This window comes from Chrysemys picta, chromosome 2 (assembly GCF_011386835.1).
Source record: "Chrysemys picta bellii isolate R12L10 chromosome 2, ASM1138683v2, whole genome shotgun sequence".
Classification (NCBI taxonomy): domain Eukaryota; kingdom Metazoa; phylum Chordata; order Testudines; family Emydidae; genus Chrysemys; species Chrysemys picta.
The window spans coordinates 118,898,326-118,959,273 of NC_088792.1; the positions used below are offsets into that span (position 1 = coordinate 118,898,326).

Sequence of the window (60,948 nt, forward strand, 5' to 3'; positions counted from 1 at the left end):
ACATTTCTCCTCCTGCCACCCACAGGGTCCTTTGCTGGACTAGTGTTGTCAAAGTCCCCTAAAGCAGTTGGTGTTGGCATTAACACCCCACTGAAATGCATGGGGTAATTCACCTCTCTCAGAGGTGCAGTTCCAGGCTGTCTGCAGACTCAGGCACATGTCACTGTCTTAATTAGAATCATATCCTGTATTCACACCTTTCTTCATCACTACCAGGGCTATGCATTTACTTTTTTCTTAGTCAAATGATTCCAGGAGCTTGGGGCCTAGGAATGGACCTAGAGAGTCTATACTTTAATCGGCGCTTGGAGCAATCAACTGCCACTTCAAATAAGAAGTTAATACACAACAGTTAAAGTTATTACAGCCAAGTTATTTGTACAATACATGAGTGGAAAAACTGAAAATGAATCCCTCCACTTGCTCCCCATCCTAGTCTATTGCATCAGATTGAATTTTCTCCTTATCACCCTCAGCTCTACAGAACTCCACCCTTCCTACCTACCCTCCCTGATCAAGCTTTGTGCTGCCTCCCGCCTCCTTCAGTGTCCCAATACTTCCAGCCTTGTCTACCCATTCACCAGTCTCTCCCCCCCCAATTTTTTCCCCACACATTCCCCATATGCATAGAAAGACATCCCTGAGCTCATTCACAAAGCCCCTACATTTAAGTCCCTCTTACAGACCCACTTCCTATGCTGCTTACAATGAATTAAGTTGACTTGTATATAAATATTATATAACTGGTCTGTTGTTGTTCCCTTTCCCCTAACTTTTGTTCACTTGTGTCCTCAAATACTAAGGGCTGTCTGGAACAGGGCCCCTCCTCCTCAAGAGTTTCTAAAGCACATGGTGGGCACTAGCATAAATTTGTACAAAATTAACTAAAGTCTGCCTGGGTATAACTACATTGACTGCAGGGTAGCAGAGATTAATTCCAAATAGCAGGTTACAACTCACTTATCCAAGGAGGAACTTGGCCTCAAGTGTTTCAAGGGACACTGTCAACTTGACTTTTTGACACACATACCCCAAATCCAGTCTATGGTAGCATATCCTTCAAACAGGATGTCCTTAATTATTTTAAAATCCTCTACACATTACTAAGGCTTCTTCTGCCCCTGCTTTGTATAACGATCTTTTCAACAAGGAAGGCTGCTGTCAGACTTGACAAGTAAGCAAACTGAACACATGCAGATTTCTTCCCCCGCCGACCTCTTTCAGTGATTGTTATTTTAGGAGCTATTTGTGAATACAGGAGGTACAGAAACCGGCTTTCCCAGTTGATGATGTCTCTCTAAATTGGGGGGGGCGGCGGCGTTGTAATCAAAGGGAGGAATTACGAGAATAAAAAGGGAATCGGGGTCACTGGGCTAACTCAGGAACTGGGTTGAGGAAAATATCAGGCAGCGCCGCAGCCCTTCCGTCGGGCAGGCCACGCAGCGGGCGTTGCGCACTCTCTCCAGTTCCCTTTACAGCCAGGCACACCGGGACGAGTAGGCAGATGACAACATGGAAAGCGAATTATTTTTATCGCGGCTGTGCAGGGGGGAACGACGGGCGGAAAGTGCCACCAGTTCCCTCTGCCCCAGGCCGCCCACACAGGGAGCGCATCAAAGGGAATCTCCCCTGGTCTGCGGCTTGTCAGCCCCGGGGATGAGCGCACCGGCCCGTCATGGCATTTTCACTTCTCAAAGCGCTTACTCAACAGGCGGGCGGGGGCTCCCAACAAGCCGTCGCTTCTGCCGTGAGGTCACCGCTCCGCTATGCGAGCCCGCCGCCGCCCCCTGCTCCGCTCCATTACATCAGACAGGGGTATCCCCACAGCGCCCGGCCGGGGCAGCCCTTGGCACGGAGTCCGCGCCCTGCCCGCAGGCCAGGGCAGGTGGGGTCCCGGCTCCCGCTGCCCGCCCGCGCCCTGAGCCGGGAGCGCCAGGCAGCCAGCGCGGGGCGTTTGGCCGGCGATCGGGACGGGCAAGTGACCGCAGGCTCTGCGCATTCCCGAGCGGGGAATCACCGGCCGCCCCCGCGCCGGGGCACCGCGTCAGGCAGCCCGACACGGGGCTGGGCGCTCGGTGGGAAACTGTGCAGCGCGCCAGGCGGGCCGGGCTGCGGGGCTGTCACAGCCCCCGGCGCCTCTTGTCGGGAAGTTTCTCCGGCTTCCCCTTCGGCGGCACCCAGCTGCCCACAGGCAAGCCCGGCTCTCTGCCTGCTGCTACTGCTGCCCCGGCGGCGGCACTACCCTGTGCACGGGGCCCGGCGCCCCGACCCACCGCGGGGGGCAGCCCGGGGGCAGTAAGGGCGCTGCAGCTCCGTCCCTGAGGCCCTCCGCCCCGAGGAAGCCAGCCGGGGGCGCGGCCCTCACGACAATGGGACTCGCCAGGGCTATAAATACCCGGCTGCAGCTATATTTGGTTTGGCCGGATCAAAGCAAAGACCCAAAATAGCCCCAGCCCCGCGCGCGCGCGCGCCCGCCCCGCCGCCGCCGCTCAATGGGCTCCGCCCCCTCCCCCGCGCGATCGCAATCGGCTTGTACAGGCCAGAGGCTAAATTTAGCAACACAGCCTGCGTCAATCACGCGCCTCTTGTGCGTCAGCCCCCCGGGTCCCGCCCCTTGGAATAGAGCCCGGCGCATCGTGCGCGGGGATTGGGCGCGCCGGCAAGAGGACGGCGTTCCATGGTGACGTGTCCCCTCTGATTGGCTCCGAAAGGGGCTCGCTGTATAAGAAAGTAGAAAAAAATATCTAGTGTTAGGTACCCGCCTGCGGCCGGATTGCTCGCTTGGAGCCAAAGTGCTCCCTCTGTGAGATGGATTGGGAAGGGATGTGACACTGACACAGGAGATCGAGAACGCTGGGCAGTGCCCCGGTGGGCTTCTGGTCCCGGACTCACTGCAAGTTACTTATTAAAAGCTCCGCTTGTTTCAGTGAGACTCTTACCCGCATGCACACACGGATTCACAAAGACACCCCTCCAAAAAAACCCTCTAAATAGCAAGCCAACCCATGTCTCCTTCTTCAAATCACAACTGCACCCCTCCGTCCGGAGAGGAAAAGCAAGAAAACCAGCTCCACAGGACTGAGTGCAGAAACCCATTTAGTTCCCAGGAACTGTGTAATGTAGACACCAGAAAAGGAGGATCGTGAATCCAGCCTAAACAAAGTGAAAGTGCAATCGGCGTTTCTTCTTTCACTCCTTCCTCGTCCCTGTATGTGTGTGTGAGCAGCAGCCGCAGCTGTTTCATTCAAATTTGTATTTTCTATGCAGTTTGCAATGTCCAGCTCTTATTTGTTTGAACGGTGCAAATTAATCCACTATATGAACAATTATTATGAGAAGAAAGTAAAGCCTCCTCCTGAGGATACCCTCATTCACATTGCGAAGACACGCGAGCAAACATAGAATCAGACAGAGCAACAATCATTTGTTACAATGGATAACTGAGAGCTCAGAGCCCAGCTAGAGCGAAAGCAAATTGAGTTACAGCTGCATGTATGATGGTGAAATTTCCCGAAGTGACTGGTGACCGACATATGTGACCCGAGCAGAGAGACCCGGCCGGGTATAATGAGAGCTTTCAGAACCTGCGCCTTGTTCCTACACATTAAAAAGTTTCCTTTTATTTTCTTCTCTTAAACAATTTTAAACATCCTCGTCCTCATCATTAATAAGCGCGGTTTACATGTCCAAAGTGCTGGCTAAACTTTACCTTATTAAATACTCTTTTATTTTGTCTTGAAATATAGACGATTAAGCAATGCTACTGTGTCCAGTAACAGCATAAGGCATTGCTCTAATTATTAACCCTCGCCATAGATATTATTGATACATATCTACACTGCCACTAACATTCCCGCGCCTCCTATACTCAGACCCAGCCTGTCAGCCATATCCTCCCTCTCCCCTCCTAGTAACGCCTCGCAGGTTGACAGCACTCTGAAAATTTAAGCAGAGCGTCGCAGCCAGATGCCGGCAGTGTAGGTGCGGGGCCGGGGCTTTCTCACACACGCTGTACTGTACCGAAGGAGAGACTCATAGACTCTGGGGCGGAGGGGGGGGGGGGCAGTAGCGTCAGGCTCCCATGGCGTCACTATTGACGTCTCGCATTCCAGTCGCTCTATGGAGAGGCCGCTAGGGCTCCTCTCACATAAATGACGTTCAGAGAGAGGGAGAGGGAGAGAGCAGCAGCAGAGGAGTCTCCTTCCTCTCTCCTCACACACACAGAGAAAGAGAGAGAGACCCAGAGAGAGACAGAGGCAGATCTCTATCACTGAGCCAGCGCATATAAACAAAGGCACATTGCTGCAGCTGGCTGATCATCACTCACTCTCTCTCACACACGCTCCACTCCGGAGCACCACCAGCAGCAGCAGGCTGCTCTCAGCTCCTGGTCTCTCAAGCTTCTGTAATCCTTTCCCATGACTCGGGATAACGCAGCCTCCAGAGATACAGCCTCCAAGAACCTCTTGGGTTTGCCTTTTATAATTTTGCCACTGGACGGAGCCTACATGCACATTTAAGGAAATAGGCATTTACAAACTAGATGTAAAGACGGAACCGCCACAGCAATCAAGTATGTATATATGAATGGGAGAGAGAGAATGTGGATGGACTTGGTAAAAGTTGTGCTGCCGGTTATATTGCTCTTGAAATGACAACTGTTTGTGATGAACATCAGTGTTACTAATCTAATATGCTGGGGGCTGTAACCTGAAACTTTTACTCCTTTCTGTCCTGGGTGGATATATATTTGTTGCTGTTCTGTTAGTCCGTACTTGAGACTTTTCCTCTCCTAAACAGGAGAGCTGGGTCTGTGGAACAGAAGCCTCAGCCGATACTAAGGTATTTCTGCTAGTTGTTGTCATGGAAATGATGCTGCCGCCGGCGGTGGGGAGTTTGCAGCTCGGGTGAAGACTGGCAGTAATTTGTCTCTTCCTTTAATTGTGCTTGGGAAATAAGTGGTTTTGTTTGTGCGAGTTAGGACTGTTTAATAGGGACGGCAGGGCAGGTTGATCTGATCTCGCTTTAGGAGAGAACAAACCAGAGGCTGCTGGAAGAGTTCGCCGAAGAGGTAATTGTTGGAATGTGGCATATTGTAATGAAATGAGGTGGGATCTTTGCTAGGCACGTCTGCCTGGCAGATGCTCCTAAGAAATTTGCACTTTTCCCTTTGGAGGTCATAAATTGTAATTACATACTATACTGACCCAGCACGTGTGTTACAGTACAGAGGAGCTGCATTTCACTCGCTGCCTTACTCGCTGTATAAATGTCTCTCTTAATAACTGCGAAGCAGCTCCTGTCTTTAAAAGAATCAATAACATATTGTATAATGGGCATTCAAGTTTGGTATTTTGTGGACAGCTATTGGTCTGCAGTATCGCGATACTGCGCTGTCACGGTGGCGGTATGGATCGTCTAAACTTTAATACTTAACTAACATTGTTGAGAAGTGTTGTTTGGTTTTCAAACTATTTTGAGCTAAAGGATTTAACTCCCAAAGTTTTCCCAAATGAAGGATGGAAAATGCTATTTTCGCGGGGGGCGGGGGGGAGGGCGAGACGGGACCCTGCGAGAGTCACTTTCAAATAAATTTCGGGAATTAATCACTGGGATTCTCTCCAGCCTGCTTCACCTTATTAGCTTCTTCAATTCATTTTCTTTTTTCTCCGTGGGGACTGTTGTATGTAAAATTCTTCTTGTCCCAATGCTAACACAGTGAAAGCGAGAGGCTGAGACACAGAGAACGGCCGGGGCCGCTCAGAGATGAAATTGACTGAAGTTGCGCGCTATTTGCTGGAGTTCCGTGGGTTGGTGTTATAGTTACGTAGCGATTAAATGACAAAGTAGCCGCTGCTCCACATGCAGCTGAAACTTTAATTCAGTGACACATCCCCTTCGCGGTCCCTCCCGGGGTAAAGGAAGGTTTCGAAACTCAGCTGAAGAACCACAATCACAATGGAGCATTTCACGGTTTCCTCCTCAGATTACCGGAGAGGGTGAGGGGGTGTCACTGGGGGCTGAATGTAAAGTGTAAGGAGGAAGAAAGGCGCTTTGACAAGGGTAGTTATTCCTTCCTAATTTACAGCTCCTGGCTCAGCGGCTGCAGTCCGGAGGAGTGCTGCATGTTTGAAGGCGCAAAGAGTGTCTCTAGGTAACCGGCGGCTTTGGGGGAGGAGAGGAGCCCTGGGGCGCTCAGTGCAGTGGGAGAAGCGGCCTTGCAAGTGCAGGGAGGGATGAAAAGCCCCGGGAGAAGAGGAGATGAGCAGATGAGCGTTTGACACCCCGGGCGCTTCGCAGGGAATAATGGCAAAAGTAGGCGAAAGTTCCTGGCCCAGGACTCGCGCTAATACATACAAGGGCTGTGGGGGAGGGGGCCTCTCCTGACACGGGCGGCGATGTTAGTGTATCCCCGCCGAAATGCAAAGCCTCCCCTCTGATACGCAGATGTTGACTTCAAGAATAAGCGTGAAAAAGCCAAACCAGGTAAGAGATGAGCCATCGCAAAGCACCAGGGGGAGAGGAGAGAGGGCAGAAGAGAGGATGCAAAGGCGGCGGGGCCTTCGGGGGACAGGAGAAAGGCAGTTGGTTTTAGGGCTGCAGTCGCTGAATGAGAGGGGGGTTGTCAGTAAGGTACGAGGACAGCAAACGTGGTGGATCCCTTCAGGTACTGAATATGATCGGAAGAGGGAAAGGAACTTCTTTAAAATGGTGTCGTTATTGGATGCCCGCCCCGTTGGGGGGGTCTCTTACCACAGACTAGATTAAAGCATCGCTTTTATATAGTATGCGAGGGGCTCTGCAAGCCCGAGGCAGAGCTCTGTGGCAGGTCGAGAACAGAAGCTGGCATTGGTGATCTAGGTTTGGGGGCTGATCCCCGGGATTCCTCCACCCCCTTGGGGAGAGAGCGAGCGCCAACCCTTCGGGGACTGCACAGAGAAGGCAAGCTTGGGGTGTAAGAAATCCTTTCAGTTCACAGCAAGAGTCTGTCTACCTTGGACATAACTGTCCTCTGGCTTGGATCCACCCGGATTTAAACTTCCTGCTGGCCCCCGAAAATGCCCGCACACGTGGGACAAAAGGGCCAAGCAATTTAGAGGGAAAGTTGCTAAACATTTTCCACAGCGCCCTTCTCTGTGCGTTTTCGCTGGGCGAAAGGAGCCTGCTTTCTTGGCTTTACTCCCAATCCGATCCCGATATTGCCATAACATTGCTATTGAAAAAAAGTGTGTAAACTTCCTTTCCATGGCATCTCCCGACTCTTCCCCGGGTGTCCTGAGCGAGAGAGAAGGGGGGGTGGCAGTTTTAGGGCTGGAGTTTTTCTAACCTCTAGGGGAAAGGCTGCGACCTGCTTTCTGAGGAACACGAGAAGCCCCTCGCCAGTTTGGGGGGAGCTGGGGTTGGGCATTTGTCTCTCCCTTCCCAGTTCCCACGTTAACGCGTTGTTACCCCAGGCTGCAGGTGGCCGAGGTGTGGCTTTCCCTTCAGAACCTGCCTCCCATCCCCGGCTCTGCGGTTTGTTTTCAGTCCCACGGCGTCATTTCAGCCCGGGTCTCCGAGTCCCTGACAGTCGCCGTGCCTGGCTGCTGGTCTCAGCCGCGATCGGGTGCAGACCACGTTGTGACTCCCGACCTCTCTCTTTCCCTGCTGTGTGACAGAGCCCGGTTCGGAAGAGCGCCCCACGCTGAGTCCCGGCTCCAAACCCGGCCCCGCAGACCGGTCCCAGCCAGCCCGCATTCCGCCTCCTCCTGCAGCCTCCGCTGTCCAGACAACCAGCCCCACCATTCAGCGAGCAAGATACCCTCCAGGTAACAGACGCTTCCCGGGCGAGCGAGCACACAGGGGCTGGGGGCCCACTGCCCGCTCAGATTCCTAATACTGCGCATTCAGCCCCTAAGTCCACGGTGTAAATGCAGAGTCGCTCCTTTGAAGTCAGTGGAGTTATTCTGGGTTTACACTGGGGGAACAGAGCAGAATTCAGACAATTGGCTTCTCCCAGCAACCTGGAATTAGTGGAATCGGTGTGAGAATAAAGTCTCCTGCCAATACGCCGAGCTTCTTTTGCAAATGCTATCAATAGTTTTAATATTTTCAAACTTGTAAGGCCAAATTTCGCTCTTGCAAATGCCATTTCGCTTTGAACAGGGCGCAAGGAGTTTACCTTCGAGCAAAATTTGGTCCCCGATTTAATTTCATAGTCATTCAGAGACTGTATTTAATAAAACTTTTACTGTTATGACTGAATCCATAGGAATTAAAAGTCCCTAACCAACAATGTGTAAAAATTGAAAGAGAAAATTGCAAGCAAGTGGGTGGGATGTTGCTGTGAACATTATTAACTCCTATTCTCATGTAACAGTCTCACAAAGATTTCAGAAAGGTTAGTGCCTCTGAAATGTTCCTAACCAGATTTTGTATTTATTTATCTTGGTCTTGGTAATACATCGTTTTAAAATGTGGCTCGTGATTATTTTAAGCACCTTTTGTTAAGAAATAATCATTATTAAATTATCACGTTATTATTTATTTTTGAGGAAAACTAATCCCAGTGCTTAAAGTAGAAAGAAAAAACAGAGTTCTAACAGGAGTTAGAACTAGTCAGTAGATCACACTGGGAATCAGTATAGTAAGAGGAGTTCTGCAGATCTGAATAGATCCTTACCTTAATTCTTTCCTCCTCCTTTTCTTCAAATAGGGTTTGATGCAGATTTCTATTCCCTTATAGCAAATTTAGCATAATAGTTTCTTAAAGTGAAATAGCCATGTTATATTCAGTAGTGTAGGTATTCTTGCTGAAGAGAAGAGGAACAGCAGGTCATCTCTTATCAGCTCCTGCTCCTATTCAGCACAGACAGAAAATCCTTCTCCCTCACAAGATTCTGTGTCAACATGTCAATTTGTGACATTATTTATCTGCTTGTTAAACTGCATTTCTCAATGAATTTTCATTGGAGGTGTATGGAAGGAGTTTCATTTCCTTTTACTCTATTAACATATAATCAACATATTTAGGAAAACCAGTTGTTTAACTTCCCTTGTTTGATAATATCACAAGTTGACACTGAGTTTTCTTTCTTAATTTGTGTTAGTTCAATTTAGTATATGCCTCCAGAGACTGGCAGGCACATTTTAGAAATAAAAATAAATAAGATTTTTGAGGTAAGATTTATGAAGATTTTGTCCTATTTTTAAATATGTATATATATAATATTTGGATATATAAATAAAAGTAGTCTTCAAAGACTCATGTTAGGAAACAAAAGCAGTAATTTTCTCCCACATTTTTACAAAGGTCCTTGAAAACTTGAAATTGCTGGTCTTTCTTCTGACATGAAAATACAATAATTAAAATCTGTTCTTAATTTAAATGTGTTTCTCTACAAATTAGGAATTCAAAGTTTATTTAATAGAAATTAATTTGATTATTGTGTGAGAGTTTCTTGTAAACGTTTTAAGAAACCAAAGTAAAGGGTCTTCTTAAAATATCCAGGAAGAACAGCTATCTTTAAACTTTAGAAATGTTTGTATGTATCATTTATCCAATGCCTCTGGAATATGAATTATACTGGTTATAAAAAGATAAACTAGGCCTAATTTTGAAATATATTTCCTCCAAGGGTAATAATACTTCTTTACTTTCTCAGGTTTTTCATGTGAAAGCATTTCCACTAACTAATAATAAGATGTATATTTTGTTAAAGTGAAACTCAATGACTGTCTTTAGCTTTGATTGCAAATACTGAAACCTGTAGTGCTTAAGCAGGCAAACCTCATAAAGATTGTTGTATTGGGTCTGTAATGTCCTATGAGCAATAAAGCGAAGAATGAAGAAGTGGAAAATAAAGAAAGAAATCAACTCTTTGTGTTACTAGAGTCATCATTTTAGCTATGAGTGAACTGGATTTACTTTCATGATGCGATGAAAAAAAAATACAGGATTAGTATCAACCTCAGCCTAGATCTCCTATAACAATCAGGACAGAAATACAGTGCACTTTTGCCTTTACATTTTTAAAAATGTTAGGGTCTATTGTGCCATCTTTTTTTAGCAGTCCTCCCTTTAATGGGGAGTTCTTCTTAAAAGCTGATGGCAAGATATCACCCTTAATTATGATCTGATCAGAAATACTGTATGTAGACTCTAGGTCAAGTAAGAAGTATTTATCTTCACAGCTCCTCAGTAACAGATACAGGGATTTCAGTTGTGTTTTTGATGTACACTGTAGACAATGTACATATATATATGTACCTCTCTCTCTCTCTCATATAATAGAATAGACTGTGATAGTGTGGTTTTTTTCGTTATGAAAATTTTATGGCATAATTGCATCTATTCATATACTGTTTTCATGCTTCTTATTTAATTCTCATTGACATCTCTGTCTATTAGGCAGCAGATCTAGGGCAGTTAGGGCCAGCTTCTGCTCTCACTTACACCAGTGTAAATTTGGGTCAACTCCAGTGATTTCAACCAATGTAACTGAGAACAGAATGTTGCCCCATATGCATCTAATATATATTTCTTCTCAAATACTGAGTACTCAGAGGAAATTTATAACTCCCACATTCTGGCAGTGGGTGTCTAATTTTGTTCCGTGAAATGCAGGAAATAACCATAAAAGGCAAAGAGAGTTGTAAGTGATGACCCGAAGCTGCAGCCGCAGCGAGGTGGTTGTTGTTTGTTGTTGTTGCTAATGGCCTCTTTTGCCCTTGCAGATATGCCCTGTGTGCAAGCCCAGTATAGCCCTTCACCTCCTGGTTCGAGTTATGCAGCTCAGACCTACGCATATGGCTCAGAGTACAGCTCGGAGATCATGAATCCTGACTACACCAAACTGACCATGGACCTGAGCAGCACCGAGATCACTGCCACCGCCACCACCTCCCTGCCCAGCTTCAGCACCTTCATGGAGGGTTACTCTGGCAGCTATGAGCTCAAGCCCTCCTGCCTGTACCAAATGCAATCTGCTTCCTCCAGCCAGAGGCCCCTCATAAAAATGGAAGACAGCCGGCTACATAGTTACCACTCCTCACTGCCCCCCTCCACAGATGAAGGGATACCCAGCACCTCCATGTACTTCAAGCAGTCCCCGCCTTCCACGCCCACCACTCCTGGATTCCCTTCTCACCAGGCCTCCATGTGGGACGAACCCCCACATCCGCTGCAGCCTGCACAGACCTGCATGGCCCCCAGCCACTTGATGGACTCTGCCCCTATGAAGACTGTGCCCACCCGCTTCCCTCTCTTCCACTTCAAGCACTCGCCACCCCACACGCCTGCAGCTGGTGCCCACATGTGCTATGACCCTGCTGCCCTAAGCCTGCCTCTGGGATCTGACAGACCCACTGCCGGTCAAGCCACTATGGAGAACCATCCTTATGGGCTTCCCCTGGCCAAAAGAGCAGCCGCCTTAGCCTTCTCGCCACTGGGCCTCAATGCAGCCACTTCCAGCCTGTTGGGCGAGAGCAGTGGCAGCAGCAGTGGCCTGCCTTCCCCGCCCAGCAGGAGCTCCTCATCTGGAGAAGGCACTTGCGCTGTGTGCGGGGACAATGCTGCCTGCCAACACTATGGGGTACGGACATGCGAGGGGTGCAAGGGCTTCTTTAAGGTGAGAACCACATATACTTACATACACATGCCAATCCCCATCCCAAGTCATCCCCACACCATTCACGCTAACCATTGACTGCTTCAGGTGTTGTTATGTTGATCAGTTCACCCAGCAAAGTTAGGATGATTCTGTGAGCAAAGTGTATATTAGAGTAAAAACACACCATCTAGGTAGTCTAGTGAGGGAAGGTAGACACCAGCTGACTATTCATACAAAGCCAAATCATATCCTCCAGAGGATGTAGTGTAGGGATTGGGCTAGTTCTCAGACAGAATCTCAGGGCATGGCTACACGGTGTGTTAGTCTGCACCAAAGGAGTGTAAATTCTAGTGCACAATAGTGTGTCATGCACTAACTGGCCTGTGGGACCTTGCTGCCATGCACTAAAAGTTCCCTAGTGTGCATTAATGTAATCCCAGCCATTTCAAAAAGTACTAAGAATGCATGCTATGGGACAGTTAGTGGGCACCAGCAGAGTCCGCATGTGCCAGTCAATGTGCAGCATGTTAGGGTGCACTAGAATTTACACTGCTCTGGTGTGGACTAACACACTGTGTAGACAAGGCCTCAGTCAGCTGAATCAATGGAGCTAACCTGATGTACACCAGCCTAGTGTCTGGCCCATAATGTCTTTCCGTAGAGTGCAGGGCAACTGTTTCAGGAGCTTCTCTTGAAATAAATCTAGCTGCATTTATTTTGCTGTCAACAAACTGGACTTTACTGAGTCATTCAGACTAATTAAATATTTTTAAAACAAGGCATAAAATACAGACATCCTGATAGTCACCCGATAATTCAGCTAGCAGTAACAGTGAAAAGTGTAATCTCTCTCCATAGGGCAATACAAAGAAATGTAGATTTAAGGACATGCCAAGGAGGCAATTGAGTCAATGTATGTTATACAACAGAACATTTGTCATGCTAGGAAGTTGCTGCTTGACTACAACTATTTAGTTTAGAAACCAGTGCATTCTGATCTGTGAAAGGTATTAAGTAGTGCAATGACTAAGCACTATATAGTGCCTCAATATTAGCTATGAGACTAACTGAGAAGGTTCTGGGGACAGGTAATACATAATGCATTTACTACGAAGAAACTTTCTGCTTATTCTTTCTGGGTTTATGTATTTTTGTTTGTTTGTTTTTTAATGCTAGGTTTTAGTATTTGTTTTTGTTTTTTACAGATCGTATGTAAGGTTTCAGTTTACTCTTACAAATGGCATGTTTAAATTTAGAGCTTGGGGTAGATTTTAGGGTTTGATTTATTAGTGTCATGGTTGAAGATTTGATTTAGTCAATTTCTTTTTGTAAAGATCAGAGACCTGCGCCTGTTGAAGTTAATGGGAGTTTTTGCATTGGCTTTGATAGGAGCCAATGTTTAAAGCATTTTTTTTATTGCACTTACTACTAGTAACATTACTCAATGATAATACTTTTATAATATGGTAAAAATACACATATCTATTAAAACTCTTAGTTGTTTAAACATAATTAGAATAGGTACCAAAAATCATATGGGAAAAGTAGCTATTAAGTTCCTGCTCCTGTGGAAGTCAGTAGCAAAACTGTTGTGAATTTATATGGGAGCAGGATTGGGCCCTAAATTTACAAAATGATTTTCCAGTTCTAAGATGCAATCTGTAGTTTAAGTGGTGAATGATTTCATGTGTTTCTTATTTTTATTACTTTTAATCTTGTTTTTTAAGGAACACAAATGTGAAAGAAATAAACATTTTTCTACATAATTTCATATTGAGGAAAGATTCAGTTTATAATCTCACAGTAATTATGAGTTTTATTGTTGTTGCTTTTAAGACTTTGCTATTAAATGCTCATCTGTGGTGAAATTGAATTATTTATTGAAATAGCATCGATTTTAAATATTAAAACACATTACACTGTTTGTACCAATATCTGCTTTATTCTTTTTCTAGTCTTAACTTATTTTTATCAAATCTGAATTATTTGATAGTTTTCAAAATTATTTGTTAGAATATAAGTAGGATTTTAAAAATAAATTGGCCAGCATCCTCGCCAAACATTTGTTTTATAGCTAAGCAAGTGTCACTACAATATAGCTCCATTCATTTTCTCCAAAATAAGTTATTTGTCCATGAGAGTTAGCTAAATTGTGAAAGGTTTGGGGTTTTTTTGGTTTGGTTTGGTTTTTGTAGTTTTGATTTCATCTGTACTGATTTTAATGGCAAGCAAAACCAGTTATTGTGATATTTGACTAACAACAGCGATAGCAAGAGAAGTACATACCAGATCATTTTGATTCTATTTTAATAAGGTCAGTAATAATCAGGGGAATGAACCAAGTAGAAAATTGTTCCCAAAGGGATATTAAAAGCGGAGATAATCTAATCCCCAAAGGTAGATGCGATGACCTGGTAATTTCAGATATGATTTTATCATTCAAAGTTGGCTGTCTCCTGAGACTTGCTTCAGAACAATCCTAGACAATTTTCATTGTCAGCAGCTAACACCAATAAAACTGTTTTTCCTGCAGGCTAGTGTGTTAGGAAATTAATTTTATCTAATTATACAAATTGCACTGTCGCTTTTCACATTGTAATTAAAATACATCTTGTCAGGTCCTAGCTCATTCAAGAAACTATGAGTTGACTATTTCTGTGTTGCATTTTCTCAGAGAACAGTTCAGAAAAATGCAAAATATGTTTGTTTGGCAAATAAAAACTGTCCAGTGGATAAGAGACGTCGTAACAGATGCCAGTACTGCCGCTTTCAGAAGTGTCTCAGTGTCGGCATGGTTAAAGAAGGTAAGGAACATGAGCTATCATAAATACAAATATCTGAATATTAAATTTACTTATGTTAAAATATATAGATTTAATTTTTATGAGAAATTTTATAATGTTAGGCTTTCTAGTTTACTTACCCCCAAAGTGTGGGTATATGCAATATATGTAAGTTTTTTTTGTTTGTTTTTTTCTTCAGGCATTAGGTTTATAATATCTAGATTCTTTGGAACCACAGGTTCAAGAACAGCAAGGTCATCAGAGAAAGATTTTTTCCCAGTGACCCTGGCCAAAGTTTCTCCTCCCTTTCCTGCTGTACAGTGTGCTGTACTGCAATTGGCTGCCACCTCATAGAGGGGCTGCATTACTTTGTGTCCTGTGTACCTTTACATAGGGTGCTGGTCTGTTCCCAGGGAATTAAATATAAGGTTTGCCATTGATTGTAATGGAGCCAGGATTGAATCCATAGGCCCCAATCCTGCAAATGCTTAAGTATGTGAGTAGTCCCACTGATGGGAGTACTCACATGAGTAAGCATTTTCAGGATTAGGCCCATAGCATGTGAAGTGTTTTAAGGAAGCTAAGAATTCTTCAGTAAGAAGGCTTAAATGTACATTATTAGTATTATTATTAGAGTTTGTATTTGTGTATGTGTGTGTGTTTGCGTGTAAAAAAAATACAGGGATAGAATTGGGGTTACATAAAAAGGGTGCTGTTCAAATGTAACATTGCTGGCTACAAGTCTGAGCTTCACACTGTTTTATAATATTCACTTATATCTCTGCAATTAAGGATGACAGTTATCTATCTATCTATCTATCTATCTATCTATCTAAATGGAAAAATATTATGGTTTTTGCTGGACTAATCATAATTAAGAACTAACCTGGTGCTCATTTGTGGTTGTAGTTTTTTGATGATGTCTTTGTGGACTGATTTTTGTTCTTCTTAATCAGTTGTCCGTACTGATAGCCTGAAAGGGAGAAGAGGTCGGCTGCCTTCCAAACCAAAGAGCCCTTTACAACAGGAACCTTCCCAGCCCTCCCCACCTTCTCCTCCAATCAGTATGATGAATGCCCTGGTCCGCGCTTTAACTGACTCCACACCCCGAGAGCCTGATTATTCCAGAGTATGTTTTATGATTTTTTGCATAGAAATAATTACTAAATTGTATTTTTTAAAATTTAACAATCAGTACATTGAAATGAAAGAAAACTGTACAATTTAGATAAAGTAATAACTGACCCAGTGTCCTATCCCTGGTGTGTCGACAGTGACTTAAATGGAGTTACACTGGAAATTAATTTTAGCCTCTATCGGTTGTGATACAGAGTTTAAGACACAAGACTATCTGCAGTACTCCCCACAGGTGTGCTAAAGCAAGTATGCATAGGTAAATAGGGCACTGATCCCGCAACAGACTGTGCGCAGAGCCCTATTGACTTCAACAGGACTCAGGGCAGGCTCCGGGATGTGCTCCTGTTCAGTCAGTTGTGGGATTGGGGTCTTAATTTCCAGTTTGGAAAACCTAACTGCTTTTTTCATATTCAGATAGATGGGTTATGAGAAGTTATACCTGGTTGTTGAAACAAATAGGCATCCAGTTCTGCTCCAGTTAAAATCAATGGGAGTTTCGCAATTGTTTTCAGTGGGAGCAGGATTGGACCATTGCATAATGCAGCATGAATCTTAGGTTTAAGGAATAAATTATAATGATACTGATCTTTGTAATGTGCTTTGAGACCTACTGATGAAAAGCACTGTATAAGAGCTAGGTGATATTATTATTATTTTATTTATTATTTATTAATCCAAGTTTGTCGAATAGTTCTTTAAATCAAACTGAAAAAAATAATTGAACAAGCAAAGAATTCTCATATATTGTAGTTTTTTTGTAACCTTATTTTTAAATATTTATTTTATTTAAATATTGATGAGATATTTTGTTATCTATTGCAGAAAATAGGCTATAGCACACCTGCAATTATTAAAATATAGTATTGAAATTCCAAAACAAGGAAAGAAAAAAATACATATGTGGAAAATCATGAACAAATCCCTTTATCTTTATTAAATTTTACTAAATATGAGACTGGTTTGACTTTATGTATATTTATATATATATATTGATAACCTTTCTATTTATTTGTAATTATATTGACATGCTTTAATAATTATAGGCACATTATAGATGCTTTTCTACAGGCTAATCTATAGTTACCTATAGATTTTTTTTTTTTGCTATGTTTATTAAGCACCCAGTTTATATTTTTGTCTGATGATTTTTAATGGGAGAATGCATTAGGTATATTTTCATTTATTTTAACTTTCCCAAAATACATTAGGGCCTGAATCTACAAACATTTATGCATGTGAGTAATGTTACTGATCTACATAGCCCTACTGAATTAAATGGAATTACTTATGTGAGTAAAGTTACCCAGATGTCTATATGCAGGATTGAGCCCCTGGATGTATACTGATAGATGTATAGCTTTTTGACATTGACAAAAATCCAATGAAAATTGTGTATTTTTATGTGATTTTTTTTTTTTTTTAGCCTACTGTGACTATTTCACTTCATACAAAAATAGTGCATAGATCTAAGTGGTTAATATTTTTTATGATTGTGTACAGTTTCATTGGAAGCCTAAGGAAAACTGCATTGTTGATGTTGAATTAGTTTATGCTTCATAACCAAAAGATTCTATTGTGTCTGATTGGTTGTTGGTAGGATTTGGCACCCTAATTTTACTTTAGAGTAAAATATAATAGTTGGTAGTGCTTAGTAGTGAAAACCTCTTTTTAAGCCTTCTAACATAAATTAATGAATCATATCTTTGTAAATTTTCTGCATATTTTAAGGGATTAAAGTGAACAAAATGAAAACTGTACATCAACTGATATTAGTGGGATGGTATATGTAGTAAAAACATGTACTTACAAAACCACTTTCATGAATTCTGTTGCTGAGCAGAGTAATTATAGGTGTGTTCAGTAAGATACTGATTCTGCAATGCATTGCATGCGGGTGGACCCTATGCCTGGATGGAGGGGAACCCACACACAATACATTGCAGGAATGGGGCCTTAATTTTTCAGATTTCTAGCATACTGTAATCTAATAATATTGTCTTGCCTGCCATAAGAAAATAGTAATATAAACCTCAATACAGGATTTGGTAAAAAAAAAAAAAAAAAAAAAAAGAATCAGTACATTGAACAAAGAAAATCCAAATAATCATATAACCCTGGAATATCAAAACGAATCTTATTTCTATTCAGAACATTGCTACTCTTCATTTCAGAGTTGGTTTTAATTTATCAATCCACAGTAACAGAATATTTAGATATTTGGTTTCAGAAACAATTACTATGAAGATTGTTTTATAACTTATTAAAGGCCAAGGGCCATATTCTGTCTCACACCTGTTTCACTGTTGTAATTCCATGAAGTTCAGACTTGTACTGTGTAAGTGAGAAGAGAATCAAGCCCCAAATCTAGCACTCCTTATTCAGGCAGCATTCCCATCAACTTCAGTAAGAATTCTGGCTGATTAAGGGTAGAGTAGGGCAGTAATCTGTATTTATAATAAAACTTGCTGTATTTATAGAGGCCAGAAATTAAGCAAATGCCAGGGTCACAATGCAAAAACAGGAGCTGCACTAAGAGTATCATTGCTCCTCCCCTTGAAATCTAAAGAAGCCTCCTCCATGTTTTTGTAAGTATGCAAGCTCCAGGAGGTCTGACATAAGCAGGAAGGGGTGGAACAGGGGTGTATGACCACTTTGCACAGCATCAGACTTTCATATCCTACATAAAATAATGCTGCTGTACACAGGAGCTCTTCTTGGGGAAAATCTTCGCAGCAACCATAGGTAGGGTTCCCTGGATAGCTCCGTTCATAAAGGAGCCATGTCCTGGGGGCCAGGGGAAGGTCTCCTCTTCTGTCTTTCTCCCAAAGTGCCTCCAGTTTTGTGGTGCTGTCTCATGTAGTGCAGGGTGTTCCCCCTTCTCTCTAATGGCCTGTTGACTAAGGCCAGGCCTGCTAGTTGTTTTGTGCAGGAGTGAGGTAAACACCAGCCCCTTCCCATGGGGTGATCGTTGGGTTTTCCCAGTGCAGGGAATGATTTGTGCGTAATCCAGGACTGTAGAATTTGGCCTCAGTTGGTTTTCTCATCTATTTTTGGTAAAATGTGAGCCTTTCTAGCAATGAATGACATACTCTAGCAGTGACTAACAGTTCAAAGGCAGGAAATACAATTTCTGTCATTCTGCTTATCATGCTCCTATGTGCTGGATCGAGCTACTAGAATTAGCAAAACAAATCTAAGAAATATGTAGAGTTATTAAACATACATTCAATTGAATAAACCTGCTTCTATAATGTAACAGAAATGTTCACGTTAGAGTTAGAAAATAGTAACATTCTGTGTTGTTGCTGCCATTATAGGTCAATTTAATGTGTTCAAGGAGTGCTTAAAAATACTGGGCCAGATTTATCCCTATTGACTTCAGATGAGCTACACATGGGATGACTTCAGAGCATTATATTTTTTTTCTTTTTGCTGATTTCTGTGGCTCAGAGCATGTCCTGCCTCAGAAATACCTGTGGAAGGGGGAGGAAATTTCCTCAAATCATTCTGTTTGCTCTTCATGGAATGAATGTGCCATAGTTCAACCCCTGCACAACCAAGCGGGTCTCCCTAGGGCCAAGCAGATCCTGGGGTTCTGCATCTCCTCCACATTGGCTCTGGGGTTCCCTGGCCGTGGCTGTCTACAGAGCCCCATTAAATGGGGGCTCCCCAATATGGAGCGCTGCAGAAAAGTTAATACAGCCTGGAGGTATATTACCTCTTCCAAACAATTTGTGTGGGGCTGGTGGGTGCTTGCCCTCTCCCAAATCAGGTCCACCTGTTCCCTGCCCCACACCCATCCCCTCACATTGTGTGGATATAGGGGGTACCACAAAAGTTGCTACCCTCCAAAATTTCTGCATGGGATGGGAGGATCCACACACAGAGGGTCCCCTGCGTGCAAAGGCCTTGGAGTCAGGATCTGACCTTGGGGGAGGAGAGATGTTTTACTTACCCAATAACCAAGACAAAGAACATCCAAAAATGCATGCTGTCATGCAGCACTTTGGAGGGACTTGGCTGCCAGCGTATTTGAGTGCAGCCAGATTTCTCAGGAGTCTTGAGTAACTGCCCAGGTCAATCCCCCCCGCCCCCATTTTGCCTTTGGGAATTTGTGGAGGTTGTTCAGTTGCACTGGAACCTTCTTATTTTCTAATCACTTGTGGCCTCACCATGTAACCTACTAAACAGGTATCCTGCTATATGGCCAAAATTATAGGTAGATGTACATTGTTGTTTATGTTGGACAGATGAGTTTTGTAATAACTAGCAAACAGGCTGACAGCACGCAGGAGTTAGATGGCATGCCCAGAGGTGGTATGCCCCCATGGCACCAGATAGCCACCACCCCGCCTCTGCACAGTCTGAGTAGCATGTAAAACAGGAGTCTGGGAACTGACGGTCTGTGCAGCACATGCTCCTTGAATTCCAGTGTCACATACGAGCAAGATTAATTTGGCCTGCTAACCTTGGGGCAAATCCAAATCCCAGCACCCAGTCTGAGTATCTAGGCCAAGTACTGGGCAGATGCACAGAGGAGCAGTGGTGGTGGTGGTGAAATCCTCCTCCTAGCCCTCTCCAGGCCATGGAGAAGCTCCATAGCCACTCCACAAAGGTTATTGCTTCCAATGGCTTGAATAGCCGCTTGTGCACCCCCGCCCCTCTTCATGGGAGGAGGACCAAGGACTTGTGTAACAATGCAATGTGCATGTGCTGCATAGCCCCCGTCCTCTCCCCAGCCCTGCATCTTCCTGTTTGGAGTGGAACTGCACTGGTTCAGTGTCATGTGACCCCCCATAGCTGCAGGGGCAGGATTTTTCCCCATATAAACTTCATCAGAGGGATCACATGTGCTTTTATCACTGGGGGAGGCAATGGGAGCAGAGGATAAGAAATGGTCCTGCAGCTAATGCAGGGTTGAGCAGACAGGAATTACTTAGCGCCAGCAGAGATACCTCAGATGTCGCCAGAGTTATGTAGGGTTTCCAGTGTCACTTCTTGTGTATCTCCCACCTATCCATGATTCTGAGACCATTCATCCTACTCATTCTACACCAGCAGTGAGCCTGCTTCCCTTAGGGGAGTATGTAGTGGACAAGAGCTACCCACTCCAGGGTTCCTCTTTGCACCTTCCACCCTCTCTCCTCCACAGAGGAAGAGCTTGGGGATTCAGTAACAACCTCAATCAGATCTGCTGGGGCGGTGAGGTGGCAGTAGTAGGGGCTCCAAAGTCCCCAGAAACATTTCTGTTGTCACTGAGGGAGGCTGGGGGTCTTTCCCCTCCCACCTTATCCCCCCTTGATCATGTTATCAGCGGACTCTTCAGGTCAATGGGCTCTGTCTCTAGCTGCCAGTTGAGAGTGCTCTTTGAAGAGCAGCTCTCCGTCAACTGTGGAGATCTTTTGGTGGGGTGCCCAGGGAGATACTGTTTGCACTAAATCCCTCCCAGAAATTACTCCGAAGGGCCTAGTGGAGAGAAAGTTGTTACAGCCATGGAGTAAATTCCAAGTCCATTTCTCCCCACTCAGGAAACCAGCAGCACTTCTCAGACACAGAAATAGGCTGGGCCACACCACTCTGGCTGTGCTCTGTCACGGAGAGAGTAGGGCCAGGCTTAGACCCTGGGCATAAGATTTGAATTCAGAAGTGACAGGGATCCAGTAGCGAGGAAGTCGGAAGTGATAGCGGGTAAGGAGCTGCAGTCTGTTGGCAGTTCATGGGGAAGTTAAGGAAGCTGGGACTGTTGGAAGGATTGGTCGTGTCAACAAGATGATACATTCTTTACCTAAACCTAAAAATTGTTCAGTTCAGATGATGAGGTCATTTTGGCCAGTTATTTTACTTTGAACCAATTTTTTATTCAAATGGATTGTTGCTGCGTGTGTCAGATAACAAAAAAGATTTATCCCACATGCCTCTTGCACGGTGAGATAGTGATTTGAGAGGCTCTGGAGGAAATCTGCATTTACAATACATTGAGCCAAATTCATCAATGGGAAATTTAAAAATTGTGATATGTTAAATAGAATGCTTATATCCTTCCAGTTTTAAAAGTTATCCTAGCCACCAGATTTCTGGTTTTGTTGACTAACAGCATATGGATGAAGGCCAATTTTGGTCATTTATAAAATGCCTGATTTCTATAAATTAGGGCTGTTAAGCAATAAAAGAATACCATTTATTTAAATATTTTTGGATATTTTCTACATTTTCAAATATACTGATTTCACTTACAACACAGAATACAAAGTATACAGTGCTCACTTTATATTTATTTTTTATTACAAATATTTGCACTGTAAAAAACAAAATAAATAGTATTTTTCAATTCACCTAATACAAGTACTGCAGTGCAATCTCTTTATCATGAAAGTTGAACTAACAAATGTAGAATTATGTACAAAAACCCCTGCATTCAAAAATAAAACAATGTAAAACTTTAGAGCCTACAAGTCCACTCAGTCCTACTTCTTGTTCAGCCAATCATTATGAGAAACAAGTTTGTTTACATTTACAGGAGATAATGCTGCCCACTTCTTAATTACAATGTCACCTGAAAGTGAGAACAGGTGTTCGCATGGCACTGTTGTAGCTGGCGTCGCAAGATATTTACGTGCCAGATGTGCTAAAGATTCATATGCCTCTTCATGCTTCGGCCATTGTTCCAGAGGACATGCTTCCATGCTGATGACACTCGTTAAAAGAATAATGCATTAATTAAATTTGTGACTGAACTCCTAGGGGGAGAATTGTATGTCCCCTGCTGTTTTACCCGTATTCTGCCTTATATTTCATGTTACAGCAGTCTTGGATGATGACCTAGCACATGTTGTTCATTTTAAGAACACTTTCACTGCAAATTTGTCAAAATGCAAAGAAGATACCAATGTGAGAATCTGAAGTGCCTTCCAAAATCTGAGAGGGACGAGGTGTGGCACATGCTTTCAGAAATCTTAAAAGAGTAAGACTCTGATGCAGAAACTACAGAATCCAAACCACCAAAAAAGAAAATCAGCCTGATGCTGGTGGCGTCTGACTCAGATGATGAAAATGAACGTGTTGATCCGCACAGCTTTGGATCGTTATTGAGCAAAACCCATCATCAGCATGGATGCATGTCCTCTGGAATGGTGGTTGAAACAGGAAGGGACATATGAGTCTTTAGCACATTTGGTGCATAAATATCTTGTGACACCGGCTACAACAGTGCCATGTGACCTCCTGTTCTCACTTTCAGGTGACATTGTAAACAAGAAGTGGGCAGCATTATCTCCTGCAAATGTAAACAAACTTGTTTATCTGAGCAATTGGCTGAACAAGAAGTAGGACTGAGTGGACTTGTAGGCTCTAAAGTTTTACATTGGTTTGTTTTTGAGTGCAGTTATATAACAAAAAAACCTACATTTTTTAACTTGCACTTTCATGATAAAGAGATTGAACTCCGGTACTTGTATGAGGTGAATTGAAAAATACTATTTCTTTTGGTTTTTTACAGGGCAAATATTTGTAAAAAATAATATAAAGCGAGCACTGTACACTTTGTATTCTGTATTGTAATTGAAATTGATATATTTGAAAATGTAGACAAACAGCCAAAATATTTAATACATTTCAATTGGTATGCTATTGCTTAACAGTGCGATTAATCACGATTATTTTTTTATCATGATTAATTTTTTTGAGTTAATTGCGTGAGTTAACTGCGATTAATTGACAGTCCTACTATAAATGCATATAGTTACAGATATTCGAGCTACCTATATTAAAAGTAAAACCCATATGTACAAGAGCTACCTATATTAAAAGTAAAACACACACACACACATACACATACCCTTGCGCGCACAGACACACACACACGTATATAGGTATTACATTCATATTTAACTGCTTATTATCCATTGGATAAAATAACCTACTGTCTTTGCTGTTGAGGGACTCACTGGAAAAACACTGTTGAGCAGACAGCATTGTATGTATTGTGGCATTCTTTAAAAACGCATAATATTACTTTCTGTGGCTTTCATTTTAGTACTGTTCCACTGACCAGGCTGCCGCAGGCACAGATGCAGAACATGTACAACAGTTCTATAATCTTCTGACTGCCTCCATTGACATATCCAGGGGCTGGGCGGAAAAAATTCCAGGATTTACTGATCTCCCAAAGGAAGATCAGACGTTACTCATAGAATCAGCTTTTTTGGAGCTGTTTGTACTAAGACTCTCCATCAGGTAATTACTTGTGATTGAAAATAATCCCATATTAAATTGATGTGAAAAACTGTGAATTTCAACTTTTTTTTTAAAGGATAAGTAGAGCGATAGCTTTACTTTTGTCATTTGTGAAAACAGCCAAAAACAAACAGCAACAAAAGACACAAAATACTGTGTTCAATTTGTGATACAAATGAGGAAAAACAAGAAAATAATGTACAAAAATGGAATAATATTATTCTCACTAACGTGCTTCCATTTATTGGATTTACCAAATTTTCTTTTCTCCTTTTAATCATAATTTGTCCTTATTTACTTTCGAGTGAGGCTGTTTTGTATTTGCCTATATGACCTGTAGAAGAGCATTTGTAATGCAATGGTTTGGGGTTTTTTTACTTTCACACAGATGTCTTGAAATTCTGTTTTGGAAGGGGATAAAGGGGCTTCAAAATCCTGTTCAGATTGTTTTTCTTCCTAATACCAAGTCATTTCACAGAGTGAGGTGCCATTCGTCAGCCTGGCACTAGTTAAGACATTGTACCTAAGATAGTTACAGGAAAATCCCAGGATGGAGTTTTGAGTTATGCCCCTGTTTCCTTAGGGTGAAGATGAACTATGTTTGTTTGTTTGTTTGTTTGTTTGTTTTTTAACAGGGATTCTTTTCCGTGTTTAGTTGTAGTCTGACACATACTGTAGATTTTTCACATAAGAGATTTTCTGCCTTGAGTATTACAGTATGTTCTGTGTGTTTGTGTACATTCGTTTATATATTTTCTATTGTTTTGTCTTCATCAGTTTTTGAAACTTGAGAAATGGAAGGGGGGAAACACTAAGGGTTACAACCTGAAAATAATCTCTGCTTTCTCCAAGTCATATTATTATTGTATTTCAAAGCATACACACTTTGTCTTCCTTAGGTTCAAACATACAGTATTTAATGTAAAATGTCTCTGCTGCTTGTGCCTTTGGCAGGACCAAAAATCTTAACTAATTAGACAGTCTACAGCACATGCTACAGTTAACCTCAGGCTTATAACTCTACAAAGTAAGCAATCATAGAAGCTTGTTTGTTGTAGTTTTGCCCCCCAGGAAGAAGCATATTGTCAAACATGAATGCCCACATATGCCCCGTAATAATATGTGTGAGATCTTAAATGATACACATTTCAGTATTTTGTGTACATCTTTTTGTAAAATTATGTGTGTTTATGATTTTAATTTTTTTTTCAAGATCCGATACTGCTGAAGATAAGTTTGTATTCTGCAATGGACTTGTGCTTCATAGACTTCAGTGCCTTCGTGGATTTGGGGAGTGGCTCGAGTCAATTAAAGACTTTTCATTAAATTTACAGAGCCTTAACCTTGATATCCCAGCCTTAGCATGTTTATCAGCTCTAAGTATGATTACAGGTAAGTGCTCTTTTGGTAACGGCAATCTTCAAATACTAGCACTGTATTGTTAGCATAGATCTGAGTGCTTTCAGTTGATTTTGTTATATTCCAGATAAGGTGAGCTTGATTTTTGAACATTTGTAATGGCGATATTGAAAGTCTGGCTGGCAATAGTGTACACTCATTCACTAGCTCACTCCTGGAAACACCTATTAAAATGGAATCCGAATGACTCCCTCTTTCTCCAGGGTTTTATGTTTTCTTGGAACATTCTCTAAAACGGTGAAATACATCTCAAACCAAATAGCACGGGGGGCGGGGGATGCAATGGGAATTTTTCTGCATACTGTTAGTGAATTATTTGTGTATACATAAGACCATTTCAGCCCCTCTGCCGCATGGGATAAAGGGGATCAAACTAGTACAAATGCCTACCACATCTCTCTTGTAAGCACAGAATGGGGGCATTATAACTTGTAAAGCATAATTTCTCTCTTCCTGAGACAGTAGAAGCCCTTCCATTTAAACGTTGCGGACCTGAGGCTTTGTGATTTGGGGGGCATAGCTGGCTGAAGTGGAGAGAGCTGGGGGCAGATGTCCCTGACAATCTTGTAGAAATACAGCAGGAGTTAGTGTTACTCAGAGTGGCATTCACTTCCGGTCTTTCTGTTTAACCCCTCTCAGAGAGGATGATAATGTACAGATGCAGCTGGGTCTTCAGTGGTGATACAGTGCTTCATTGTACCATGACTCCAAGGTGGAGAGGGGCTGAATCTTTACAAAGATGCCCTGAGATCCACAGAAATGGACATGGATTTCCTCACAGATCTCAGGGCATCTACAAAGTTGTAAGTTCTACTCCCAGTCCCCTGCAAGTGGCATCATTCTTTCACCCTAGATGAGATGATTCTCTGGAGACCTGAGGTGAAATCCTGGCTACATTGAAGTCAAGGGCAAAATTCCCATTGTCTTCAATGGTACCAGGATTTCATCTTCAGAGTTTCTAGGGTACTTTTCCCTCTTGCAGTTGGGGATGATTTAATACATACTGGTTTTAGCTTCAATACTGGTTTCTTATGAAAAGTATTTTCCTATTTTTAAAATCAATTTGTACTAATGTCCCCATGATTAAGAGAGGTACAATAAGTGCCAGATTCTGATCTCATTGACACCATGAGTACATGCAGAATAACTCAGTAGGGTCACTTTGCTTTACACTCATGTAAGAATCAGGCCCAAAATGAGTGAATTGTTACAGCAAAAAGAAAATGTCCTTGACTTTTTTTTCATCCTTTTCTCTAACTATGAGACCTGTTCCTAATTATCTTCCTGGAGATTTCAGGGATTTACTTAAAGGAATAAAACCTCATGCAAACTACTTCTGTGAACATGTGATATGTTCTTCCTCATGTACCCAAACGCTGTTTTAGCATCATGATGCTTGCTCATTCACACCTGTTCAGTTGCCCTGGCATAAACCAGTAAAGATTGTTTATGGCGAGTTGGATGCACATAAAATGTTTAATGAGAATAACTTTCAATTAATACATTCCCATGTTTCTTGCATTTTCTAGTGATAAAAGCTCTTTCGGTATAGAGATATTTGCTGTGTTTAATTAGTCTTCTCAAAACCTCCAGACAAATGAAAGTAATCATTATCTCTAAATATGAAGAAATAACATTTCTCTCCCTACCAATGTTCTGTGTCTGTATTTGTCAAAGATTGATATTCTTTTCCCCTATATTTATAATGGAGCTTGAAATTGATATAATTTTTTGTTTATTCCTTTGACTTATGATGTTGGCACATCTCCATTAATATGTTTTTTAAGGATTTACCATAAAATGATGAGTGGTATAGAAAGCTCTGAGAGAGAGGTGATTGCAGTAGAAGGAACAGCACAAAATACTGTTTGAGCTGCATAAACAGTGTTGTTTATCTTTATTCTTATAATTTCTCAGTGATAGCATAATGGGGAAATGGTTATAATCTGGAGAATGCTCTGGCTGAATACTCCTCGTTGTGGGATTTGTTCATGGAGAATCATTTCCTGGCTTTCCCCTATAGCCTGAGTATGCCACTGCACATACTGGTCTCAGGCAGCACCAACCTCAGAAACAGTCCCTGCACCGTGTATCTAAGTAAACAGAAGGGCTTCTGAGAGTGGTGCTCTGCTTGTTCTGCCTGACCTCAGGAGTGTTCTTCATGAATCAAACAAAGGCCAGTGTTCTCAGGAGAGGGTGGGGGGAAGTAGTATGGTAGTCAGTAGGGTGCTGGGAGCAGGAGAGAGGAAGGGAAGTAGTTAGGGGATGTTTGAGAGAACTAACTCCTCTGTCCTGTGGAGGGACAAGGAAAGAGGATAGTAAAAGCCAGTACTGGGGCTAAAAGAGGTTTTCCTTCTCCCTCTCCATCCCCACTCCCTGTGCTCCCAGTGGTCAAGTCCCTCCCCCAGCCTCAAATCCTATTGAATGCCATTCTCCTTTCTCAGCTGCCCAGCCCAGCCCATCTGGTTTTACTCTTCTGTGCTGCTAAACCCTGCCGTCCCCACAGTAAAATTAACCTGGACCATTTCACTCTCCCAAAGCCAGAAAACTCTCTCACCCCAACTTTCCCCAGAAATATACCAGGAGCAACTTCACACCAGGCTGTCAAATCCTGCAGCTGCTCCCCCTGGCCTCACTGCACTGAAGCAGCATCACACATTCCTGTAGCCCAGCTGAGAGATCATGCATTCAGTGGAACTGAATGAATGGACTGAAGCTGCTCCTCCCAGCCACTGGGGAACGCTCAAGCTCCTGCTCTGCAGGCAGCCTCTCTGCTCCTCCCCTGCTGGATTTGGGGGAGGAGCAGCCAGCAGCATGCATAAAAGGGGAGGGGACCCCAGGGCTGTCCTCAGAAACCTCAACATAGTATTTAGCTACCCTCACCTAGCTTCAGGCTACCTCCCCAGATACCCCCAACAGACAGCCAATACCCAGTTACCCTCCAGACATCCAGCCACCCACCCATCCCAGCACTCCCAGACACCCTACAGTACCTGACCTACCCCAACCACCCTAACACCTTCCAGACATGCATCCATCTACCCAGTATCTCTAGACACTCTCCAGTACCTGTGCGAGCACCCTCAGCCATCCTTCTGCCTATCCCAGCCAACCCACTCTCAGCTGACAACTTTTGTGCGGCTCCATGTCCTACCCCTTCCCCCAGTCTCTCCCTCCCCAATTCTCCTCCCCCTCCCAGTGTGGGTGAAAGCATATTGACAAGATGGAACTTATGGTTATAGGCAAATTATTTACAAATACATAAATTGACTCATTAAATAATTTGTGTAATGTCACACTGGGACTACACACAATTTGAAGGGTGTTGTAAATGTATTGTCAATACTAAATACAGAGATAAATTGAAAGATATGCAGCAGCATGAAATATACAGAAAAAGACTAAAAAGAGAGACGTTTTTAATGAATTAAATAGGCACATTATGTTATTAATGTAAAATGTGTTTTTTTCTGTTTATCTGATGTTCCGAGCCTTGGTGCAGAATATAAGACAGTGTGCTGCAGACTCAATAGGTCCCTTATGACAGGTTATATGGTTATAGTATTAGCCTTCACCCAGATTAGAAGAACTGACATCTGGTTTGATGAAGGTGGGTTGCAAACAGTTAACTCAAAACTTCACAATACCATAGTAGGCCTTTTTTATTTCAGGTGCTCCTCTAGGATCTTCCTCTCTCTGTCTCTGTTCTCCTTTTTACTTCCTTCAGTTAGTTAGGCAGGGCTAGACACATCTTCCTCCAGAGCACGTCAACACTGCTTTGAGCATCAGCCAGAAGAGAGTAATTAGAAAACAGTGCAAGACGTTCTTCCCACATCCCCATGAGAGCAAGAAATGAATTCTATGCTGTTCTGTTTTTTTGGATCACTTACACTAGAGATCTTGAAATGTGGGATCCAAAGGTCTAAAGAACCAGAAGATGCTTAAGTAGAACAGTGCCAACATGGAAAGCACAGAGGCAGTGACGCCCGGAATTTCTTTCAATTTTGGAAGAGGAAGGGCTTGTAAAAAGGGAAGAGGAAATCAGATAATTATACTGAAACTAGGAGAGACCCCAATTTTCAATATAATTGGGTAGGAGGCCCTTTTTGAATCTGGGACATAGACTCCAGGATATTAATACATCTCTGGTGGATAGGAATTTATTAAACGAGACCCAGATTGACTTAAATACAGAGCCTAAAAATCCCTTGTATATTTGCAGGGGGTGGTGTTTTCTAGAGAGGAAGGCCTGCGTCAATGGATCAGTCCAATCCTGCTATACTCCACCACTGTCCAGAGTTAGGGAGGGTAGGCAAGCTAAGCCTGGAACTTTGCTCTGGTCTTTCATTTTCTTCCTGCAGAAGTGTGACCTTCAGCAGGTTTATAGCCAGGAATCACATAGACCTCACCTGGGGTGAAGAAGGGTGTGAAAAACTGTCTGTGTTCAAATTTCTCAGGATTAACTGCTGACTTTGCAGAGGTCTAGATGCCGAGTTTCTGAAAGACTCCTGATGATGAGTCATTTTCTTCAGGTTTATGGAGGGCATCCCTACCATGAGATACCATTTTTGTTGCAAAAGTGGGTGAGAGGCCAACTAACCAGGGAGTGATTCACAAGGCAGAAAAATCCTACTTTTCACCTGCCCTGCACCTGTTTCACTGCTACTGTAAGGAGGTGTGCGTACAATAGTATTTGTGCACCTCCTCCGTTATTTAGTGAAAACCTCTTTTTTGACTAGCTGTCCTTCTCAGGGCAAATCCTGCCCTTGTTATTCACATGTGTACTGCCATTGAAGAGAACAGGCCTAATTGAGATCCAACGGCAACGGTTACAACTCCATTGACTTCAGTGTAGTTGCACCTGCTTACACCAAAGGCCTGCTCCTGCTCCCATTGGAGTCAATGGCAGCATAGTGGGCTCCAGGTCTTAATCTGACCCAATGGGAGGACGTACATGGGTAAAACAAGCAAGATTTGTCTCCTTCTACTTAGAGTCACTTGAATGCTATCAGAAAAGTACTTTCCAGTGACTTCAGAGGTGTGATAAACTAATAGATCAAAGAATACCCTTACTACACACACTGCCTAAATGGAACAGTGACTAATAAACAGCGAAGGTTTATTAAATAGATACCTTCTCAAGAAATTAACTGGAAGCATGCTGCCAAGAATGGGGTGGATGAGCAGATGGGGCAATGCCATTACCAGGGTACAGGCCTCCGCGTGTCTGGCCTTGGCTTCCCATAGACTCACCAGGTTCAGGGATGGCTTTTGGGTGAGTGGGGAGCAAAAAGCTCCCCTCCAGTGGGACAGTGTGAATTGATTTTCATGAAGAATTCCTTGTGGAGATTTTCAAGTGGATAGTTTCATCCCATGGCTTTTTATGTTGAAGAAAATAATCTGGCCCTTTATTTAAATTTATTTACATACAGCTTTTTTAGCAAAGTGATGCTGGCATGTATTTTAAGGCCGAATCTTTTTTTTTTTTTTTTTTTTAAGCGATAAGCATAACAAAGCTCATTGTTTGGATAGAAAATGTCCTTCATACTTGCTCCGTCGTGTCACCTGTAGATTCACCCGTACATATAGGATGAAATCCTGGCTCCATTGAAATCAATGGGAGTTTTGCCCATGGATTTCACCCATATTGAAGTGTAGTAAATCCTACCTGTTGTTCAGAGATTGTTTTGATACTGAGGCACAACAGAGTAAATTAAGGATGGAGTATGCCTTAATTCTGAAATTTCCTTGGTTTTGCTATTTAGGCCAGTAACACTTTTAAGATAACGTTTAGACATTTCATATCACTGCTAATCAACAAGAAACACATTGCTAATGAAACATGTTAAATTGTGTCAAGTATCAGAGGGGTAGCCGTGTTAGTCTGAATCTGTAAAAAGTAACAGAGGGTCCTGTGGCACCTTTAAGACTAACAGAAGTATTGGGAGCATAAGCTTTCGTGGGTAAGAACCTCACAAACTGAGGGTTTGGTCCTAATTTAGATTCAAAGATTTAGAGATTTGGGAAATAAATTGCCTGTGGCCTAGATCTTCAAAGAGATGTTGGGGCCTAAATACCTTTGAGGATCTGGCCCTATGCGCTCAAGTCCAGTAGTTGATTTTCCAAACTCTGCAGCAATGCACAAAGTAATGGGATAGGTTTACAGCATCTCCACTATACTACATAGTTATTTATTTTTAAAGTCAGCCTGTGGATCTGTTTAAGTATATCAGATCTCTGGACCTATAAATATGTCTTCACTAACATTGCTAAAATACAACCTTAATGCAGATTAAAAGGTGGGAGCACTTCAAAGATTTAGAGATTAATTTAATGTTTCTCAGAATTCCCCAGAAGACTTGGGCCAAAAAATTCCCACAGATTTTTCAATTTTTATAAAATATTTAGTCACTGTGTTCTTTAAATGGCAGCATCCCTCTAAGTATTTACTCTCGGTGACCTGTACAGTCAGGCTTACATAATTACGTTATACACAATTTACTGGAAATTTATTAAATGTTCAGTGACTCTTGTGTTTGAATGTAAACAAGTCACTTCAAATATCTAGGTTTTGAAATTCCTTGAAGGTGAAGATGTTTGAGCAGCTGTTACTACCTAGATGAGTATTTTTCATGTCTTGTTACATAGCAAGCCAGATTGATGGCAAACGGTAGAGTATATTAGCTTCGAGCCAAAGGTTTACACATCTGGGCCTGATTCTGATCTCACACCAGTATAACTCAGGAGTTAGCTCCATTGAAGTCAATGGAGTTACACAAGTGTCAAACTGGTAAAAATGAGAGGATAAATTTCTGTCTATTTTTATTGCAGTCACCTCCATTTTAATTAGTTTATCAAAAACATATATCCCGACCAGTCACTACAGCAGGGGTCAGCAACCTTTCGGAAGTGGTGTGCCAAGTCTTCATTTATTCACGCTGATTTAAGGTTTTGCGTGCCAGGAATACATTTTAATGTTTTTAGAAGGTCTCTTTCTATAAGTCTATAATATATAACTAAACTGTGGTTGTATATAAAGTAAATAAGGTTTTTAAAATGTTTAAGAAGCTTCATTTAAAATTAAATTAAAATGCAAAACCCCCTGGACCGGGGCACTCAGGTAGTGTGAGTGCCACTGAAAATTGCGTGCCATAGGTTGCCTACCCCTGCACTACAGAGAGAAATTCAGGAGCACAGTCCCCCACTACACATATATATATACATACGTGCCTGAGAAGAGTGAGGAGCCCAACAGAGCCCCTACACTTTCATTATTCCTAGTTTTGGGGGCAAAGAAGAATGTGCTCCCTGCATTGGTTCCCCTTTTTTGGGAGATATCCAGAAGAAAGTGCCTCCTGCCAGATCCTTCCTTCCCATGAACAATGGAAAAGAGGGGAAGAGAGATTGGGAGAATGGAGCATAATCTTGGCATAAGGATGGGGATGGGAAGGGGGGCTACAGATAATTGGGAGTGCATTGAGCATAAATCTTTCACAACTCCCCACTTCTTCCCCTCCCACCATTCTCCCACCATATTTGCTTGATTGGTTGCAGGCCTAACTATCTACAGTACATTATGTTTGCTAGTTAATTTAATCTGTTTTTTCTTGCACCTCCCTGGCAATTATTATTGTATTTAAAACAAGAAGGATGATAATGTTGCTTGTGAAGCAAATTCTTATGTTTCTGCACATTTGAAATTCAAAGACAAATTAAAATGCAACAGTTATTTGAGATTATTGTTCAGAAACATGTTACATTAATTCATCCAGTAAGTATTGACGGTAAACAATGATGCAAAGCTATCTTTTCATATATGTCTGCTAAGAGACTGTTTTTAATGAATCACAAATATGAAGCTTCCTCCTCAAGCTTGATGAACTGAGGATGTGTAACTTCACTGCAGCATTTTAACAGAACATAAAGGAGGGGAGGAAACACCTTAGCTAAAAGCCATTGCTTTGGTTTTAGGAATTTCAGAAGTTTTTCATGATGGGTAACACAGTAGCTCTTTTACTTTATGCGTTGCTTGCTCAAAGGTGGAAATAGTTGACTTCCAGAGTTCTTTTATCTCAGACTTTTTAGTGATAAATAAAAGCTGTAGATTATCAAAATAAAAAAGAATGGTCGAGGTGCCTTTGGTTTCTTGCAAGAGTGTCTGTAAATTCCTAGTGGAATTCCAGGCCTAGTGCTGATGGAGCTGGCAGTGGATATTGATCTCCACTTGAATTCACTGAATAAATAATGGTTGCCATAGTTATTGAGCATTCACAACTGGTAGGGAGGCAAGGAAATCTCCAAAACACCTCCTGTGATCATTTTGCCATAAAATTGTCCAATTAAATTATGCCTTATATAATTAAAAATGTAGGTTAATATGTAGATAGCTCAGCTTTCTTATATTAATTATAATTTAAATTATAATTGAAAGCCACCATTAAATATTTTGGCTGCTAACAAGAAAGGGCAATTATTACATTTTCTTATTGCATGAAACAAGGTCAGTCAATATGATATGGCATCACCATTCTAATATATTATTATTATTAACAACTTTAAAAGGTATTCATTTTGTCTATTACAGTATTACCTAGTTATAGGTTGATTGCCCAAGAGTAAAGAGCAGGTTTATTCTCATAATGACACTGATTTGGCTGTTTTCTTGCCATCCTTTTGCAGTACGACATGGATTAAAAGAACCAAAGAAAGTGGAAGAGCTATGCAACAAGATCACTAGCAGCTTAAAAGATCACTTAGCTTTCAGCTGCCAAAACAAAGGACAGCCACTTGAGTCTGCAGAGCCTAAAGTACTAGGTGTTCTTGCTGACTTGCGTTCTCTCTGCACACTGGGACTGCAGCGCATCTTTTACCTGAAACTGGAAGATTTGGTGCCACCCCCTTCCATTATTGACAAGTTGTTTCTGGATACCCTACCTTTCTGAGTCTCAAATTACCCTCATGAAAGGCTAATGCCCACCAGAGCAGGCAAATGGATTGTGACTTACTGCTAACATTTCTGCCCTCGCATAACAGAAAAGCAACTCCAGCCCTAAAATGAGGACTTTTCAGACGCTTTTTCCTTGCAAACTAAGGCCTAAAATTTAATGGCTTACTATTTCGGGGTTGTGCTCTTGTTTTTGTTTATTTTTTGTGTGATTAGGGTTTTTTTACAAATTGCTAATAAGGCACTTTTGGACAATGCTATCCCAGCAGTAAAAGGTTAACAAGACTGTTTTAAATCTATTGTGTTTAACACCTCGTCATATATGGGGAATACAAATGTAGAAGCTGTGTTTGAAAACAAGAACAACAAATAGTTGTTTGCCAGGGTAGTATGTGTTTTGTGATGATACCTTTAGCATACTTCCTGTATCAAGGGCACACATATTGGCACAAACTAAACAAAAGTTCACTTTTTTTAACAAAGTACATTCAACTGAATATTTCGTATAAATCAGATATAGCAAAATGACAATGGCTGTTAGCTCCCATGTTCAAGTGCAATTTTTTAAAGTGCTGTCTTACTAAGTCTTGTTTATTAACTAATTTATTTTAATATGAAAATCAAATTGAAGAAATCAAGTGAGAAGATTACATGCACTAACTTACACGACAAAGTTTCCCAAACTTGAATCCATGTAGTGTGACTTACTGACAAATGTATGTGGAAGACACAGGGACAATTTGAATTCAGTTGAGCACTTGTTCCTTAGATAAGGAAGTAAAAGTAAGTAGTGATTGGAACGCACAGGGTCAGCATCAGGGATAGTTAAGTTTTAGATTTAATCTAGTAACAAGTTAGTAAACAGACACAAGACGGTTTTGAAGAACAAGCAAGTCTTGTAAAATAGTATGAATGTAAGAGCTAGGAAGGCTATAGTGGGCTGCGTTTAAACATTCCGTGTTCGTACTCCTTTTTTGTATGTTTATACTGTTGATGCCATATTAATATGAAATAATTTGTTGCATAGTGTCTTTATTTGTATAAACGTTTGTATGCATGGTATATTGTAATGGCTTTGCCTGTATTTATTGCAATGACTGCCAGCTCATGGGAGCCGTGTTACACAAAGTAACTAAATGGGGTGTTCACACTGACTCAGATACACCAGTTAGAGAACTATATATATATGTGTGTGTGTATATATACATATAAATATGTGTGTGTGTATATATACATATATATATACACATATATACATATGTGTGTGTGTGTCTTTTTATTAACCATTTGTATATAAAATATCTGTCACTTCACAAGCAAAGTTATTTTACAGTTTATTTGCAGTGACTTTTAAGGCAGTACTGTTTAGCACTTTGATATTAAAATCTTGCTCATGTTTTGCTAAATTCAAATAATATTTAAATATTTTAGTTCTAAAAAAACATTATATGCACTGTATTAAGTCAAAATTTTGTTGATCATTTTGCTAAGAAATTTTTTTTGAATGTCAACCTGATGTCACTGTATCTTTTGTTAGCTTTAAACATTCTAGCTTTTTGTCTTTTTTTTTAAACTATGCTGTTTATATGGAAATTAAATTATACTATCAAACAGATGCCAAATGAATTGCCTAATTGCTGCAACAGATAACCCAGATATCAAATCATTGTATTGTTTTCAAGTAGTCATCTGGTATTTGATCACTTATTATGTTTGGATGTGCTTTTATGAAAATTATTCTTATATCAAGATTTCTAGTAGTCTCAATAGGAAAACAGACTTCTAATCACTATAGTCAATATTTCCAGTTTACCTGAAGATAATATTTGGAAGCGTTTTACTTTTAGTATTGACTTTTAAGCTTATGTGCAAACATAATAGTATAATTAAATATCAGAGAAGCTAAAATTTCTTGTAGGTTGGTGTCAGATGCCTGATCTGCAAGACAAATCCATTTTGACTGAATTTGAAATTTTGTATATAATTTGTACACAAACGCGCACACACACACACACTAGACATCCAAAAGTGTGTTTACTTCTGTCCCTTTGTGTAAAACAAGATGCCTAAACACCGTTGAGGATCTGGGCCAAGGTCCCTTGAGAAATCATCTTTATTTCAGGACAAATCCTGAAAGCTGCGGAGCATTCTTAGTTCCAAGCTGAGGACTTTCAGCACTTCATGGGACTGGGCCCTCAAAAAGTATTTTCACACGAATCAGCATAGTTTTTCTAGGAACAAGATACGTTTACTAGGAAGCCTGTTTTTGATGGTACCCGGTCCAGAGCCCTATGTTAGACTTCATGTCGCCAATGTGCTTCAGTTTTCCATAGACGTTCTTTATTGTGATACTCTCCAACATCATGTAATCTGTGGAATATCCTTCACATTTATTTAAATTCACAAAATTTATTTGTGCAGTATGATCAGTGACGGATCATGATAGCAAAAGAAAGAATTAAAGAAGATTAGCCTACTACTTTTGTTCGAGCTCTCTCAGTGTGAACATGCCTTTTTGCAGGCTGAATTCAGGAATATATCAGCTGTTAGAGGAGAGTGCCTTGCTTTTATTTCAGACAACAGAGTATTTCAAAAGTTTCTCTGCTCTTCTAACAGCAGTGTGGGTTTTTTGGTTTTTGTTAAGCTGTGGGTTGAAAGAAATGCTCTTGTACATATACAATGTAAATTAAAAACTATTAAATTGAATAACATTTTTTCAGAGGCCCCCGGTGTGTTTAATAAGTATGCTTAATTCTGATGTGAATTTTTTATCATTTGTAAAACATTAAAAATTTGTCTACTTGAGTCTTAAAAGTGGAAGCAAGCTTAAGAACACTGAAAATTTTAATGGCAACACGTTGCATTAAAATATCTTTTAAAAAAACACCTTAAAGCAAAACCTGCAGTGACTAGTCAGTATTGCCAACCCCAAATGTTCAAAAATTGTGTCAGGCTCACCAAAAATCATGAGATTGGCTTTAAAATCATTAGATTATGTAAAAATAATAACTTTCTATTTGCCGTCTGCTTTTTAAGCTGTTAGGATGCACTGGGGTCATATTTTGAAGCTTCCTCCACAGCCACAAGGGCTAGAAAAGAAAAAATAAGTTAAGAACGAAGGCTGAAATCATCACATATCCACTTGTCTCTAGGAGCTGGGACTTTAAGGAAAACAACAATTATCATGAGACTTATGACAAAATCATGAGAGTTGGCATCACTGCAGGCTAGTTACAAAATCTTAGCTAGATACTGAGGGCCAGATTACAGCTGTCTGTGAGAAAGCCCTAAAGGGGAGTTCCTCCCCTCCAATAACTCTCCTTCCCCCTTCTCCTCCCCCCCCAAGCAGCAGTAATTTATCTGCAGGTAATGGAGTGTAGAGGGGCAGGGGTGGGGGGGATGCCTACAGTTCTCAAAGCACCAGAGGGGTGTGTCTGGATAAAAGGAAGGCAGGGTCATGACCCCACCCTCCACCACAATGAATCACAATATACTAGCAGGAGAACGCTCCAGGTGGTGCCAGCAGCACTTTTTAAAGCCCTGGAAAGTCCCCCTCCTCAGTGTCGTTCTCCTTTGTAGGAGGGGTCATTTAGCCCTTACTAAATAAGCCTATGTAATTACCACTGCATTTTCTAAACAGTTGTAAGAAATGTCTGCCATTGTTTCAATATCTCCATAACTACAGATGGGCTCAGGGGAGAGCAGTTGTTTTAGCGGAACTTCCCAGCAGGAGGGCAGGTCAGATGAGTTGCAGTAGGACATGGGGGTTGCAGCTCACTAGATGAATGTGTAACAAAGCAGGAGATTGTCAAAAACGCTTCAAAAGGAGTCCTTTTTTTTGACAATCATTCTTTTAAAATTAAACGACACTTAAAATTGTTAGTGAAAGAGACCGAGAGTAGCTTTCAGCGTTGAAGTCTCCTATTTGGTCAGAAATTGAAATAGTGGGTTACGTTCCCTGGGCCTGATTTTTCCCCTTCAAAATAAGAGTTACTCTCACTGACTTCACATGTATTTAAACTCACAGTTATGGCAACGGCAGTGAATTGTGTCTGAGGTGGGAGAATAGAGCCACGTCCTGCCCTAAATGATCAGGGGCTTGCCTCCTTCTCTGCCCCAAGGTCCCATTGAACTTGAAGTCAAGCAAACTTCTGTGTATGCAGAACTGGGCAACAGACTGTCAAGTCTGCAACTTCGTATTTGCTTGTTAATTTAAATATATTAAATATTTAAGTGACTTAGTCCTTGGAATGAGATGTGTGGTCTGACCACTCAGTTCTTCAATGGGAGTTTGGCCTGAGTAAAGACTGCAAGGTCAGGTCCATATGGCAAGTCCATTCCTGTGAAGGAGGTGTGAACAACAGCTTCTGTACCCGTTTGAGGGTGAACATATCTGGAGGTGCAGTAAATCTCTTTACTACTACAGAGCCGTTTCCCTTTTAACATTCAAGTTCGTTCACAGAATTAAAATATTCTGTATGATCCAACACACAAGCCTAAAACTTTGGTTATGTTTAACTTGAGATAAAGTAGTTTTGTATAGCTTGGAGCATGTTTTTCACAAAAATGGCAACTCCCTTGGTGGAGGAAATTTGACATGCGTTATGATTGATTATGTCTATTACAGCAGCATCTGGAGGCCGCAACAGAGATGTTAATCACTATGCCTAAAACATGGGTAAGAGGCGGGCCCTGCACAGAATAGCTTATAATCTAAACAGGCAAGACAGACAAAGGGTAGGAGAGGAAACAGTGCATAAGTGACATGCCCAAGGACACACAGCAGAGCAGTAGTAGAACAGGGAATAGCGCCCAGTTCTCCTAACTCCCAGTCCAGTAACCTACTCACTGTACTACTCAGCCTCTATGATAGACTTTTCTTTAAATGGACAATTGACATTCCCATGATACCAAATTTTAAACAAAATGACAAGAAAAGAAACCTATAGATTCAAAACAACAAAAGTATGACACACAGAAGGCTAATTTTGCTTTCTCTATTCATATGAGTAGTGCCAATGATGTCAATGGGGCTATTCGATTTGACCCAGCATTTGGAAGTAGGTTATGGTTGATTAACATACTAGATAGTGAGTATTTAGAAAGAAGAAATTCACCCTGGCTTTATTGAATTAATGAAGCTGACCCATAGGAATATTGCAAGATATGGATTAAACAATAATTACTAATGGATAAGAGGATTAACATTCTGATAAATGGCAAGCTATTTATATAGTAATTGTATAACGAAGAGTCCGTTAATCAATTACTTAACTGTTAATGTGATATTTGAGAACTGAACTCCTAAGCTACTTTTATATGAAAACAATAATTGTGGTGATTTATTACATTACAAGAAAAAGCAGGCGGTACAAAATATATAAATAATTTTTGTGTGTTTTTTTTTTAACATTGGATATCTTGATTTTTACATGACTATTTGGGGGCTGATCTAGCAGCCCTTGTTTACAGAAATAGCTCCATTAGCTTCTGTGGTTTTACTGCTGTGAATTCCATGCTGAATTAGGACGCTGACTTGACCCTACCAAAGCAATGATATTTATTAACATTAAGGGTGAAGCGCCAGCTGTAACTGACATTGTCATGTCTACGGCAACAGATTTGTTTGGAAACACTTTATGTACAATGCAACTATTTTAATGTCAAATCCAAGAGGGAAGAGATGGGAAAGAGAGGAGGCAATGGGAACACATGCTTTCACTTATTTCATCTCTTTTTTTAATTGTGCTTTTAAGTTTATGATAAGGGCACTTAGAGCTCTGGATGGACATTCTTTGGTGTGGCATTTTAATCAATAAACAATCTAAATGACATACATGCAGTGAAGTATTTTTAAATGCCCGAGATATGTGAAATACACCTGAGCCCCCTAACCTGTTAAGCAATTTGTTGAGCTTGATTTAAAAAAAACCTACCCCCTTGCCCACTAAATTCCATTGTGGTCTGAGGCCCTTGTTCCCCATGAATAAGTATTGTAGAGTCAAAGTGAGTTAAAAAGAGACTTTCATATTAGAGAAATTTTCAAACATATTAGATATAAACCAAAAAATCATTTACCTTTCACATGGTTTTCATTATTTATCTTGCTATGTTTCCTAATTAATTGAAAATATTTGAGTTTAAACAAGACTCTGCCTCTTTCCAGCTCTTTCTACTTGATCCCGCAGAGAAGTCAGAATGCGGTATTTGTGGTATCATGTTACTTTCCATGGCAACAGTCAGTGATGTTACAAACACTGGCTTGTGACTAGGGGTGGGCAAACCCCAAAGGCTCAAAAGTTCAGTTCAGATACTTACCTGAAGCTCTGAATGTCCCCAGTCCAGGCCCACACAACCTTTCCCCCTTTACTTATGCTTTCCATTCCCCTTTTCTGATGACTGACTTCCAGACTCTCACTGCAGTTCTTTCCCAGTTACCTCTGCCCCCTGACCCGCAGTTAATACTGTAAACCCCTTTGGTCTCCAGCGCTCTCTTCCTCCCCCTCTACAGGTACACATATACCTTTTAAAGAAGAATTACAGCTGTATTTGTGTTAGGCTCCAGTGCCTACACATTGAATTCTTGAAAGGAATTGACAGTTTCTCTTGGTGTCACAGCCACTGATATCTGGATTCTTAGGGGATTGTCATCTTGGGACAGAATTATTATATTTGCTTCAGTATGGAAAATTCTATGGAGTGAACAATATGACATGTTAAATAGAAAAAAAGAAGGCTTTAGATGCAAACTCAAGAATCAGTTTATCAACAAGGACATTCAGAAAAGTAAAGCAGCATAGGAAAGAACTACATAATCTTATGAACAAACAATTAGCTAAGTAATATAGGTAAAACTAACACAAACATGGAAAGCAAGCCAGTAGGCTTTTGCCATTTGAGATAAGGTATCAGCAGATTGTTAGGAAAGTAACAAAAATTAAATATCCACAAAATAACCATTTGACTCAGAAAGCAAAAGACATAATAGGTGTTTTTGGCCACTATTGCATAGCTCTGTATAGCAAGCAAGAATCCCTGCAATAATATTACCAAATGCAAGAATTCTTGGCAGTGGCCATGCTCACAAAGCTTAGAAAATACAAAGCAGAGGGTTTGTTCGGGTCCTTGGTAGTTAAGGAATTTGAGAGTAAAATCAAATCATTAAAATAAAATTTCAAACCTGGAAGGTTATGAATTTAAATTTTAGAAAACTCGTTCTGCTGCAGATTGATGCATCACAATTTAAACTGATCCCCCATAAACTGCGAAAGAAAGTTCTTCGAGCAACTGGGGAGACACTATTACAATCCTTCCTAAAAAAGAACCAGAACTTGATCCATATGCCCCTATAGACCTATCTCCATTTTGGATATAGGCAATAGCTTTCTGACTAGGAAACGTTGAAAACAGACTTTCTGAAATAAGTTACCTAGGACACCTGGATCCAATGAGCCCTGTAAAAAAAGTAGACATAGTTCCAAATAAACTAAAATGAGGCCTTAATGTTGTCATACAAATCTCAGACCTCAGCACAAAACTATTCTTCCTCTTGCTTGACTCCAAAAAAGCCTCTGACAGAGTGAAACACAGTTTTTTATTTTGGCAATACCCTGAAAAGTTTCCAAAATCAGGCTCTGAGTTTATTTAAGAATGCAAGATGCACCCTATTCTATCCCTTCTTTTTTTTTATTTGATTGTGTTTCATTTTCTTCTTCTTTGCATTGGCCATTGAGCCTCTAGTAACAATGCTGTTATAGGATTTCAGGGAACTGTAACAACTGGAATGGGAAATACTATTAATTAGCAATAGCATTTTACAGCTCCTAGATGTGGGCTAGTACCTTACATAAGGTACAATAATGCCTGGGGTCCAATTCACTATTGCCTGGCAGTATATTGTAAAAATAAGAGTAGCCTGGTATCTAATACTACCAGTCTGCACCTAGGTACCAGCTTTGCTTTCAGCGCAATGCCTGATTTTCAGAGTTCATGAGCACCCGAAGTGCTAAATGGGTTAATGGGAGCAACTACTGCTCAGTGCTTCTGAAAAATATTGCAATTCACTATTAGCATTAGCGTTAGAGTAGTGCCTAGCGATCCCAAATGCGATCAGAGTCCTATTATTCCAGGCACAGTACATATACATAGTTAGAGACAGCCCCTGCCCCAAAGAGCTTAAAATCAAAAGAAACAGGACAAAGAAAGGAAGTAGTACCATTCCCCATTTTACAGACTGGGAATGAAGGCACAGAGAGACACCTTTCCTCTCCTATAACCTGATTCAGCATCTCTTTCTGAAATGCTGTGTCCAGATTCACAAATATAAAATTATTTAGGGAGATCATTTTTGAGAGCTTAGAGTGAAACACCAAGGACACACTTCCCAGTCCTCACAGATGTATACATGGTCAACTTTGATCAGACTCAAGTCAGAGTGTAAAACCCATCAGGTTCACAGGGGGAGTATACATGTTAGGAAGAGACAGAAAGTAAAACCTCCAAAATCTATTGTTTGTTCTGCACTAAAAGGAGACAAATAAAGCTACAGAGGGCATTGTTTCTAGCATGAGATCCTAAAATAATAATTTAAAACATATTATTAAAGTATCTTTGAAACTGTGTCATAGAAGTTATTAAATGAAAAGCAGCAAAACTATTCTGTAAAGTGACCTACCTAATCAGTCCAGACCCTAGTGTCTTCTGCTGTGAAAAAGAGCTCTTAGCTTAGTTCACTGAAAAAATCACCGGAGTCTAGGTCAGACTCCCTAGCCCAGAGGACACAATATTAGAAGCAAACTTACCAGCCCCCTTGGCCCTCATTAGACACCAAATGACCTCTCTAAATAATCCCATTTCCATATTTCCCTATCTGGGCAAAATCATAGAGAAAGATGCAGTGAACAAATTCCAGCAACACCAGTTCTTTGACAACTTCTTGGATCCCATGTAATCACAAATCAGTCAGACTTGGGTATGGCACTGGATGCACTACTCAATAAACTCATGGCCCCAAAGAAGGGCTAAAATCTAGAACTGGTTAAATGTTGCAAAACCAATGTTCATTAACATTTATTTGAATTCTAAATGGCTATTTACTTGGCCATGCCCCTTTAATTTACATATTTTAGGGGAATGGTTGCTCTTCATATGAATATCTGTATTTAAATACAGAAAGATTATTCATGCATGAGGAAGATAACTTGCTCTTTGCTATTCATTATTTATTATTTTCCCAATTTCAGCCATTCAAAATTTCAGTAATCTAACCAGGGAGCAGAAAAAATACTATGTGATATAAGTGGCCAATCCCACATCACAAATAGCAAATAGTCAAAGTGAACAATTCACAATCATAGACTGAAAACTGTTCAACTAAATTCTTAGGTGACTACTCAAGGAGTCAATTCATTCTCAGAAATCAGGATCAGTTCCTGAATGATTCATCGACAGAAAAAAGGGCCAGCGCTATCCAATATTTAGTTAGAATGAATAATTGAGCCAGCACTACTATCATCTATGCTGAGACTGCTAGAGTTATTGCATCTCTGACACAGTCAACTATATTGTATTGATGGACAACCAGGGTATCAGTCTACATCCCGTCCTGAGAAAGGCACTATGAAGTTAGGAAGGGCCAGATCCTCAGTTGGTGTCAATTGGTGAAGCTTCATTGATTTTAATGGAGCTATGCCAATGCACACCAGTTAAGAGTCTGGCTTTAAGTATTATTGTCAGTAGCAGCAGTAATACTAATTTGTTATCAGATGTACACACCCGACACATATCTTTTGAATGGGAAATAGGTATGGAGAGCTGTTGATAGCTGTCACTTAGTATATAAATTCGGAGTAGTGTGTAAATTTGTGTGCATGTGCAATATTATGGGCATATATAGTATATGCATGTGCAAAGATTGCCTTGGTATGTCAACTGTGTTTTTCCCTCCATTGTGATTCCTCTCTGACTTTGTTCCCATCATTTCCACAAATGCCTCTCTACAGCTAGCTTTCACCTGTGTCATGTGTTTCTTCTCAGCATGTCATCCTTTCCAGTTGTTCCCAGTTCACTTGAGCATGCAGTTATTATCTTTAGTTTGCCATCAGTGGATCATATCTGCCAAGGGGCATCCAGCATGAGTTCTGCAGGTGTTGATATTTTTCTTTCCTAGTGTTATCCAGCGCTACTTTTGCACTCTCCATCACTGACATAACACTTCCGCTGCCTTTTTCCATCTCCTTGGTCTCCCTCACACGCTCCCCATTGCTGTCTCTGCTCTACTGGGCACTTCTGTGGGTGCAGTCTGGTCTAGCTCAGAAGCGTGTGGTGGCGATACATGGACCGGATATGGATTTTGTAGGTGAGTAGAATTCTGCTCATGTTTACATGTATGTAGTGAGGTGGTGTGGCCTCCTTCTGAGCCAGAGGGGGAGGAACCACCCTCTGTGTCCAAGTGGGCAGAGCCAGACCTGCCTTGCCCCTCCCTCCAGAAGTGGGTAACAGGAACAGGAAGTATAAAAGGCAGAGCTCTGGCTCAGTTGCAGCCAGGATGCTGAGGGAGACAGACGTGTCCTGCGTGATCCAGCCTCCTGACTCTGCAGCCGAACCGAGTGACGCCCTACCGGCCTGTTGGGGAACCTGTGTCTACCGTGGACCCGCCAGGACTGCCACTGGCCACCTACCTGGAGGAGATGGAAGACACCCCATGGTTCCAGGTACATCGCAAAGGGAGAGTAGGAAGTGGTCCAGGGACACGACTTCAGTCTGGCTGTAGCACTGCCTGAAGCACAGTCAGCGTGTTGCAGCTGCAATCCCCACTGACCCAGTGGCGGACCACTCCGCCATTGTTAGGGCCCTGGTTGGGGCCCGATGGAGAAGGCTGCCACCTCCATGACACTCCACCCCTGGGGTGGCAGCCTCCCCTCACCAGGTCAAGAGGCTTGTGTTTGTCAGTCATCCGCTGGAGCTAGGACGCCCGACTCCTGCGTTTTTGCTCTGTCCCTGCACCAAGGGCCTAGAGCTAATTGTCTCCTGGGCCTTTGCTCTGCCCCTGCATTGAGGGCTCAGAGCTTAATTGACTGCTGTGTTTGCCCTGCCCCTGGCTAGAGGGCTCAGGGGCAACAGACTATTGTGTTAGCTCTGCCTCTGCTTCAAGGGGCCCAGAGTTTATAGACTGCTGGGTTTGCCCTGGCCCCTGCTTAAAGGGCCCAGAAACAATAGACTGCAGGCTGCCCAGCCCCAGCCTAGAGACTGGAGATGGTTGCTCATTCGGGGGCTCAGCCCCCTTACACTGGTCAGGACACTAGCGCCTGGGTTACTAATTCCCTTCTGATACACGACATAGTGAGGCCTTATGGAAATTCTGGGAGGCAGGCGGGCACAAGCTCGCTTGCGTTAAGATCCCTCCCCCAGCCTTGTGGGAGGAGCCACTGGACCTGGGACCCAATTGAATATGGGACACAACTAAGGAATAACAGGGCCGGGAGTGGGGGTTATAGGTTCAAAACTAGGGAGCCAGAGGGGGACACCGAGCAGAGAACCACGGACAGCGCCCACTGCTCCTCGAAGCTGTCAAGGGACCCAGCGGACACCATCCAAAGGAACTCTGCCCGGATGCGTGGAACAAGGGAGGAATGGAAATAGGCCCCACAGTCACAGAGCACCTCCTTGTCCAGCATCCTCCTCCTCGTGTTGAAGATGGCCACTTTCGCCAGTGCCAGGAGGAGGCTGACGAGGAGGTCTCGTGACTTCATGGGGTCACAGACAGGATTTGCATATATGAAAAGGTGTGGGGAAAAGTGCAGCCAGAACCTCAACAGGAGGTTCTGGAGGAGCCTGAATAGGGGCTGCAACCTGGCGCATTCTAGATAGGCGTGTGCCAGGGTTTCCCTCATGCTGCAAAAGGGACAGGCATCAGGGATGGGGGTGAACCGCACCAGGTACACACCCGTGCTCACGGCTCCATGAAGGAGCCACGAACTGATATCCCGGGCGGGCTGTGGGACCAGAGTGTAGTACAGGCTGGTCCACCAGGGTTCCTCACCCTCCGCAGGTGGTAGAAGGTCCCACCACTGGGTATCGTGGCGGGACACGAGGGTGAGGAAGTGAAACGTGTGGAGCACAAGCATGTAGAGTTGGTCTCTAAGCGCGATTCGGAAATGAACTGATTGCAGGGCGTGCAGCTGACTCAGGTTATGGAAAGGAGGAGGGCTGGGGGGCGGAGGGGGGCTCGTGGGACAGGGGCCTGATGAGAAGGTCCCGAGGATGATTTAGTGAAGTGGTATGGCCTCCCTCCAACTCAGAGGGAGAGGGACAACCGTCACACCACTACAATGTACTTCATCTAAACTGCACTAAATACACTCTATTTTGAATATCTGGGCCCTCAGTCAGGCAGTGTCCATGCAAATCATTTTTTGTTACTTATTTTCCAGCTCTTTCCAGCTCTTTCCAACCTTTCATATTACTTATTCCCATATTACCTTGTGACCACACATGGCTAACAGATCCCTGAATTTGGCCTCAAGCAATCTCCTCTTCATCTAGCTTTGAGCAACTTTTGCAAGATGTCAAGGAAGTCCCAGGGAGACCGAGTTAACCTTGATATTGGGCATATGTAAGCTATTTAGAGAAGTGAATTTTCTACAGCATACAGGGACCAAATTTAAAAAGCTGTCTTCAAGTTTGTGCACACAAAATTGGATGAATTTCAGTTGGTGGCATATTTTTAGAAAAGTGAGTCTCTGGCCTTTTTCCTCACAACGATAGCCTTGAAAACATAAACAAATGCAAACTGATCATCAGGGTTTAAAGGAACAAGCAGCTGGGCTTGACTTCTGTAGCAGGAGGCTGGGATGATCTAAAGATCCCGCTTCCTCCCATACACACGTCCTTATACAAAATGAATCAATTAAAGTGAGGCTTATTCCAAATATCAGCTCATCATCCCTCCCCAAAATCCTGAGCTAGCAACCAGGATACGAGCCCACTGGGGACCTTGGGTGCACACTGGTTGTTAGCCCAAGCTGAAGCCCATGTCGCCGTGTCTTCACTACTTTTGTTACTTGTGCTAGCTAGATTAAAGCTAACATGGGTATGCCTATCAGCGCTACAAACACACCTTCACTTTACAGTTTAGGCAACTGTCGAGCTGCGGGCTGCAACCACTATTGCTGTGACCAAGGCAGCTGCTGTACAGGGAACGACTGTCCTGCAACCCCCACCTGCCCAAAAGGAAAGGATGAGGGGTTCACCTGTAGTTCCTGCAGACCCCACCCTGCCAGCTGCTCCATCAACCCATGAAAAGGGGAAAGGGCCAAACTACTTCTTTACTGAGTGGGAGTCCTGTATCTGCTAGAGCCCACCTCTCTCTTTGCTGGTGTCTGCTAGAGCAGTCCAAGCCTGGCCCTGTGCTCCCCTTTCTACTTTGTCCATCACATGTAGAAGACCTGCACCCCCACACCAGCTAGGGGAGACCTGCCCATTTCGAGACAGCTTAGATACACTCAAGCTTCTCTGTACAGTGAAGGGCTGAGATGGATTCACAACAGGAACATAAAAGTTGCTTAGTGATGGAGAAAGAGAATTAAATACAATAAAAATAAAATTGCCTGTCAGTGCATTCATGAATCATGGAAACCTCAGAAATCATGGATCATATTAACCTCATAGATGATTTTATTACAGAATTATGCCCAACATATATAAGAAATATAATGCAGAGAAACCAAACTTTAAAAACTCCATATGGGAGTGTCACACAATCCACTTATACTGGACAAATGTGTGCCACAAAGGGAGATATCTCTTGGCTATCCTTTGCTTGTGATACAAAATGTTGCCTATCAGGAAATAAATTAGATTAAAAAAATCAGTGAAATAATACAAAAATGTGTACTCTTCCTATAATTACTGCTAAAAATGTATATTAAATAATGAGATGCCCCAAACCATGCTCATGTATTATATATATGTGCTATGGAAATCTACTTAGTAAAATGATAGTTCTTATATATATAATTTTTTTAGATGGCAAAGAAAAGTTTGAAGGTAAGTGGACCTTGGTCCTAAAAACATAAACAAAAAGAAAAAGAAAAAGACATTAACTTCTCTTTAGTATTGAAGATGTATATTATTTGAGCTACTTTTGTATTCTTATATTTCCATGAAAAAGAGACAAACAGAATAACATGTACAGTAACTCCTCACTTAAAGTCGTCCCGGTTAGCGTTGTTTTGTTGTTACGTTGCTGATCAATTAGGGAACATGCTCGTTTAAAGTTGTGCAATACTCCCTTCTTACATCTTGGCAGCCGCCTGCTTTGTCCACTGCTTGCAGGAAGAGCAGCCTGTTGCAGGTAGCTGGTGGGGGCTTGGAACCAGGGTGGACCAGCAGCCCCCTATCAGCTCCCTGCTCCCTTAAGTTCCCTGTGCTGCAGCCACCCAGCAGGCTATCAATCAGCAGTTTAGCTGTCCCTCCCCCCACTACCATGTGCTGCTCCTGCTCCTGCCTTGGAGCTGCTCCCAGAGACTCCTGCATGCTGTGCAGGAGGGGAAATGGGGGTGGGCGCTAATGTCAGGGTTTCCCCCTCCCCCTTGCTCCTGCACCCCGCTTACCCCTTCTCCATATAGAGCAGGGAGAGGACACGGACAGAGAGAGACAGAGAGAGCTTGGGGCAGCAGCTGCTGTCTCAACTTCCTGATCCACTTACAAAGACAATGCACTTAAGAGTGGGTCAGCTTACTTGGGCCTGGTCTACACTAGGAGGTTATGTCGAATTTAGCAGTGTTAACTCGAATTAACCCTGCACCCGTCCACACAACGAAGCTATTTATTTCGACATAGAGGTCTCTTTAAATCGATTTCTGTACTCCTCCCCGACGAGGGGAGTAGCGCTAAATTCGACATGGCCATGTCGAATTAGGGTAGGTGTGGATGGAATTCGATGCTAATAGCTCCGGGAGGTATCCCACAGTGCCCCACTCTGTTGACGCTCTGGACAGCAGTCCGAGCTCAGATGCTCTGACCAGCCACACAGGAAAAGCCCCGGGAAAATTTGAATTCCTTTTCCTGTCTGGCCAGTTTGAATCTCATTTCCTGTTTGGACATCGTGGCGAGCTCAGCAGCACTGGCAACAATGCAGAGCTCTCCAGCAGAGGTGACCATGCAATCGCAGAATAGAAAGAGGGCCCCAGCATGGACTGATCGGGAAGTCTTGGATCTGATCGCTGTGTGGGGCGATGAGTCCGCGCTTTCAGAGTTGCGATCGAAAAAACGGAATGCGAAGATCTACGAGAAGATCTCAAAAGCTATGACAGAGAGAGGATACAGCCGGGATGCAACGCAGTGCCGCGTGAAAATCAAGGAGCTGAGACAAGGGTACCAGAAGACCAAAGAGCTTTGAGCAGGGGGTTGGACTAGATGACCTCTTGAGGTCCCTTCCAACCCTGATATTCTATGATTCTAAGGGATGCTCCGGATCCCAGCCCCAGACATGCCGTTTCTACGAGGCACTGCATTCCATTCTAGGTGCGACCGCCACCACTACCCCACCACTGTCTGTGGACTCTGACGATGGGGTATTGTCGACGGCCGCTTCCTCAGAGCTGTTTGCGGATGGGGAAGATGAAGAAGGAGATGAGGAGGACGAGGTAGTCGACAGCACTTTCAACGCTGATTTCCCCGACAGCCAGGATCTCTTCATCACCCTCATGGAGATCCCCTACCAACCCTCCCAAGGCGGTAACCCAGACTGTGAATCAGGGGAAACATCAGTAGGTAAGTGTTTTAAACATTTATTTTGAACAGAATAGGAATGGTATCTTAACAATGGGTTTTTCATGATTAGTTTGCCCTAGGCGCTTTAGTTTCTAGTCCTTGCCAATGCAGCTACTGGAAAAGTTTGTCAACATGTCCGGTTTTTCATGATTAGTTTGCCCTAGGCGCTTTACTTTTTAGTCCTTGCCAGTGCAGCTACTTGAAAATTCTGTCAATATGTCCGGGGATAGAGCAGAAATCCTCCTGGGACATCTCCATGAAGGTCTCCTGGAGGTATTGTGAAAGCCTTTGCATCAGGTTCCTGGGGAGAGCGGCCTTATTGCGTCCTCCATGGTAGGAAACTTTTCCGCGCCAGGCTAGCAGCAAGTACTCCGGGATCATTGCCTGGCAAAGCATGGCGGCATACGGCCCTGGTGCTTGCTGGCATTCACGCAGCATGCGGTCTTTCTCTGTCTCCAAAATCCTCATCAGAGTGATATCACTCATGGTGACCTGCTTTGAATTAGGGGAATGTTAGTATTGGGACTGATTGCCTGTTCCTTTACATAACTGTAACCGGCCGTTTACAGCCACGCGGTGGAGGCGTGACAGGGGCAGCATGCAGGGTTCTTTCCCGGGGACAGCCACGAGGGGGATGGGACAGGGGCAGAGTTCATGCTGGCCGGATTGCCGGCAGCAGGAACTGGCCAACGCTAGGAGCATTGCTTGGAACGTGAAAGGAGGGCACTGCTATAAATTAAGCTTTAAGCAGCTAAAAGTCTACAGCTTACCATGGCCGCCTGATAGCCGAATTCCGTTGTCCGGCCCCGCTTGTGTGATCTGTACAGCAAGACCCCAAGCACTCAATGGGAAGGCCGAAAATTCGACCTTGTACTGAGTGCGCATGTGATAGGTGCTGTGCATGGTCTTGTTCACAGAGAAAGACTATATTCATTGTTCGCAAAACTGTATCTTTCTGAGGAATTCACTCTCTTTTTCCCATCCCACAGCTGCGAGTGTCTCCCGAGCTACCCTGGCATCCCCCTCCCAGAGGCTGGCACAGATCAGGCGACAAAAGAGAAGGACACGGGACGAGATGTTCTCAGAACTTATGGGCTGCTCCCGAGCCGAGGCGGCACAGCAGACCCAGTGGAGGGAGAACATGTCGCAATACCAGCGAGCACACAGCAAACGGGAGGACAGGTGGCGGCAGGAAGACCAGCAGGCGACTCAAACGCTGCTTGGACTAATGAGGGAGCAAACGGACACGCTCCGGCGCCTTGTCGATGTTCTGCAGGACCGGAGGCAGGAGGACAGAGCCCCGCTGCAGTCTATCTCTAACCACCCTCCCCCGCCACAAAGTTCCATCCCCCCCTCACCCAAAGTCCCAAGAAGGAGGGGTAGCAGGGGCCGTGAAAACAGTCACTCTACCCCTGCAGACTGCTCAAGTAACAGAAGGCTCTCATTCACCAAAGATTTGATAAGTCCTTTCCTTCACTCCAAAAGCACCTCACCCAAGCCCCCGTCCCAGTTTCATCCCCTAACTGTGTAGTTGTTAATAAAAAATATGTTTCTGTTAATTACTGTTTCCGTCATGTTCTTTTAGAGGACAGTATGTTTGAAGAGGGGGTAGGGGGTTGGTAATTGGAGAGGACAGTCACCTTTACCAGGGTACAGACACGGGGACAGGTTCAGCAGATGGTCACACACACATTGCAGTCACTAGGCACCCTGTTCAGTCTGGGAGGTGGTTTTCATGTTCTGGGCGGGGGGGGGGGGGGGCTATGTGAGTTTGTGGCGGGGGAGGGCAGTTACAGAACTTATGCAGCGGTCCTTAGCCTGGATGACAGAGCCACGCAGCAGGGGATCTGTAACCGCCCTCCCCCGCCACAAAGTCACATAGCCCCCACACACAGAGTCCCGAAAAGGAGGGGTGGCAAGTTCCATTGAAACAACCAGTCCACCACTGCGGACCGCTCTAGGAGCAGGAGCCTGTCATTCCTCGAGTTTAGACGCGTCCTTTCCATCACTACACCCGCTCCCCACCACAGTCTGCATCCCAGTTTCAACACTTTACCGCGAAATCCTTAATAAAGAAAACGGTGTTAATGAACAAAGTTTCATTTATTTTATTTTTAAAGATGTGTTGGAAGGGGAGGAAGGGGGTTGGTAACTGGAGAGGATAGTCAACATTAACTGGGTAAAGAAACGGGGTCAGGTTCAGCTTCTGTTTAAACAGACTTAATAGTTACAGGTTACCCTGCTCACTCTGGAACCTAGCTTTCAAAGCTTCCCAGATGCACAGCACATCCCGCTGGGGTCTTCTAATCGCCCGGCTGTCTGGCTGGGTGTAATCAGCAGCCAGGCGATTTGCCTCAACCTCCCACCCCGCCATAAACGTCTCCCCCTTGCTCTGACAGAGATTGTGGAGCACACAGCAAGCTGCAATAACAATGGGGATATTGGTTTCGCTGAGATCAGAGCGAGTCAGTAAGCTTCTCCATCTCCCCTTCAGACGTCCAAAAGCACACTCCACCACCATTCTGCACTTGCTCAGCCGGTAGTTGAAGAGTTCTTTTTCACTGTCCAGGGCGCCTGTATAGGGCTTCATGAGCCAGGCATTGGCGGGTAGGCTGGGTCCCCGAGGATGACTATAGGCATCTCCACATCCCCCAACAGTTATTTTGTGGTCCGGGAAGTAAATACCTTCCTGCAGCCGTCTAAACAGACCAGAGTTCCTGAAAACGCGAGCGTCATGAACCTTGCCCAGCCAGCCAACGTTGATGTTGGTAAAACATCCCCTATGGTCCACCAGTGCTTGCAGCACCATTGAAAAGTAGCCCTTTCGGTTAATGTACTGGCTGGCCTAGTGGTCCGGTCCCAGGATAGGGATGTGAGTTCCATGGATAGCCCCACCGCAGTTTGGGAATCCCATCGCAGCGAAGCCATCTATGATCACCTGCACGTTTCCCAGGGTCACTACCTTTGAGAGCAGTAGCTCAACGATTGCATTGGCTACTTGCATCACAGTAACCCCCACGGTAGATTTGCCCACTCCAAATTGATTGGTGACTGACCGGTAGCTGTCTGGCGTTGCAAGCTTCCAGAGGGCTATGGCCACTTGCTTCTGGACAGTCAGGGCTGCTTGAATCCGGGTGTCCTTGCGCTTCAGGGCAGGGGACAGCAACTCACAAAGTTCCAGGAAAGTTCCCTTACGCATCCGAAAGTTTCGCAGCCACTGTGATTCATCCCAGACCTGCAGCACTATGCAGTCCCACCAGTCCGTACTTGTTTCCCGGGCCCAGAATCACAGCATCAACATGACCCATTGCCACCATGATGTCCACGACGCGGGGTCCCGTGCTTTGTGAGAGGTCTGTGCCCCTCTCAGACTTAATGTCCTCACCGCGCTGCCATAGCCTCCTCGCCCGATTTCTCAGCATCTGCCTCTGAAAAAGGTGGATGATAAGGTGCGAGGTGTTGACAACGGCCATAACTGCAGCGATGATCGCAGCGGGCTCCATGCTCGCAGTGCTGTGGTGTCCGCGCTGTCAATCACCAGAAAAGTGCGCGAACTGATTGCCCGCCGGCGCTTTCACGGAGGGAGGGCGGGAGTGACGGTTGAATGACGACAGTTACCCAAAACCACCCTCGACACATTTTTTTGCCTCAGCAGGCATTGGGGGCTTGACCCAGAATTCCAATGGGCAGCAGGGACTGCGGGAACTGTGGGATAGCTGCCCACAGTGCACCGCTTCCAATGTTGATGCTTGCCCCGTTAGTGTGGACTCACAAAGTCGAATTACTGTCCTTAGTGTGGATACACACATTCGACTTTGTAATATCAGTTCCACAAATTCGCTTTAAGTAAAATCGAACTACTCTCGTAGTGTAGACATACCCTTAAAGGGGCAGTGTGCATCGCTCTCTCTCTCCCACACACAAGGTGTGTGTCTGTCTCTGTCTGCTATGCTGTCTCCCCTCCCTCCTGTTCATGCTGCCTTGATGAGAGGCTGCACTAACAACAATGTGTTAACCCTTGATGGCTCAGCCGAGTGCTAGTTCATCATTTAACAGCAAGGCATTCCCTGGGAAATATCCCACCCTCTAACTTCACCACCTCAACCAAGCTTCACAGTCATCATAGCTGTGAACAGTATTAAATTGTTTGTTTAAAACATATACTGTGTGTATACCTATATAATATATAGTTTTTTGTCTGGTGAAAAAAATTTCCCTGGAACCTAACCCCCCCATTTACATTAATTCTTACGGGGAAATTGGATTCGCTTAACATCGTTTCGCTTAAAGTCGCATTTTTCAGGAACATAACTATAGTCAATATGTATCACAAATATGTAACATTTTGATTTTGAGTGTACAGTTTATTTACAACTGACTTAATTTTTTTTAAAGTATAGCACTGCTGAATTATGAATTAGCTAAGAGTAAAGAATTTATATATTTTTAGAAGGGTGGAAAAAGAGTGTGGAATTGATTAATTTTTTTTGAAAGGTGAAAGTATTTTATATAGGGAATGTCACATGCATCACCTAGGAAGAATTTTTTGAGACAGTCAATTGTGAAAATCGTGGCAGCACATCACAGCTAATTCCTTAATCCTTGTGCGTCTTTTGCATTAACTAAAAAATACAAGTTCTGAGACATGCAAAATTCGGTGTCTAAGCACTTGTGCATGAACTTGTGAGTTGCAAATGTGTTGTGGGACCCTTTGTAAACTGCACTCAAAGTGGCTCAGAATACTCTATTTTGTCCAAAGAAAAGTATTATTAAGGATTTTCCAGAGCCAGCCAAGGAGATAAAGGTATTCCAAGATTTATCTATCATTGCAGAGATTTTGATCCACTGGATGAAAACTACAAACTTCAAGTTTATGTTACAAGAAAAAAAAAGACAAGGAAATGTAAGTTTTAGAACTGGTTGAAATAAAAAATGGCTTATCTTCAAAAATTCCTAAAAAACTATTGTTTTAAATATTTTTTCATAATTTTCATCAAAATGGTTCTAATTTTTTTTACCTGGTTTTCAGTAAGCAAGAAAATTCAATCACTCAGTAAAAATTTTGAGTAACAATGTTTGCAAATTTTGCCACTGGGTATGTCTATGCTGCAGTCATGAGGTGTGATTACAGCTCACATAGACATACCTGAGCTAACTTTAATCTTGCTAGCTCAGAGATCGGAGCAGAGACACCATGACAGTATGCACTTTAGTCCAGGCTAGTCTTGCAAGTAATTACCCCACGTTCTTGGTAGTCTTGTATAACCCATGCTGAAACGTGCACTGCCACAGTTGGATTAAAGCTAATTCATGTGATTGCCATACAGACATACCCAGTAAAATGGAAACAACCTCCAAATTTCAAAATGTTTCATGATTAGTTTTTTCTTTCATTTTTTTGACCAGCGCTAATAAGTAATAAAGCTATTCAGACAGCCACGCATGATGATAAAATCGTGTCATTACTCATGACAGAATCTCCAGACTCTCTTCCCAGATCAAGTGTAACTGAGCAAGGTGATGCGCACTGATTTCAATTCACTCATCTTATAAAATCTTCAACGAGAAGGTTTTGTTCCAAGGATTTGCAGCCCCTAGAAAGCCTCATGCAGTCAGCTGAGTTTCAGGTTTTTACAAGCTTCCACATACTGCTCCAGCAGTGTGCCTTAGGCCTGAGACATCACAGGGGGAGAGAGCAGTTCAGCCTCCATAACCAGTCCTTGTCTTTTTTGCTGCCAATTATAGGATTTATTTGGGGGGATGGGAGTATTTTTTGTTTTCCATTTTATTGTAATACAGACATCAGTCCCTGGGACACTGGATTGAGATTGCAAACACTCATTTTCCGTAGGACACTGAACAGCTATTAGAAGTTAACAGCTTTCAGGGTCTAATTCAGAGGTCAGTCTCAGGCAGACTGTAACATTCATTCTCTCAGCAAGTGAGTTCTGCCAGCTCAGAAGCTTTGGGTATGTCTACACTGCAGTTAAGAGCAAACCTCACACACTCACCCTAGTGAGGCGCCCGCTAGTGCACTAAAAATAGCAATGTGGACATTCCGGCTCAGGCAGGAGTTTGGGCTGTCATGTCCACCCTACCCCCTTGGCTTGAGAGCCTGATCGCCAACCTGAGCAGGGATGTCCATCCTGTTGTTTTTAGCACGCTAGCTCAAGCCCTGCTAGCACAAGTCTGTCTACTCAGTCTGGGAGACTTGCTTACAGCTCAGTGTAGACGTACCCTTCTAGATTCACACCCACTTACCTATTTGGAATCAACCTCTTTCACATCACTTTTGAATTAGGCCTACAGTCAGTGCTGACCAACTTGAATTTAAACTAGCAACCTAAAGAAGAAAGGCTCTGCTATCCTATGACCATTTCCCCTGAGCCATCAAATATCTGTTTAGCTCCATTTCCACTATTAAATGCGTGTGTATGTGTGTTTGGGGGTAGGTCTATTCTTGGTGGGCAGGAATATTCATAGATACCAGAGGCCCAGCCTGAACTTTATCTTTGGCACTCCGGCCATTCATGATATATTTTGGGTTTTAGGGCCAACTAATACTGTGTCTATTTTTTCTCTCTCCTGCACCTTTTCCAGGAATCATTTATTCCATACACACACAGTACTGATTGCATAGTTCAAGGTGCAAGTCCATGTACAGACTGGAAAATGCAAGGAAATTCAAATTTAAATGAGATGGCTTTTTTACCTGGGTCTGGCACCAGTTACAAAGAAATCTTAAGATGCACAAGGATCTATGTTTTATGTACTTAATATCAAAATGAAGCATCACATTGCAAAATAAAAAATTCCCTGGAACAATTATTTGTTGCTCTCTCTAAAAGCTATTTAAATGAACATCATCTTGAATTCCTTTTCTTTTTGTTCTCATTTTGAAAGTTCCATGCATTTTAGACACAAAACACAAGGATGCTGATATACACACTATGCAGTTTTTGTAACAATATGCAGCAATCTAATTAGCACTGAATCAGATGAATTTGCCTTCCAGAAAGGGTGCAGTGGGAGTTTATAAAGTAGGCTAAATTATACTGCTTTAAAGCACATGGTAAAAACCGTGGCTTTTTTACATGAGCATGTCTGGCCAGGGATTCCTTCTAATGTGATCTTATTCCATACTTTCTATCAAAACTGACTAAAGTAAATTAACTTAAAAAAGTACCTGCCACTTGTCGTGATGTCCCAGGAGGGTTGATTTTTCCTCACAGGATTTATATTGATACGAAACGTTCTTTACAAAAATAGGGCCATTCCTGCAGGTTGAGCAGCACCCCTGAACCCAGAAGGGCTACCAGTGTGAGTAAGTCTCTCTCAGCACGAGCAAAGGCTGCAACGTCTGACCCATAATTAATTTTTAAAAAATTCTCTGTACTTTTATGGTTTATGCCCAATTATTAATAACAGAGGGCCAGACTGCCCCCTGGCATGAAAAAAAACCTGCATGAGGTAATTAGGGGAGGAGGAAAGCTCAATAAGCTTCCATTATGGAGTGCTCCTGGCACCGTCCCCTCTGTGGGGAAGGGCTCAGGTGCAGGGCACAGATTAGAGACCACAATCACTCCCAGCAACAGAAAATGGCCTCCACACACATTCTGCTAAAAACTGTCCTACAGGCACGGGGACTGCTCTGCTGGTCCCCCCTCCTTGGAATGCAACTCCTATTGAAGCCAGACTGCCACTGACCCGGTCCCCCTGTGGATGCTAAGTGCTAGCTGTGCCAAGGAACCAATAGGAGATAATATAGCCGACAGCTGTATTTGCTTCTGTCCTTGCTTTTGCATGGAAATTGTGGCTCAGAGCAGGGGACCCTCTTCCACTTCACCCACCTTTCTCCAGCTCTAGTAGTCCACAAACCCCCTTCCATGTGGAGTGTGACTGGGATATGTACAATTACTTCCTGCATCTCAGCCTATCTCTAATGCATAAGCCTAAATTCTGCCTTTTCAGGGCACTGCATTTCAATCCCAAATTTAGGTTTTACAAATAGCTACCAGTCACTGTCAAAGAGAGAAAAGACATACAATTTCTTAAGAATATAAATATTCATATTTAATACAAACAAGGCAGTTTACACAGCAATGGAAGTACTACCTACAATAACGTTTTTAACCAACCTATTACCTACACAGACTATCAATTAAAACCGTCCAAAGCTGACTTTCACGTTCCTGCTGCTGCTTACACAATAAATAAACATGGAAAATAAACATGATTCATAACATCTGCATTACTATTGTAGAATTGCAACAGGATAGTCACATTATTTTGGAGAACACACATATATACACAGTCTTTCCTTTCTGATCTTCTCCAGAGACAATTACTGAGCCTATGGTGTGCCCAACAGTGTAATGTGTGTAACCTGGGTCTCCAGGCACTGAAAGGTAATTGCAGAGTGTCTCTGGCCATGTGTACGCTGCTACCAGCAACAGTGCAAACTCCCAGTGTAGATGCTCTGCACTTTAGTAAACTGTGATTTGAACCAAATCAGTTTACCATGTTTTCAAACTGATGCATGTTACATCAATACTGTGCCATCCACACTGTGGTGTTATATACATATCATTGTAAATGACATCTCTAGCTCAGGCAGTCAAATTACATATTCTTCACAGTGATATTATTATGATATGATTATGACATAGTTATGATGTATTTTATGCAAGATAAGTCATGTGAGGTGTCATTGGATAGGTTATGGTTTGCTGAATATGATTATCCTATTTGTAATCATGTATAATTTTTGTATCCAAAGTTATGAATATTGACTATGCATCTGTATTTCAAAATGTTGTTGCACCTGGGCAATGCAGGGCCGCCCAGAGGATTCAGGGGGCCTGGGGCAAAGCAATTTTGGGGGCCCCTTTCATAAAAAAAAGTTGCAATACTATAGTAACATGTATTTGGAAATGTAAAAAATAACCAGTGAAATACATTCAAAAATTAATTTTTAATAATTTGAAAATACACGAAATACATTATTTAAAAACATTAAATGCTTTAATGGTATGTATACATTTGCAATTACATAATGGGCTGTCGCTGGGTGATGGTTGGTGCCAATGGACTGTCGCTGCCTGGAGGTGAGGCTTCTGTGGCCTGGGGCTGGGTGGGGAGCTGGGCTCTGGGTTGGGGGGTGCCCGGCTCAGAGGGGCTGGGCTCGGAGCTGGGAGTCAGGGCTGTGGCGGGGAGGGAGGTTCCCGGCTCAGAGGGGCTGGGCTCAGAGCTGGTGGTCAGGGCTGTGGGGGGATGGGCTTCGGGGGTGTGCGGCTCAGAGGGGCTAGGTTCAGAGCTGGGGATCAAGGCTGTGGGGGGGATGGGGTGGTGTCTGGCTCAGAGGGGCTGGGCTCGGAGCTGGGGGTCAGGGCTGTGGGGGGATGGGGTCGGAGGGGTATCTGGCTCAGAGGGGCTGGGCTCAGAGCTGGGGGTCAGGGCTGTGGGGGGGATGGGGTCTGGGGAGTGTCCGGCTCAGAGGGGCTGGGCTCAGAGCTGGGGGTCAGGGCTGGGGGGGGGATGGGGTCAGGGAGTGACCGGCTTAGAGGGGCTGGGCTCGGAGCTGGGGGTCAGGGCTGCGGGGGGGGATGGAGTCGGGGGGTGCCCGGCTCAGAGGGGCTGGGCTCGGAGCTGGGGGTCAGGGCAGGGGGGTGGGGTCGGGGGGTGCTCGGCTCAGAGGGGCTGGGCTTGGAGCTGGGGGTCAGGGTTCGGGGGGTGCCTGGCTCAGAGGGGCTTACTATGTTGCTCACCCCCTCTCCCAGAGCCTCAGCAAGCCGCGTCCAGGAGCTCCTGCCGCTTGGCCCACCGGAGCTCGCAGCCCCACCCCCTTACCACGCGGCTCTGAGCGGGAGGAGCTCAGGCCACGCCATTGCAGCGCTGTCCGGGGCCACTCCTGGACGCGGCGTGCTGAGGTGCTGGGGGATGGGGGATGGTGAAGGCGGATGGTGGGGGGAGCCTCCGACATTCTCGTGGGGGCCCCTGCAGGGCCTGGGGCAAATTGCCCCACTTGTCCCCCCCCTCTGTGTGGCTCTGTGGCAATGCCCGCTAGGCAAAATGTTCTCAGTCTAGATGGCTGGCTGGGAAGGGCCCATTCAGGTTAATGAGCCAGTAGGAAGAAACAATAGGCCTTAGGAGAAGCTTATCTCCCACCTGGGGAGCCTTCCTGAGGATGCTACAGACAGCCTCCGAGTAATGGCTGTCGTGACACTACAGGGACATGTCACCAGGTCATCTGGTGCTGGACTCCATCTTGGGATGTCTATTTTTCCACTGACTGGTATGGAAACCAAGCCTTGAAACAAAGGGTTCCCGCCATATGCAAAAGCTATATAAGGCAGGAGAGTGGCATCATCTTGGTTGTTCACTGACTCCCCACCCAAGAAGACTCCTGGAAACACCTAAGGAACAAAGACTGAACTAGGGGAAGTGCTGGACCCTGGCTAAATAGATTTTTAGCCTGTGAATGAACACATGGGGATTCCAAACTGTTAGCAAGAGCAGTTTGCCCCTTAAGAATCTGCAGCCTGTTTGTATCATCTCTTAGAACATAAGAACATAAGAATGGCCATACTGGGTCAGACCAAAGGTCCATCTAGCCCAATTTCCTGTCTTCCAACATTGGCCAATGCCAGGTGACCCAGAGGGAATGAACAGAACAGGTAATCATCAAGTGATCCATCCCCTGTCGCTCAATCCCAGCTTCTGGCAAACAGAGGCTAAGAACACCATCCCTGTCCATCCTGGTAATAGCCACTGATGGACCCATCCTCCATGAACTTATCTAGTTCTTTTTGAACCCTATTATATTCTTGGCCTTCACAACATCCTCTGGCAAGCAGTTCCACAGGTTGACTGTGTGTTGTGTGAAAAAATACTTCCTTTTGTTTGTTTTAAACCTGCTGCCTATTCATTTTATTTGGTGACCACTAGTTCTTGTGTTATGAGAAGGAGTAAATAACACTTCCTTATTTACTTTCTCCACACCAGTCATGGTTTTATAGACCTCTATCATATCCCTCTGTAGTCATCTCTTTTCCAGTGTGAAAAGTCC

The 60,948-nt window shown here is 43.2% G+C and overlaps 1 protein-coding gene across 4 annotated transcripts; it reads left to right on the forward strand.

Annotated features, from left to right (window-relative positions):
- Positions 1 to 4,046: 4,046 nt before the first annotated feature.
- On the forward strand, positions 4,047 to 36,822 carry NR4A3 (nuclear receptor subfamily 4 group A member 3). Of its 4 annotated transcripts, XM_008178699.4 has the most exons (9): positions 4,514 to 4,573; positions 6,089 to 6,154; positions 7,659 to 7,808; positions 10,717 to 11,609; positions 14,266 to 14,395; positions 15,331 to 15,503; positions 23,544 to 23,743; positions 24,957 to 25,135; positions 33,842 to 36,822. In XM_008178699.4, the coding sequence occupies exons 4-9, from the start codon at positions 10,719 to 10,721 to the stop codon at positions 34,102 to 34,104; spliced, it is 1,836 nt and encodes a 611-aa protein (XP_008176921.2). In that variant the 5' UTR covers positions 4,514 to 4,573; positions 6,089 to 6,154; positions 7,659 to 7,808; positions 10,717 to 10,718; the 3' UTR covers positions 34,105 to 36,822. The 4 variants fall into 4 exon arrangements, with proteins under 4 accessions (XP_042697719.2, XP_005292678.2, XP_008176921.2 ...); XM_005292621.4 differs by lacking the exon at positions 6,089 to 6,154 and having other exon boundaries at positions 4,049 to 4,573; XM_042841781.2 differs by lacking the exons at positions 4,514 to 4,573; positions 6,089 to 6,154 and adding an exon at positions 6,180 to 6,486.
- The last annotated feature ends 24,126 nt before the right edge of the window (positions 36,823 to 60,948 follow it).

Bases quoted from the DNA above. Each gene is read 5' to 3' on its own strand.
- NR4A3 (XM_042841785.2), top strand. From the start codon at position 10,719: ATGCCCTGTGTGCAAGCCCAGTATAGCCCTTCACCTCCTGGTTCGAGT. The intron at 14,396-15,330 runs GTAAGGAACATG...CTTCTTAATCAG, and splicing joins TGTCGGCATGGTTAAAGAAG to TTGTCCGTACTGATAGCCTG. The intron at 15,504-23,543 runs GTATGTTTTATG...CTTTCATTTTAG, and splicing joins GAGAGCCTGATTATTCCAGA to TACTGTTCCACTGACCAGGC.